Source organism: Etheostoma spectabile, unplaced genomic scaffold, assembly GCF_008692095.1.
Source record: "Etheostoma spectabile isolate EspeVRDwgs_2016 unplaced genomic scaffold, UIUC_Espe_1.0 scaffold00018821, whole genome shotgun sequence".
Lineage (NCBI taxonomy): Eukaryota > Metazoa > Chordata > Actinopteri > Perciformes > Percidae > Etheostoma > Etheostoma spectabile.
Window position 1 is genome coordinate 3147 of NW_022604496.1, and position 72089 is coordinate 75235.

Below are 72089 nucleotides of genomic sequence, written 5' to 3' on the forward strand. Positions count from 1 at the left end.
ACGCGATCATGTGGAAAGGCGAGGATACGTCACCTCTGCAGGAATGCCCATAAAACATCAGAAGGAGATAATGGAGCTATTGGAGGCTATTGCCGCTCCACTAAAGGTGTCCATAATGAAATGCAAAGGACATGACGCAGGGCAAGGAAGAGTAAGTGCAGGAAACGAGGCAGCAGATTCTGCAGCCAAAAGAGCGGGAGGATACTCCCCAAAACAGATGGTACTATCGAAAGAGATAGAATCACAACCAATGGCACTGGAGCCTAAAGACATTCTAGAAATGCAGAAAAAGGCAGGAGCCTATGAATGGAATCAGTGGCAGCGGAGCGGCGCCACAAAAGACAAAGATGGGATATGGAGGTCTCATCAAGGAAAGATAGCAGCATCAGCCGAGATGTGCAGAATGTTGCTACCTGAGGCACACAGACCAACACATGAAGGAAGAAAACAGACTCTCCTGAATCTGTCTGAGCTGTGGTGGCACCCCAATTTGAGGGACATGGTGACACATTTTTGTCAGGAATGCAGGGTGTGTGGAGAGCATAATGTTCAGAAACCATACACCACACTAAAAGGAGCGTACCCAGTCCCCACAGCTTGTTTTCAAGATATCAGTATAGATTATACTGATATGGGCGCAGAAAATGTGGTAGGGGGAAAAAGGTATCTTCTGGTGATGGTAGACAGGTTCTCTAGGTGGGTAGAAGCCATTCCCACCAGAAAAGAGGACGCAAAACAGTGGTGAAATGGCTCAAAACTGAACTCATCCCGAGGTATGGGGTCCCCAGGCAAATAAGTCAGATAATGGCACACATTTTACAACAAACTACTAAGAAGTAGAACAGGCCCTGGGAATCACTCATGCCTTCGGATCAGTTTATCATCCACAGTCACAGGGAATGGTGGAAAGAGCAAACCAACATTGAAGGCTAAGATAGCCAAGGCATGTGCAGGAAGCAAGTTAACATGGGTAGAAGCGCTCCCATTGGCCCTCATGGCTATGAGGTCCTCAGAAGGACGAGAAAACACATTTGACCCCACATGAAATAATGACAGGGAGAAAAATGCCAGGACCTCCACTAGATGGAGGCCACATGCCAATGTTAGATGTTCAGCAAATAGAAATGACAGACTATATGAAAAAGCTAACATCTCTGGTTTCAGCCCTTTCTACGCAGGTCCAGTTGGCGAACAGGAAACCGCAGGAGGAAGCAACACTACCTGTCAAGGTAGGCGACTGGGTCAGGGTCAAAGTTCACAAGAGGAAGTGGACTGACCCCAGGTGGTCCGGGCCTACGAAGTGAGGGAGGTTACTTCACACTCGGTCCAGGTTAAAGGTAAAAAAGGAGCACCTGGCACCACCTGACACATTGTGCCCCAGCCGCACCTCCTAGCCGCCCATTGGCAGAAATTAGAAAAGCAATCCAAAATGTATAGATGGAAGAGATGTTTTGGCGGGGAACAGCCCCCGCATAGTACATCCATAACTTGGAAGGCAATGGGGTTGGGAAAAAGACAACAGTTGTCCTAGCAGTAGTAGTAGTAGTGGGAGTTGCAGCATTAATTCTGGGGTTGGAACATGCGTATGGGGACCGAGACCACAAAGAACAATCACCCGGTAGTGTCCAACCACCTCTCAGTAACAAAGAAATGAAACTAGACGAGAGAAAAGAAGAGCAGTTTGGGCAGTAGTGAAGCAACACACTAAGGGCCCATCCCAAGGTGCGGTGCCAGATTGACTCTCCCCTATGTGAGAGACTCAACCACGTCATTTACCTTTAATTTGTGTCAGGCTATAGACTGCGGGGGGTATAATAGTTTCTACAAAAACACAGATGTGTACATCTGTGACGACTATCAAAAGGTAGAGGACTGTGAAAGGAGCGCTTCCGGACAGGTGAAAGGTAGTCTCTGTAACAGCTGGTATGACGCGGGTTGGACAACAGGAGGGTGGAAAACCATGGGCGAGGTTGACAGACAAAAGAGATTGGTGGGTACAACAAGATGAATGGGAGATATTATCTATACAGCGGGACTATAGTTCAGACCCCACGAAAAATCCCATAACCCTGTCAGTAAATAGAGCATTGGGAGCAGGAACGGTCAGGATGTGGATGTTAGCCATAGGTGTATGGATAGCAGGAAGTGACCAGATAACCCCCCTGCAGATAAATATTTTGGATCCCCTCACGCACACACAGAATGACACTGACATGGCAGAGACTACAGTAAAACCCCCCCTGAAGGAGGAAGACGTAATAGTGCAGGACTTCTCTAAAATGAGGGTGGAAGATGTGTTAGAGTTATCAGCAGGTGCAGGCCAGGACAATTTATGGATCAGGTGGCTAATACAGAATGCCAAAGAACAACACATGGAAGGGTGCGTGGCCTGTGCCACAGCTAGACCAGTCATGTTCACTAACCCGGCCCCGTTGTTTCCTAATGAGGACCCAGCAGGATATGCATGCATGTTGAACTTCACACACTCTAAGACAGCTTCCCGCAATTGTACTACCCTAGCATCCCTCTTTCCCCCAGGCTTTGAAAAACCAGGGTATTTTACCGCCATAAAGGGGGAGGGTGCAAGATATCACTGTTTCAATCTCACCGGATCAAGCAAGCCCACAATCAAACTAGGTGATATACCCCCAGACTGGTGTAATACAACTGTACAAAACAAACAGCCCTAGGCCCAGTGGCTAGAATAGGACTATTCTACTATTGTGGTGGTCTTAGGTTGTACTCCCAGATAAAGTTCCCAAATCAAACGTCAGGAGTTTGTGCTATGGTTAGATTAGCTATGCCCATATCTTTGGTGGGGAGTAGAGTCCACTATACCCACCATAAGGCTGTGCAACTGACCGTAAAGAGAAGGCGCAGGGCCCGTAGTATGCAAGGCCCGGCTTTTGATCCATGGGCGGGAACCCCAACCTATATAGACAGCATAGGAGTTCCTAGGGGTGTCCCGAATGAATACAAATTGGCAGATCAAATAGTCGCAGGATTTGAGAATATACCACTGCTTTCAGCCATCTTCCCCGTCACTCCCAGCAAAAATGTAGATAGGATAAATTTTGTGCATTATAATGTTTTACGCTTGAGCAATGCAACTAGGGATGCCATCGAAGGCCTGGCCGAGCAGATGGCCCCAACGTCCCTCATGGCGCTCCAGAATAGGATGGCGCTGGACATGCTGTTGGCTGAAAAAGGAGGAGTCTGTTCCATGTTCGGAGAGATGTGCTGTACGGTCATCCCTAACAACACTGCCCCGGATGGGAAGGTCACCAGGGCTTTGAACCAACTTCGAGCCCTTTCCCAGGAGATGCATGACGCCTCAGGTGTATCAAATCCATTGGAGGGGTGGATGACAACCTTTTTTGGCAAATGGAAGAATCTTATCACTGCTTGTTTGACATCTATTGCTGTTTTTTCTCGCTATTCTAGTTACCTGTGGGTGTTGCTGTGTGCCCTGCCTGCGGACCATGATATCCCGGCTCATCACCACTGCCTTGTCCAAAGAAAAAGCGCCGCCTCCCTATTCCGCTGGGATGCTGCCATTACTCACCATGCCTGAGGACGGGGAGGACGTTGAGGCACTGCAGTTAGTGTAAAAAGTGTTCGCACCTAGTAGGTGCGAAAAGGGGGAATTTGTTGGAAAATAATACAATGACTGAGGTGGTGATGAACAGGGCACTCAGGAACGGCCACGTAAAAGCTGGCTTAAAGTATATGCTGAATTAACCAAAGACTAAATAAGAGTGTGTGTATGTGTGACATATTATACATTATGCTTTGCAGCTGGGGTACGGCTAGGAGGGAGAGAACAGGAAGGGCTATCTTAGTCAGATAAGCTACAGTGAGCACGAGAAGAGGAGATGGTGAGGCAAGGACACTGAAGTTCGAGGACGGTCTGATAACTCAGAGAACAGACGTACAAACTAAGAAGGGAGTGAACATAGCTGTCTTGTGAAGTAAATGATAACTGAAAATAATAGACAGGCAAGAAGGAAGAGGCAGAGCAGGGATTGTACCCCAGCAACAGTATAGCTGACCAATCAGGCCCCACAAGGGGAACCAATATAACCCTGAGCACGCTATTGTTTAAGTGCCTTTTTGGGAACCTCTGTACTAGACAAGTTCCCATCAGGTCCGTGCACGTTTAACTGCCCGGAAACGCATTTCATCTGTTGACCACAAGAATAAACGCTGTGTTAATTCATCATGGAGTCAGTTGTCAGTTTATAGAAGGATTTCTCCAACATTACCTAATTTATTGTTTAGGCTAATAATCAAAACGCTACGCAGAAGCGCGGCACACACGCGCGGTCAATAGCAAGACATTTCCAATTAATCTATAAATCAAAATCAATCTAATGTAATTATTTAACACTTTACAGCAACCAGCAGGCTATGGTGCTTAAGAGAATGAGTATAATGACATCATCCAATAGAAAGAGTGAACATAGCGAACAGTAAAATCAGAAAAGGTCTCAAAGAAACAAAGAATGAAACTGTCCCACCACAGCTACGTATTAAAAGCCTGATTCAACAGATATGTCTTGAGTTTGGACCTAAAAAGAGCCACATCTGTAACAGTGCGAACATCGGGGGTAACTTGTTCCAGAGTCTCGGGGGACCAACCGCAAAAGCCTGACCCCCCCACCGTTTATACCTGGACCTTAGGACTTCTAAAACCAACTGATTTGAAGACCGCAATGACAGTGTGTTCCCGCAAAGTTAAGATTTCAGACAAAAACTTTGGGTGACATATTTTTTCTTTCTCTCTCTCTCTCACACACACATACACACAAGTTAATGTCCAGCATCAGAATGCAAGTTATGAAACCATCTTTGTTCTAATTATTGCGCAGCGTCCAATTATGTTTGTCAGTCCCAGCCAGCAACAATGAAAACACACACTGCTCAACTGAATATGAAGGCAAATGGCTAGCAGCATTAGTTCAATCACACTAAGCCCAAAATAGTTTCTGACTCACCAATCGGTAGATTTGTACATAAAATCCATCCGACGCTTTCTCGTGAAGGCGTCGATCACAGCGTTGTAAAACTCGTCTTTACGGCGTTTTAGTTTGCATAGTCTCTGACTCGGCGAGGGCTGAAAGACGTGCTGGCCCGGTCCGGTTCCGACTGGATGTTTTGATCCGTTTCAGGGTGGAAAATGTGCGAAGCTGTAGTTGCCGGTATTATATGAGCTGACGGCTTTTCCTGCTTGGTTAAAGCTGCGGGCAGGTTGTTCAGATCCAGGACCCAGTAGAGGTCCCGCCGCTCACTGTTAGCACGGCCACATAGCCACAGCTTTTCTTCCATACCAGTCAGTTTGAAACGATGCAACGAGTATTTGTCCCTTTTGCTGCAGTAGTCCATTTAAGTCTGGCGTAGACCTCCCTCTTGCTATTAGTTATTTTTTTGAATTAAAATCGAGTTTAGAGAAATTCCTCACCGCTGTGATATCGGCGGACACCGCTGCTGTCATTTTGACTTTGAATTTCGCGGGGATTGCGCTTACAACGTAGCTGGTGTAATGACGTCAGCTACGCAAAGGGACAGTAATATCTCGATTTTAATTGGTTCATGTTTGATATCTAACGGAGACGATTACTGGCATAACACATTTACGTACAAAGGCACGGCAGAGTTGTGCCTTTTGACGTACATGTTAAAGAATACAGGATCGAAGTGCGCATGCGCAACATTGGCTAATCGCTTGAATGGGCAGTAAAGGCACTGCTTATTCTGCCTTTTTTTCTATTTGATTATGCGTAACTGCTACATTTGTCATCGTACCGTCTAAATAATTGGAACAACACACATATAAATCACAAGAATAAACAGTAAAAATACAAATACAAGTTTATAATACATTTATTTAATAAACATTTTTATGCTTGAATTTTGGCAAGGTAGGCGCTGCCTACCCCGACTGCACGTCACTGATCCTTAGGGATCTTTAGTTGTGTTGAATGTGATGTTTGGAGTGCAAATTTTATCTCTACATATTGTGCAGCCTTATTTTACTTCCCAAACTACAGTTTACTACTAAAACTCACTTTATCCCAACAAAAGTTTTAACTTTGCCTTTTCCCTAGGTTAGAGGAAATGTGGAGACAATGGGGAGAATTAAAAAAGGAAAGAAAGCTCAAAGGAAATGCTTATGGACATTGGCTGGTGGAATTGAAGCTTTGGCAAAAAATATGAAAAGTGCTAAGATTACAACCCTATAAACAGGGTATTCCTTGGAAATCTGGTCTGAACTCCCTATTAAAATATTTGGAAAAGATGATCCAAAAAATCGTCATTGGCTGTGGCTCATATGGAAAACACATCAAAAGGGAGTGAGAGATTTGATCATTAAACAACTGGAAAACACAGAGAATAATAAAGATCTGTTAATAGAGGAAAAAAGGAAATCTTGCGAAAGTAAGGAGCCAAAACAACAAAGCAAAGTTAGAGAGGCACATTATGAAGGCAGTGGGTCAGAAGACCAGGCTCTGATCTCGATTCACAATATCGACGGAAAATCAGATAATGAAACAGCATTACAAAGTAACACAGAAGGAGAGCAAAACATTACAGTAGAGGAAGCAGTCACAGATAATGACTTATATGATTCAAGAGACAAGCAACAGACAACATTTCAGAGTGGAAAAACACGTGGACATGAAAAGACATGCAACAACAAAAAAATGGAGAAAGTTACCAGTGACTTTACAGTGTGCACAGTTTTAACTGGAAAACACAACACAGAAACTGTCCTGAGTAATTTGAAGGCCATGCAAGACTTAATAAAAACATGCCAGATTCCAGACATGGTTGGCATAGAAAAGGTACAAGACAGCGCCTTAGCTCATGAGGAAGATGAAGATGACCGAAGAAATGCCCAGACAATTGTTGGCAGATCTCCCTTCACACACAAGTTCAAGAAGATCTTGGAGGAGGTGAAGTGTGAGCTGGAAAAAAAGGATGCTGAGAGTGCAGTTGAAGAGGAGAATCCATACTACTGCCCAGGCATTGTTGATGTCTTATTTGACAATTACCTTGGCATTTTCCCCCTTTGGAGTGGTCTGCTATTGGGGAATTTGAAAAGGTATGCTTCTGACAACTTTGGCCCATGTAAAACAAGGGACACATACTGCCATGTGGAGAGATGGTTTGGAATAGTCATTCTATTCTGAAAAAGCAGAGGCGACTGAGGCCAGGGACCTTTGTCAGGAAGATGTTTGGGTCTCTACAGCGGAGATACAGTGAACACATCATATGTCATAACTTCTCCGACCAGTTATTACTTAAACCAAAGCTACCAGACATCCACCAAACTCATGAGGGTTGGGCAAAGAGAGATGGAACAAAGCCAAACACTGCCAGCTCCAAATATTACACTGCTCCAACATCAGTTCCAGTTCCAAAGAGAGCCAAGTCAACCCACAAAAGATCAGAGTCCTCTAGAGAGGAGCATGGATGAGAAGAACAGCAGCAATGACCTCACAAGTCAACTTTCCTGGCCTGCAACAGAGGTAATTGTTTGCTGATCACTAAAATAAAATGTATGCCGTACATGCAATAAAGACATTGTTAAGGAAACATTAAAAAACGTAAAGGTGGCCGGGTTACCTTACCTTGTAGAGTAGGTGCACACATATAGAGGTTTACTCCTCAATGCAGGGGCCGCGGGTTCAACTCTGACCTGTGACCCTTTGTTGCATGTCACCCCTCTCCCCTTTCATGTCTTCATCTGTCATATGAACATAAAGGCGTAAAATCCACCTAAAAAATAAAAACAAACTCAAAGCATCTTTGAGACAGCTGTATTCACCCAATGACTCAGTTTGAGTCCTTCAGTTAGAAACATATACCTTATTAACATAAATATTAAATATCATTTTTGATAATGTGACACATATTGAAAAATCCAAAATAAGATGGGCGTGTTCAATGGTAGCTTTCTGTACTAGTAATGTACAGCTTGAGTTTGCAAGACTTACACTTTAATGAGTTTAAAAATGATGTATGAAGTGATTACATATTTTTGTTCATACTGTATGCTTCTAGGTTGATGTCCTTTGTGCTTGCAAACCAACGGAAGTTGTTGTGGCAGTTGTGAGATGCACTAAACAGAAGATTGATTTCACCATGCGGCACAGCGAATTTCTCAGTTTAAGGCCTTAAACATTGTCTCACATGTGGACAGCGGCATTGTTAAAATGTTTTTTACAGTGGCCCCTCCTTTCCTTTTTTTATGATTACCTACAATTTCTCCAATAGGTGATTGGGTGCTACCTTCAAGTGATCCTCAATTCAAAGGCGTCTGCTGGCCGACTATACAACATGAACCACTATGTAATGGGACTAATTTTACATGGCACAAGAGAGCAAATGGCCAGGCAAGGGTTGACGAATGTAAGTAACACATTTATTATTTGTATCTCTTTTGCTTCTGTACAGAAATAACACAGTACTTACAGTCCTAATATTATGACTATTTTATTTTGTCAGGTCACATTTAATGACTATGATGGAGCCATTGGATTCGTTATAAAAAAATATGCACTGGAAGTTTCTGGTGAGTACACTAATGTATGTTGTGCTATGTGCCTTAAAAGAATTAACTTTATGGCTCATGGTTTGTGCATTTAAAGGGTTGTCTGCCTTAATTATTTAGTAGTATGCCATTAACCTCATCAAGTAAATACACATAGGTAAGTTAATATGTTTAAATGAAAGGTGAAGTACTTCAAACATTTTAGTAAATTTACACAAACTGCCAGATTAAGATTGTGACATATTTCCTATTTAGCCAAACTTTGTTAACCCTGTTGTATGCTATTAGTACCTCAGGATTGGTTTTAAGATTGTCATTTTATTTTTAAATATCTTCATCTGTATCTTCATGAAATCATTCCCAGTATTATTCAAACAAAGCACTGTGATCATCCAATAATATTTGTGATCCCTAATCATCCTTTTTTGACATTTTCTTTTTTTCCATTCTTTAATAACCAAGCTTATGAAACTTCAAATTCTCATTAAACTTTTAAGTAAAATGTTAACAAAAGCAATTGACAAAAGTAATTTGTCTATTGTGGCTTTGATGTTTTAACTCAATAAAGCTGATTATCTCTCCTGTTGTTGCAGACATAGGTTTCTTGAAGATTGCATGGTTCAATGATATGTTACTTTTTCAAACAGTATCTTCATGCCCTTTCAAACCCCATTTTTGTAGTGGATCTTCTGCCGCCGAGGTTGACTCTCCCTGTAAGTATACATTTTGATGTGAATGCACTTGTAATGCAACTGTAATGCACCATGTTAACGCTGATATGTGTTGTCAGGCACGTCTAGGGACGCCCCATCAGCCGTGGTCCCTTCTTCCTCTCTCTCTTCTGCTGAGCCGCCACTGGAAAGACCAGGACCAGTGACTCTTCAGCAGCCTGCCTCTGGCAAAGACGTATGTATAATGTGTGTGTGTCTGTCTGTCAGCTGCACGTGCAGCCTACTAACTGTGTCACTGATGTGTGTGTTTCACCTGCTTCCCCCCAGCTAGAGGCAGACGCTGCCTGAAGAGCAGCAGGAGTGGGTGGGCCGGGCGCTGTTCCGGAGGGAAGCCGACGGAAAGGTTACCCTCACATCACAGCTCAAACTGGGGTGGTATCCGCCAGGCGCCTCTACACGCAGCCCCCCGCCACAGCCCATGCCTTCTTCCAGCGCCCATTCTTCCTGTGGATGCCCTACGGGATGTGGGCCTACTACCTCAAGTGCCCTGCTTGTGGGCGCAAACTAATGGGCGCTGGACTGTAGTGGACCATCCGGAGGGTCCTGGACAGGAAAGGGTGGTACCACATGGCTACAGAATACCTTCAGTGCCCCTCCTGTCTTAAGAAGGTCGCGGGTTGGCTGCAGAACATGTTGGAGCAGCTGGACATCGCACACCGTGAGCAATTCCCAGCTGTTCTGACATACAAGTATGTCACTTTAAGTCATTCAACATTCCCTCAACATGCATATTTTTCTGTTGATTGTTCTCTGTAGTTAACTATATGTGTCTGTATTTTCTGTTTCCCTCCCAGGTTGTCCTGTGACAAAAGGGTTATCGGGCTGCTAAAGGAGCGCACCTTAGGCAACGGTGTGGCTCGCCTCCGTGCCTTTCTGGTGCAGCAGTACAACAGGGAGGGGATGGCTTGGTTGATGGAATACCTTTTCGTGCTCCGCATGCTAAGGTTATCTGGAGCGGCACCACAGTAGGTGTCGCTTCCGAAGATGGACAAGGTGTCCGGACTCACCTGGTTCGGCGGGGTCTACGTCCGCAATGCCATGACCAGGCTGGACGAGACCAAGGCCAGGATGATTTCCATTTTTGGCAATATTCTAAAGATGGACTCCACGAAGAAGGTGATTAGTGCATGTATAGGACCTGAGCAAGCGTGTGGGATTCAGGTCCGTGTTGCAGGAATAATAAGTATGCATTATTGTTACATTACCTTGTATGATGTTGGTGTGCTGTGTGTCTAAGTGTGGGTTTGTGTTATGTGTGGAACCAGTTGAGCCCAAATTCAAACATAAACGCAGACCAGAATGATATTAAAACCATATTATTCATATTATCCAGTCTGATGTCAGTAATACAACAATGAAAAGAACAAAGTCTAAACAAATCCAAAGTGATCCAAAGTGCAGAGCGGGAGTGGTACCGTGTCCGATAACCAGTTAGCCAGGGTGTAGAGCAGGAGCGGTGGATGGCTGGAGTCCTTTTTTATTTCTTGTAAGACACAATCAGCGGAACAAGGCAATGATGAGGGACACCATCGCCATCACAGTCCCAGGGCTCCCCAGACTGCAGCGGGTCCCCTGCCTGCCCCACAGACTCTGCTGAAGGAGCCCCAACAGCCAGACCAGCGCCGCCTGCCCACAGATGCCTCTGGTCTGGCTGCAATCATCAGAGGGCCGCTGGCCCCTGAGCTGTATTGTCATGGTTTGGGGTTTTTAATTGGGATTATTTTTCCCTTTTTTTGCTTCCTTGTGTTTGTGTCTCAGTGTCCTCCCCGGTCTTGTGTTGTCTGTCCTGTGGTCCACTCGGTGTCTGTCTGCTCTGTTTTCTGTCTTGTCTCGCCCCTAGTTTTACTTCCTGTGATTACCTGATGTTTTCCACCTGCTCCCCTGCCCTCTCGTCACCTGCCTCTTGTTACCTAATTACCCTGTGTATTTACTGTCTGTGATTCCCTTGTACCTCATCAGATCCTTTTGCCTTTGCCCAGCCTGTTTGTCTTGCCTGTCATCCTGTCAGGTTTGTTGCATCTTACAACACACTTCACTTCATTTATCACTCATCCATGCACGGCAAACACAGCTGATGTCTTCTATAATTACACATCCCACTGTTACCTTTATGTTGAGTTATGTTATGAGGGTATTTACTTGAATAAACTTTTTTGGTCATTATCTGTGTGAGACCTCCCTTTTTGTTGCCGGCTTTTAGCCAGGTGGTAACAAGGGAAAGCCCCAAAGCCAGCCGGGGGACCCCTGCGCCATTAGGGCCAAAACTAGAACCCTCAACACAGGGCACGCCTTTTACAAAGGCCAATTTTACTGTGAGCTGCAGGGGGGTCCTGGTCACCGATGGCTGATGAGTGGCTCACAGGTCAAGCAGCCCCAGAGGATGCCGGGAAAGTTCCCAGAACCACACAATAGAACCTTAAAAAAAGGATGGTGAGGCACGCTGTCCGCCATTCCCAGCAGTGCAACTCTCCAGGTTCCTCTTCCCCTGGCCCCTCCAGGAGAAAGCACATGTGCCGCAAGCTGTGTTTCTCCTCCAGCTCCTTCTCCCCTGCACCTTCCTCCCCTGCCTCTCCTTCCCCAGGGCCTTCCTCGAGAAGGTACATCACCCAGAACCAAAAACTCTGCGCCAGCCCCTGCCCTGGGCTTTCCAACATGAAGAATTTCATCAATCGTAGGCAGCACATCTGTGCCAGCCCTGCTTCTTCTTCCTCCCCTGGCCCTCCTTCCCCTGTGCCTTCCAGGAGAAAGCATAAGCCCCACAAGCTGCGCATCCGCCAGCTGTGCCTCCAGCCGGCACAAAAAGACAATCGTTTGGATGGGACAAACTTCTGTGCCCTGTACGCAGGGAAAAATGTGAAGCTGTGGCTGGCTGAAAGGAAGGCTCTAAAGTCAAACATGCTTCTGTAATTACTGTATTTTTGTCTGTCCTTAGTCCCACTGATATAACGCTGTGTTTTTACGGCTCTTTGGGGAATATCCGAGTGTTTGTTGTTATAAAAAGTGCCGTACTGTACGTGTTAGCATGTTTGCCGTCCGTGTAACTCCAGTCCACTTCTGTACACAAAACACATTTTTAAATGAGTGCATAACACTTATAAACTATTATTTATGTCTGTCGTAAGTCCCACTGACTTAACGCTGTGTTTTTAAAGCTCTTTAGGGAATATCCGAGTGTGTGTTGTTATAAAAAGTGCCGTACTGTACATGTTGGCATGTGTGCCTTAGACTAATACGTGGGTTAGCATGTTAGCTGGCCACTACCTGTGTATGCTGCCTAATGTTATATTTGTCACCCAATTGTCTGTCTTCCTCTTTCTCGGCTGCACCCTTATACACACATTTCCGACATTCAAAAAGAAAGCTCAGCAACTTTAACAGGAGACATCTGGTTTCGGTAGATACAACACAAGGTCATGCTAGCATATCATTTATTACAAGATTTATAGACTACTCCTTTGGTGTTATCTTTTTAACTGCAACATTTACTCACCCTTACTGAAAACAACACCCTCAATGATGATTATAATTCACACAATATTAAGCAAAGCAATTATAAATTCTAACAAAATCCAGGCAAAAGGAAAAAAAACTGGTTCCTTAACCATGCATTTTCCAGGCAAGCACGGGCAGGAGAAGCATCAACCCCGGCAACTCCAGCACGGGCAGGAGAAGCATCGACCCCGGCAACTCCAGCACGGGCAGGAGAAGCATCGACCCCGGCAAATCCAGCACGGGCAGGAGAAGCATCGACCCCGGCAAATCCAGCACGGGCAGGAGAAGCATCCACCCCGGCGAATCCAGCACGGGCAGCACCTTTGTCACCTGCGACTCCGGCTACCGGTAAGTTTATGATTGAAAGCCTGAGAGGAACGTGACTTTTCATACACGTGAAATGTAATGTTGTGCAGACAAAAGTACATGGCAAATAAAGCAACCAAGATATTGGCATAAACATGCATGGTAGACATAGTATTAGGAGCACTATTGTGCACTTGTGGTTTTTTTACTTGCGTGTGGGGGGGGGAATAAATGCAGTCACCTCACATGTAAAACTGAATGTCATGAAGTTGAGATGTCTGATATCTGAAGATATCCCAGACATGCTGATTTTACTTTCTGAGTGCAAAGGTAACCGGTTTAGCATAATATTGACAGAAAAAGCTAACTTTTCTAGTCTGTAGTCTGGGAGTCTATTCTGTGCTTAAATTGATATACTTGCATACAATATTTCAGTTTTGCAAGCTCCAATATGAATACATTTTCTCTTTTTTTTGTCCAGGCCGGAGGAAACAGCCTAGGGAGCAGGAGCACCTAGCTCTCCTGAGGGACATGCATGAGTCAGATCAGGAGCAGCGGGAGCGCCATTTCCGGATGGTGTTTGAACACACAGCCCAGGCAAGAGGGCAGGAACCAGCCTTGAGAAGGGAAGAGATGGCAGCAGCTGCTGCCTTCAATCTGGCCTTCCTTGGGACTCTGAGCCAGCTTGTGCAGGCCATGCACAGCAAGCGGGACCCTGTTCCTCCACCCATGGACTAGACAGTACACCATTATGGATAAACCCACCCCCAGATTTTGTCCCACTAAAATAATGTGCAATATTTAGTACCATTACACTGTAGCTACCTCCTATATTTTGTATATATAGACTATTTTAGAACTGTGCACCTTACCACCCCACCTTTTTTATTTGCACTACTTACTAAATTACATATTTGTTGGCACAAAAAAAGGAGTTGCTTTTAATCTTTGGACACTATTTTTCACCATTTACAAAGCTGTGTATTTTGCCTTATTCACTGTCCTGGGTGCAATACAGCGTGAGAGTTATGGCTACCAGACCTTCTTTGCAAACCGTCTTGGCGAGATCCAGAGCAGCACCGACGTTCAAGATTGGTGGTGGATTCCAGGGCCAGAAAACATTGCAGACATAATCACCAGAGGAGCCAGTCCAGATGCCCTAACTGAGAACTCTGAGTGGCAGTCGGGTCCAAAGTTCCTCCAACTTCCTGGTGATGAGTGGCCGAAAAAATCCGCCAGAGACATTGCAGCTGAAGCACCAGAAAAAGGTATTTGTCACAATACTTGCCAGAAGACACCTGAAGACAACACAAGATCCAGCCCAAGTACAGTCTAGACGGCCACCAGCAGTAGCAGCAGTCCTGTTAGTTGACGAAAAGCGCTTCAGCAGATTGAGAAGGCTGGTTGGGACTGTGGCGTGGATCTGGAGAGCAGCTAAAAGGTTCTTGGGTACCAAGGCTAGAGACCAAGACAAGTGGGAGGCAGTGAGTAAAAGTTTGGTCCTTCAAGTGTGGACACCTCACAGCCTAAAGAAACGCTTGACAATGTTTGTTCTTTGCATTCTTGCACATTTGTTAAATAAACCTTTTTTTAAGTAATTTAATGTTTCTTTCATTGTGGTTCTATATAAAGGGCTATTAAGGGCTTTTGCATGTCAACAAAGTATGTCAAAGAAAGGTTTTTATACAGCTACTTAAGTAGCACATCAAACCCTCCCTGTACATCCCTGCCTTCTTCCTCTGCACCCTGTGACAGTGTGACCACCGGCTCTGCTGGCCCAGATGCATCCCAGTCATTGTCATAAGCCTCTCCATGACTCTCACAAAGATTATGCAAAGCACAGCAGGTCAGAACCATAGATTTCACCAGTTGTACATCACAGTCATTTCTTTTCATAAAACAACGCCACCTTCCCCTCAATCTACCAAAAGCATTTAACAACAACCCGTGCCCTGCAGATTTCCTTGTAAATCTGCTGTTCTGCTGAGAGGCGTCCAGTGTCATTGAATGGTTTTAAGAGCCAATTCTGCAAAGGATAGGCAGAATTCCCCAGGATGTAGTAGCCAGCATTAACCCTTGTTAACGGTTGTCCTTAACCTCAAGAGGCTACAAAGGGGAAAAACTCTCTTTGCTAATAGAAATTTCTCTAATTGAAACATGCTGTTCAATTCATTCTGTGCTCTCATTGACTCTTTTAGCAGTCTTCTTGGACCGAACTCGGGCCCTGCAAATTGGCCCAGCGCCAGTGTCCTGGTGGAGGCCATTTGCAGCCAGCTCTGCCAGCTCCACCCAAAAGGCCCACGGTCCGGGGACAGGTGGGCCCTGGTCCTCTCGGACTACGTGGCCATCAGAGCGGCAGTGCTAGCCAGCCCGAGGCTGATGGCTCAGACGGACATCCAGCTTGGGGGGGGGGGGGGGGGCTGTGTTCTACGGATCAAATAGATTGAATAAATTAGAGCCAGAAGAGGGTTTAAAAAAAAAAAAAATCTCCAAAGGCAGCGACGCAACACAAGCACAGATATTGATTTGTATTAATCGTATATAACTCGTACTTGGCAAAAGTGCTTTATCCGTACCGGATACTCGTTTCAGCCGAGTATCCGGCTCATCTCTAGTGAATGCCTTTGTTAAATTAATATTGATGATTATTGTATTAATAAGTGTTTCTCTTTGAGGTTGTCTTGGTTGTGAGTTCATCATCAGACACAAAAGCAGAGACAGTACATTTCACCAGTTGTCCACCGCTAGCTAAATGAATAAAAGAATTGGAGTTTTAAAATAGATATTAAGTAATAGCTGGTACTTTCTATTGCTGAATGAGCTCTATCTGGAGGAAAAAGGAGATGCCCCAAAGAAGGTTATTGGACTGTAATTGACCACTCATAGACTGTTAATGGCATACATTGGGATGATGGTTGTCTATTCATGAAGCCATGCATTACTTTCAATAGTCAAGACCACTGAAACTTGATCAAAAAGAAGGTTTAGTTGAGTGGAATCGGCTGCATTCAGTATTTTAGATGGCAAATCTGTGTAAGGAACCACTTCCACTGCTTCTATATCACAACACAGAAGATGCCAGAAGAAACATCGGTCCTACGGAGAAGCTCATGACAACTGAATCCCACGATTTTAACTAAAGACTTAACAGTAACAGCTATTTTACATTGTATTACTAGTTGGACAATGCTAAAATGTGTTATAAATAATTCTAGGTTGTGTCTCTGGATAAATGATTGTTTTGGTAAATCATTCTTATTACTCTAACTTTAGCATTGACTTGACTGTTGAATTCAGTAAGTGCTACTTGTTGGGCCAGTTGAACATGACAATGCTACACACTAACTGAAGATAGATGGGATTGGATTTACATTCAGATCATCTGAAATGGAGAAACTGAGGATTATTGTGTTCATAAGTGCTTCTCTTTGGGGTTGTCTTGGTAGTGAGTTCATCATCAGACAAACAGTATCTCTGAAGAAAGGCAGAGACAGGCTATGTCACAATTCTTCCCAACACCAGTAAAACAATCTGCAGACACTAAATCCACCGGGTAACGAGGAAACACAAGGCAGGTGGCACCAGGGCTGGGAATCAGGTGAACAACATCAGGCAATCACAGGGGCGGGAAAACAGTAAGTAGAACAAGACTTGACAGAAAGCCAGACTATCAAAATAAAACTGGAAACAGAACATACAGACACTCTAGGGAAAGACAGGAACACCAATAACACAAGACACCAGGGGCCTGTTGCATGAAAGTAGAATAAAGATATCCAGGATAAGTGAAAAAAGCGCAGCTTAACTTAGTGAGATGCGCTCATTGCGGCTTAATCGGTTGCACGTTGCTGAGCCAGGATAAACAGGTAAGGCAAGTCAAGGCAGATTTATTTATATAGCACATTTCAGCAACAGGGCAATTCAAAGTGCTTTACATAAAATCAGTTAAAAACCAGTTAAAAATAAAAACGGATAAAACACCAACCCCCTTGTTTAGTTCTGACTCTGGGGACAGAAAGCAGAACTGTCCCAGACTACTTGAGAGGTCTGGGGGGGTCATAGTGTATTAGAAATGTATTTTTTCTCTAAACCGTTTTGTGATTTGTAAACTAGCAAAAGTACTTTGAAATCAATTCTTTGAGACACAGGAAGCCAGTGTAAAGACTTCAGAACTGGAGTGATGTGATCCACTCTCTTGGTCTTGAGGACTCGAGCAGCAGCGTTCTGAATCAGCTGTAGCTGTCTGATTTATTTTTTAGGGAGACCTGTAAAGACACTGTTACAGTAGTCAAGTCTACTGAAGATGAAAGCATAGACAAGTTTTTCCAAATCCTGTTGACACATAAGTTGACCCTTGATATCTGCTTAAGCTGATAATGTGGCTGTTAATATTCAGGTCAGAATCCATGACTACACCAAGATATCTGGCTTTGTCTGTTGTTTTTAAAATTGTTGTTTGAAGCTGAGCGCTGACTTTTAATTGTTCCTCTTTTGCTCCAAAAACAACCACCTCAGTTTTTCCTTCATTTAATTTCAGAAAGTTCTGAGACATCCAGCCATTAATCTGTTCAATGCACTTAGTCAGTTTTTGTATTGGACTATAGTCCCTTGGCGATAAGGTTATGTAAATTTGTGTGTCGTCCGCATAACTATGGTAACGTATTTTGTTGTTTTCCATAATTTGAGCCAGTGGAAGCATGTAGATGTTAAATAGAAGAGGCCCCAGAATGGAGCTCTTGGGGAACTCTCCACGTCATATTTGTATGCTCAGATGTATAATTGCCTATCAAAACAAAGTAGTTCCTATTCTTTAAGTAGGATTCAAACCAGTTTAGTACTGGGCCAGAAAGTCCAACCCAGTTTTCCAGTCGGTCTAGTAATATGTTGTGGTTGACCGTGTCAAATGCAGCACTGAGCCATTATCTGTGTTAAGGTGGATGCCATTAAAAGACTTTGACAAGAGCCGTCTCAGTGCTGTGGTGTGGTTGGAAACCCGACTGAAAAGTATCAAAACGGTTGTTTAGTGACAAGAAATGGTTGAGTTCAATGATTTTACTTAAAAACGGAAGGTTTAATATTGGCCAATAGTTGCTCATTAGTGATCTGTCTATATTGTTCTTTTTTAAGAGTGGCTTGATGACTGCAGTTTTCAGGGCCTGTGGCAAGATACCTGAAAGAAGAGACGTGTTCACAATCTGTAGATGATCAGAAGCCAAACAATTCGAAACATTTTTTAAAACACCTGTTGGTAGAATATCAAGGCAAGAGGAGGAGGATTTCAGATGTTGTATAATGTCCTCCAGGTTTTTATGGTTGATCGTATGAAATTCTGTCATATTGGAATTGGTGTTGCTTGAACACTGTGACAACACATATCCTGTACTTGATATGGAGGCACTGACTGTTTGTCTAATCTTCTGAATTTTGTCTTTGAAGAAGGAAGCAAAGTCATTGCAGGCCTTGGTAGAAAAAAGTTCAGATGCTACTGGTACTGGAGGGTTTGTGAAACTATCAACAGTAGCAAACAAAGCAAGTGAATTATTATTGTTTCTAGCGATAATGTCAGAGAAGAAGGACCTTCTTGCATTCCTCAGTTCCAAATTATAAATGCGAAGTCTCTCTTTATAGGTGTTATAATGGACCAGGAGATTTGTTTTTCGCCACCTTCGTTCAGCTTTTCGACACACTCTTTTTTCTGTTCTCACCAGTAGGACATTTCTCCATGGAGATCTTTTCTTACCAGAGACAACTTTTACCTTAGTGGGGGCAATGGCATCAATAACAATTTAATTTTACAGTTGTAATGATCTACAAGCTCAGTCACTGAGAGCCCAAAGAGCCCGGAGAGGGCCGGTGTGGAGGAGAAAAGCTGAATAAATGTTTTACTGGTGTTTTCAGGGTTATACCGTTTTCTGATTATCTTTGTTTGGACACTTTTGGGCACAGAGATAGTGCCGTTAAAGAAAACAGAGCAATGAGCAGAGAGAGCAATGTCAGCCACCACAAACTTGGAAATGTTCAGATCCTTTGAAACAATCAAGTCCAGAGCGTGCCCCTTATTGTGAGTGGGCTCTGTCACATGCTGAGTTGTGTTTTTGAGAACTATGGACTGATTGTCCATAGTTCTCAAAAACACAACACAGTTCTTTGGTCCCCCTGTCCTGGGGGTTGTCAACATAAAGGTTAAAATCACCCACAATGATTACACAATCAAAGTTAATGCAGATTATAGACAGCAGTTCAGTGACGTCATCAATAAAGGTTGCACAATATTTAGGTGGCCTGTAGATATTTAGAAATATAGCTTGAGGGGAAGACCTTAACTGAAGAGCAACATATTCAAAAGAAGCAAAATTTCCATGACATATTTGCGTACAGTGGAATGAGTCATTAAACCCGGGGCCCGGGCTTGTCTTGGAAAGAGTCATGAGTGCCACTAGGTGTGCAGCCTGGACCCGGCACACATCAGTTAATGCTTGGTTGATTGTGCACACAAGCGTCCTTATCAGTCTGGGGGGAAGGAGTTAGCTGACATCCTGGCAGAGGTGCCTGGCGTTTTACTTTTGCCCGGGGTTGAGCGATGGGGGAAGGAAGGGGTGTAAATTTGGTTCCAGCATCTACTGGCTGCTTCATCTGGTCAGTGAACTCCAATGTGGGGATGGGGGAAAGAGGTGAAAGGGTGAGCGGAGAGAGAGAGAGATGGATCCTCAAAGGGTTCGGGGTTGGTAAGGGGGTTTGAGGGGTGCTGGACGGGTGTAAAGGGGAGTTGAGGTTTCGTGTCTCTGCTCTGTAGTCTCCCACGGTCAAATCTTTGCTCAGGTGGGGGCTGTGCTGGATCACTGCCGCACTTTGTTATGTCTTCCTCTTGTTTAGATGCGTCTTGTCTCGTGTTCTTGGCAGAGGGAGCAGATGAGTAGCGCAGAGAGTAAAGTAGATTAGAGGTGAACCGCTTTACTCTTGGCTTGTTGAGGAAAAAAATCAGCTTTAAAATTATGTCTGCGCTCCCAGAAAATGTTACAAATGTCAATGAACTGCAAAGAATGTAAGTTACATTCAGTTGAAAGCCATTTGTTTAGTGCCAACAGTCGGCTGAATCTCTCATCTCCTCTTCTGACTGGCGGTATAGACAGACAGACAGACAGACACATCTGCGTTTAGGGAGCTTACTGTGTTCAGCAGTTCCATGAAGTCCAGTTTTGTTAGGGCTGTTGCTAGTTGCACCCTGGCTGTGTCTCAAATCGCGCACTTCTGTACTAAATACTAACTATTTGAGTACATAGTTCACATTGTCGAAGTGCGGTCAAATGCAGTGTACTTAAAATACCTGGATGGTGCACTCAAACCGGTCACAGAGTTAAGTGTAGATCGATGCACACTTTCCACACTCAACGTTCGCCATCTTGGCTACGTAGTGGAAGGGGCGGAGCTAACAACCGTTGAAAAACTTTTGATAGCGGCGGCCGAAGACGCGATAGCGAGACCGACGGAGCAATACAAAGTTGAACGTGAGTCTTTTTGCTATACATATAAGCCACTTGTATGTATACTTGGTTAATTTTACAGTCGGTAATAGTTTTTGTACCACGAATTATAACGTTTATTAGTACCATAATTTGACGTGCTAGCAAGTTAACCTTAGCTAGCTAACAGCGGCAGTTTAACCATATTGGCAAATAAGTTATAAGCTAACGTTACATGTGTTGTGGTATACTGTTTGTGTTAAACTTTCGTCCCATTGTAGACGATTTTAGTGTTAGATGTATGATCTTAACAAGTTGTACATAATCCGATGTGAGCGTTAGCTCAGCAATACAGCGATCAGCTGATTGTCTGCAGGTAACGTTATGAGTGGCGTAATGCTAATGTTAAAACGTATCTGCTGTTACTGCCTCCACCTGATGTATATCCTGTATATACTGCCTCCACCTGATTTTTATCCTGTATAACCCGCCTCTTCAGGGACCCGAGGAATAGAGGGCCGTCATTTAGGGGTGACGATGGCCATCAGACCGTAGAAGGATCCCCTGAAGAGTCTGGAATCCCCCCTCAGGTCCCTATCAGACTAGCTACGGTATTAAAAGTAGCAAGAGAATGACCCCCTGTTACCTCTGCTTTCACTATTGTATGTCACTGTATGAAGACCATTTAGAACAAAATACCCCTTCATCACAACAGTCTTATCTATGGTGTCCTCTGTGAGCCCCTTTACTCAGAAACTAAGCATACTGCAAATAATAGGTATAATAATGAATTAAGAGTGCAGTAACAAGAACGAATATTACGATACAGTTGTGTGTACTGTTTTCAGCTAATGGGGGGGTGACATGACGGTGGTGTCGCAATGTCATCCTCGTGACACGGAGCAAATGTTAAAATATCGCAGGAATGCGAAATAGCACACTGGAATGCTCTCCCGTGGTGAAATTGTACAGAAGAAGGGATGAAATGTGATCGTCATTTCCGGTAAGTGCACATGGAAGTGCGCGATTTGAGACAACACTCCTCTGTCAAAATTTACGCACTATGCAAGATAGTACGTAGTGCACGAAGTGTACTGTCTGTAAGGGCACTAAGGGAAGTGCGCGATTTGAGACAAAGCCCATTACTTTTCACGGTGCTGTCAACAATTACAGCAGTTATACCATGATTCATCTCCCCGTGGAAATCAAGTTGAGGGTCATAATTTCTTGATGTATCACACTTTTAGAGTGTCTACCATTGTGTCACCAGCAAAGGAGATTAGCAGAGGATGGTTTCGATCTATCGACCTCTGGGTTAAGGGCCCAGCATGATTCCGCTGCGCCACTCTGCTGAAAATCACCCAAGATGGTACTTAAACCCACAATCCTTGGCTTAGGAGGCCAGTGCCTTATCCATTAGGCCACTGGGGCTTTAAAATAACCAAATACACCAGTTCAGGAGAAATACATGTACAGTTCTGGAGATGTGATGAAACAGTAACCTTGACCTTTGACTTCCAAAATCGAAATCAGTTCATCCGCGACTCCAAGTGGTTATGTATACCAAAAAAAAAGTGATTCCCTCTAGAGGTTCAGAGATCTTGCATTCACAAGAATCGGATGGACAGACATGAAGACGCAGTCACCTTGACATTGAACCTTTGACCCCCAAAATCTCATCATTGATTTACGAGTTCTTGTGAATGTTTTTGCAAAATTTGAAGAAATTCCCTCCAGGGGGGTCCTGTGTCATCACATTCACAAGAATAGGAAGTGCTTTCACCCTTCGATAGCTCAGTTGGTAGAGCGGAGGACTGTAGTGGCATAAAGTTGAAATCCTTAGGTTGCTGGTTCAAATCCGGCTCGAAGGAACCCTCTTTTCAAGAGTTTCCCTTCACGGATAAATAAAGTATTTCTGATTCTGATGTAGAGATGGACAGACGACCCACAAGCATAATAACTTCTTGCCGAGACATAACAAGAAAAAAAAAGAAGATGTTGGGTAGACAGAGTTAAGCCCTGACAGAATAGAGAACTTCAGAAAAAAGTTGTGAAATAGTGCCAAGTGTGACCAGAAGAATTGGAAAAGAAAATACCTTCTCTTTTCTCCTGTTTTGTACACAACCCAAAGTTCTACAAAACAAAAGATAACTTTCACCGAATCCCTCAGTTAAATCACATTCAATATTTGTCTCACAAACCGTCTCAATGTCCAATTTAAATCATTTATCCAACAGAATTGAAACTTTAACTTACCCCGCTGTTTGAAATTGCTTCCTTGTCTTTGGATTTCAGAGTGGAATCAGGGGAGCTTTCTGACCCTCTCTCTCTCAAAGATGTTTGGTGAAGTTTAGAGGCAGGTGATCATCAGATCCCTGGATGCATGCCCTCATCAGTCACCGGTGGAGTCCCTTTCTGATTCCTCCTTGAAATCCTGTTTGTGATGCCAAACTGTAGTAGAAGTTTCTTGTTACAGCAAGGGAGGAATTTGGCTGGAATTAAGACTCTATATATAGAATAAAGACTGAAGGCTGCAAACTGAATCAAAGTTTAGTCTCCGGTGAAAGTTTAATTGTTTTCTGCAGAGAAAAATCAAAATGACAAGAACAGCCTTCACAATGCACAAAGTTACAGAGTGACAACAGTTCTGTGTGAATACAATCAGTGATACACTTCATTATATCCAGTGCCCCCAGAAGAGAAAAACCCTTGTTTGGAAAAAAGTTTAATCTCAAACATAACAATCAGTGGACCTCAGGCAGACAGTTAGTTCCATTAAGTATTTCTGAATCTGCCCTCCTTGTGTCAAGTGTCTTGACCGGTCGTTCTATCTTAGCTGAAAAAGAACATCTTGTCTCTTGGATAGGCCATGGTCTCGACCTGGGACCTGCTATGATAAACACAAAACTGGTTCTGTCAGACTTTAGGCCATTTGTCCTTGGAGGACAAATGCAAAGTCATAGGAAATTCAGTTGTCTTCTACAAGGAGTAGGCACTGAGGACAGATTCAGAAGTCATATACTCTGAGAGGCATTGGAGATCTTATCATGAATAATTAATATGAAAATCATTGGTTAAATTTAATTTTCCATTACAAGTTACTGTTTGAAAAAATGAAAAGAATTGTTATTGACATAGAGGCAGATGAAGTGTTTATGACCCATCAATGATGACAAAAGGATACATCCGCTGTCGGGGGTCTGATTTAAAAGAAATGGTACTCTTTAAAATGTTGGGGTTCTAGCGTTAAATTAATGAGGAAGAATTTGACAAATATAAATCAACCAAAAACAAGTCCAGGAACTTAGGCCTAATCCCATTTCTTCCCCTTACCCCTACCCCTTGGCCCTCAAAATCAAGGGATTAGGCCTAGGGCTGAAAACATACCCCTACGAATTGGGACACCACTTGGTTGTGGTTACGTCACAAAGCATCGCCGCTAGCTGGCTGCTACGTCACCAGAGGCGACAAGCGTTTGTCACAAGCTTCCAAGATGCCGTCTGCGAACGTGTGTATGTCGATTGCGTGGGTCTTAGTAATTTTTCTGCGATTGTCTGCAACAACTCGAAGAAATCAAGCAAGGAGGAGAGGAAGAAGTCTACGACGTTTGAAAATTCTGGCGGATCAGCTGATGGTATGTATGGATTAGCTACAAAACAACAACAACCTTAGGTTGTATTAACGTTAGCCGGAACACAGTAGCAAGCTGAGCTGGACTCGCGTACATTACATGGACGTGCATTATATTGTAACACAAACCTCATGACTATCTATGTGTACAAGTATTATTTAGGCGACGTTATTTACCGGTCCAGCCAGTGCTTTGTTCTTGGCGGGGAGACGATCTGTTTTTATTTTGGGGGGAAGAAGTAACTGTAGCCACTAGCTAGCTTTGTGCTTTGTTGTGGGGAATGTCAGACGTTATTTAGTCGATTTTTGTTTTCCTGCTATGTGCTTTGGGCAACTATAATCACGACGTGTTCTATGGGGGGGGGGGGCTACTATGTGCTTTGTTCTTCTGAAAAGGGAAACTTTTTTCCAACTCAATGCTGTGAAATTGTTTTTCTTTTCCAGACTGGTGCTCCAACTACATACTGTGCCATAAACCCCAACATGCCTATACTGCGCATGTGGTTCAATGTTGAGACTGAGCTGAGGCAGGATTTCCGCCTCACCAGAAGAGCAATGCACAGCTTGCAGAGGCTTTTGCAAAGGGAGCAGGACCACGGCTGGGGTATTGAGCTTGAAGTACTCATATACACCTATTGGCTGGCACATGGACTCTCCTATCGAGTGGTGGCCCGTGTCTTTAATGTACCAAAGGCTACAGTTCACCGCATCATCCACAGAGTGGCCCAGAGCATATGGGACAATCTAAGGAGAGCAATCTACTTCCCTCAAACAGCGGACCTGCCTGCAGTTGGTCAGGGATTTGTCAACATTTCAGGAACCCCTGCATTCCACAATGTGGTTGGAGCAATTGATTGCAGCCACATAAGGATAAAACCACCACAGCGTCACAGATTAGACTACTTGAATTACAAAGGCTTTTACTCTGTCAACATGCAGGCAATATGTGACTCAAATGGCAGGTTTCTGGACATTTTTGTGGGGTATCCGGGGTCTGTCCATGACACACGAATAATGAAAAACAGCAGTTTTTATACCACAAGACGGTATCCCCCAACGGGCTACATCCTTCTGGGTGATGGTGGGTATCCCTGTTTGGAAACTCCGATTTGCCTCATCACCCCATTCAAGGAGCCAGTGCAAGGACAAGTACAGCAGCGATTCAATTACTATCAGTCAAGGGGGCGCAGCATAATTGAAAGAGCGTTTGGCATGATGAAGACCAGATGGAGGTCAACACTTTTCAAAGCTTTGGAGGTGAAGCCCACGTTTGCACCACAGGTAATTGCTTCATGTGCCTTTTTGCACAATGTGTGCATGGACAATGGTGACACACTGGTCCCAGATGAAGACATTTTAATAGATGACGCCCAACCTCCCCGTGAAGAAATGGCTTACAATGAAACCTCTGGGAATGTCAAAAGAAACAGACTGGCGGCCCTAGTTTCAGTTGGTGTGCAAGACCCATGATCATGACCAGTGTATATGTATTTTACAGATCTATGTTCATGCATGTATTTTTACTACTTAGATCTGTTTGCATATGTTTGTATACACACATCATGGTGTTTTTTATATGTTTCACTTAGCATGGTGTTGAATGTCATACTACCTTTTTCTGGCATTAAACAATGATTTGATTTGAAGCTCAGTTGAGTCTGGTGTCTACTTTCAAAATGGAAGTGAAATACTTTAGTTATTTGTTGAAGGCTTGGTATTTGTTGTGTGGTCATGTCCCTTTGGGCATTTATGAATGACTCATGATTTGAATTACTGTAATAACACATTGAATAGATTTGGATGAGATGTGCAAAGAATACTTTATTCAGAATAAAATTATGTAACAGGAATTTACAAAAAATGAACAGTGTATATTGTTGATTTTAAATATTTATAATATATAAATGTAGTGCAACTGTTATGATATATTTAAATATGAGGTTGTAACAATTCCCAAACCCACTCGGCAAAGGAAAGGTACAACGCTAGGCTACATACTTTATCAACATGGGAATAACAACAATACACTACTGCATGTTCCCCACATATAATATAGCCTCTATTAAAGATGGACATGGGCAACCATTACAAGGTAGATCTGTCAAAGGAACTATAACTTGTCAACTAATTTCTCAAAGAGAGACAAGAATCGCTCAGTCATGGCCTCGTTCTTCGCCTCGCTCTCCTCGTGGCGCCTCTGTTCCCTGTTGGACTCCTCGGTCAGGAAATCCAGGATAGGATTTCTCTTCCTTTTCTTCCCTGGGGAGGGACTTGGCAGTGGGGAACTGCTGGCTGCAGAGCTGCAGGATGGGGATGAGGGCTCCTCAATCGCCTAAAGCAGGGGTGTCCAAACTTTTTGCAAAGAGGGCCAGATTTGATAAAGTGAAGATGCCCGGGGGCCAATAGTTTGTTCGGACAATTTTTAACTACAAAAGTTTATGCAAATACACACGTTATAAAACAATTTTCACTGTCACAATTATCTAATTTTTAAATGACAAAATAACCAAATATAAGCCACTCAGGCAGATGTGAACCACTCTAAAAACACAAATTCTGCCTTTCATTCATGTCTGCAGAGTCAGACAACATTGAACAAACTGTATTAAATACCTTAAATTTTAAAAATATCCTATGATATGTCCTTAACTCTCCGTGCCACAGTGTTAAATGCCAGGCAAACATTTGCAAATTCTTGCTTCTTCTCAGGGCGAATGTTCTCCACAATTTTCATAACACAGTCTTTGATAAATGTACCTTCAGTAAAAGGTTTGCCATGTTTAGCTATTAACATTGCCACTTCGTAGCTTGCTTTAGTGATATTTTCTTTTGACTCACAGGCCCGCGTGAAGAATCGCTGTTGCGATGCCAGTGCAGCTTGGAGCTGCTTCACTTTTGCAGCACGGTCACTCCCTGTTAGCTTGTCGTTTGTGTTAGCATCTTTAGTCTGGTGGTGTCTCTTTACGTTGAAATCCTTAAACAAGGCAACCGTCTCTTTACAAATTAGACAAACACAATTGCTTTGTTTTTAGTGAAGAAGTATTGTTATTCCCATCTCTCTGGAAAGCGGCGGCCCTCACTGTCAACTTTCCTTGTTTTCTGTGCAGTGGCCGTGGCAGAAATGAGCGGAGAGGGGTTTGTGGCACGGATGCAGAGACTTATAGTATTAAAGTGGTGCTACCACCGTTTGGTGAAAGGTGGAATTACAGTTTCAAGTTTTATGATTTATTTATTCTGTTTGACAGTGCAGGTGGGCCATAAATAATACATTGTAAGACCAAAGCTGGGGGCCGTAAGAAATCTGACCGCGGGCCGTGATTGGCCCCCGGGCCGGACTTTGGACATGCCTGGCCTAAAGGAACAAAATAATATTGATTTACATTCCACAAATGAACAATTTGTACACACACACGTACACACACGAGAGAGAAAGACAGCAATACAATAACATGTTAACATTCTGCGATTCGGAAATTTCAGAACACAAGATGTACTGCATAACATACCATGAGGTTTGGCGTACGCTCATCCAGAAATGATGCCACCACCACAGGAGGGTCGATTGAAGGCCTGGCACCCAACACCTCGTGCATATCTTCGTAAAACTGCCACGTTGCAGCGGTCACTTCCCCACTGTCTGTGCCGGACCCTGTTTTAGGAGTTCTTAATTCCTGGAGGGACACACAACACACTACAATGAAGCCTACAACCATACAGTATGCATTCATTGCATTCTATTGTTTTGAGAGCAAAGATGTAGTTTGTTATTTTTCTTTAACTGGACACCACATACCTTGTATTTTTGCTTCAGGTTTTCCCACTTTTTGGAAGCTTTTTGGCCTGTTACCTTTTCAAACAACCCCATGTCTTTCATCAGTTTCCTGCGTCATAAACAACAAAATGTACATGTACATTTACAGGAATGAATAACAAATGATGACAATGCAGTAACAGTTCCAATACAATAATGAATTGCTACAACAAACGCATGACTCACTCCCATTGTTGCTTTGCGGCGTATTTTGACCTCAGAAATAGATGTTCGTTCTGTGACCGAAAAGTGATGAGCTTCCTGATTTGTGATACAGCACGGTAAATGTACAGAAAATCAACAATATATATACTTTGTGTTTCACCTTCCCTACAACAAAGCACATAGCTAGCAGCTGGCTAACGTCTCCCCCCCACCAACAAAGCACATGGCTAAAAAGTGCATCTCCCCCCAGGACAAAGCACATGGCAGGGCTGGACTGGAACAACAAAATACTACTATTATATACTTGGCACAACATTCGATGTGAATGCAATGCACAGCATGTATCAAAATATCATAAGCAGTAGTGTACTATGTTAAGCAATGCTTGCATTATCAGCACGCTATTGATTTTTAACAACGTGGAAATTAAGAACGAATGTATCATGAACCGTTAATAATGCATGCAAATATGCGATGTATACAGTCAATTCTAGGCAGACAAATGCGGAACTGTTGTGCAAATCAACGTTAGCGTTAGCGATTAGCGATTAGCGTTAGCGCAAGCTACCGATTTAAAAAAAGTTTCAGTTAGGAACATGGTTGCAAGTACACATGCACAGGACTGCATAGACCACAAAACAAAACTGTCGTAACTTCTTAATCAATTATTTAAACCAAAAGTACTTACATTTATGTGTCTCTCTGGTCGATGCGGCAGCCATCGTTGATGTGTGTTTTCTAGTGAGGTCGCGTCCACACTAGATTTCAAGGGCTATACAGCCCTTGATCGATCCCCTACCCCTAGGCCGTAATACGTATTGGACCGACACTAGATCCCGCGTGAACGCGCAAAAGCTAGGGATAGGGCCAAGGGGAAGAAATGGGATTAGGCCTTAGTCTTTCAAATGTTACACCTGTATCTGTCAAGTCCTGACCACTCCCTGACCGGGAATTGAACCCGGGCCGCGGCGGTGAGAGCACTGAATCCTAGCCACTAGACCATCAGGGAGTCACATCTTCCAAGTTTATCTTTGTAGATGTGAGTTTCCTTTTCACTTACTGGAATTACTCATATTGTTTTAGGCGAGGAATGGCGCCTGGCTAGAGCTTCAGAAGGAAGGCCATGACAGATTACACATCTGTCACATAGTCAGTTTGTAGTCTTAAATACCAAGTCTCTTGCTGTTCCTTGACTAGTTGGCCACCCCTGCTTTGCATCACTCCAGGTAAGTAGAAAGCAATCTGTTATGCACCTTTGCATTGCGCTAAAATGTCAAAATTTGGACCTGAATCCAACAATAACAATACTCGACACTCACATACACTCACCTAAAGGATTATTAGGAACACCATACTAATACTGTGTTTGACCTGATTCGTCATAGAAATGTTGGCCCATATTGATAGGATAGCATCTTGCAGTTGATGGAGATTTGTGGGATGCACATCCAGGGCACGAAGTTCCCGTTCCACCACATCCCAGTGAGAATTACCACGATGGTTTGGACTGGTAATTTCTTGTTGCATCACCCTTTCTGATTGTCAGATGGGAAATAGACTGACAATTGGGTCAATATTGTGCAATTATCTTCAAAATGTCCAACTGTGTCCACAATTACACCTGCCAGATGGGAAATAAACTGATAACTGTCTTCATGGTCTAAATGTGTCAAATATTGTCGTACAATGCCCACATTGAGTCCAGATGTGTTGGTTCCTGATCCATGCTAAACCCCAAAAGATCAGAACTATGCCAAGGGCACCTGGATTTGGTAAAAGGTTCTCCGCAGAGATTTTGTCTTTAATCCAAGAGACTTCTTTAGTGTTTTTTTTACACAGAAAAGGTTGGACACAGTGCCCACTCCCCCACCCATATCTGACAATTGAAAGCTGTGGGGAAAGGGGGGTTCCAAAGCTAATAGACCATCAACAAGCAGTTCTGAGGCACTATACTGGCCCATTCAGGATGAACACTGTACACTCTGACTGCAGCAACACAAGTTCAAATTTCAGTGATACCTAATTTTTATGGTGATTACGAGACTGAATGCAAAGTGTGTATCCCCCATGTAACTCAAAGCCTATCACTTCCAGTCAATACTGTCAAATTTGGAGCTCCTTCAATTACATTAACAAGCAGGTGACTCCTCAACATGCCCCCACTAACGTAGTGTTTATAGTCTAAATGGCCAAGGACATTAAACCTGTAAGCTCACTTTAAACTAGATGTGGAAAGTTGAAAGGTTGATCTTTTTCAACAGTGCTGTGGCTTAAAAACCAGGTTCCACTGAGATTTGAACTCAGATTGTTGGATTCAGAGTCCAGAATGCTAACCATTACACCATGGAACCTTTGAACTTGCTAGAAAGGTTTTCTATGCAGTTTATTTCATAATATCCACATGTGTGACATTAAAGACACACAAAAATAACAACAAAGATGAAAAAGCAACAATCACTGGCCAACTTAAGTCTATTTCCAGTCTGTTGATGTCTAACAAAGTGTCTGTTGCTGCAAGTGTCTGACGTGAAATGTCTCCACCTGCTGTAGAGTAAACCTAATGACATGTTAAGTTTATTTCGTCCATAAAAATGGAAACTACAGTGCTCATACCCGCCGTAACACCCATAAAAAACAGAGTATAACAAATATACTACAGTGCAAGTACATAAATACGGTAAAATAGAAACTGTAAAAAATGTACATTTAAAGTGCTTGTTGTGCTGTCTGATAGTTTGAGGTATAAAAGAGAGAGTATACCGCTTAGTTTGTGTGACAGGAGGTCTTAGTCTACCACTACGTTCTATAACCCTACCAGTCAGATTACCACAGGAGGTAATATCTGTTGCAGCTCTTTTAAAGACTCTACCATAATACCTGCTAGAGAAGTCATGTCCTCATACTTGTAAAGCATGAGCTCTACCACTGAGCTACATCACCTGAAGATTTTCAGATTTTTTTTACTTTTTTTGAGATAGACATAGACTTATCTTTATTAACACTCTTGGCCCTGAGGCCATTTTTACAGTTTAATTTCCGTCTGGATTTATTTTATAAAAAAGCTTGTAAAACATCAACCCTGTTGTCTACAGTCAAGATATGAACATCATTTTTTTTAGGACAAACTGGGTTATTGGAATATTTGGGTTGCAGTGAGGTCACTTGCATGTTAAAAATGGTTGTAGGGCCTTAAAGATAAATAAATAAATAAATAAATGAATAAATGAATCTTCCAGATATGTATTGATATCACAGACATATAAGTAAAACCTAAGCCATTTTCCATTCTAAAACACTTCTCATATGTCTTGGGAGTCACACTGTGAAGAAATAATCATTATAACTTATACAGTTGACAAAATACATGCATTTTTTCCAAAAAAGTCAAGACGTTTTGCTCTCATGACATTAACTTATGCCAATAATAACATAATAATGTCATATTTATTGATATTACACCCACAGCAATGTTATACAAGCAAATATGTGTCTAAATAGTGCATAATTTGGCCTTCCATAGAGTATATAGGCATTTTTGTCCCCTCTGACCTTCCATACAAGAGGGGTGCCTTTATCTCCCATATATGGGCATGTACTTCCTGAAACAATAGACGGGACAGACAGGGCAGAGACGGAGGAGCGATCCAGCGGCGGAAAATGAGCCAAAACGCGATGAATTATGGATAAAAAGTGGATCAATCTTGGATATAACAGTATGGATTTAAAGCCCAAAGAGGCTGAAGTTCCAGGCTAGATAGAAAACCCCCTGTAGAGGCTAGATAGACCCGGAAAAGACCTCCGTAAAGCCGAAAACGTCAGGATTCAAACGAAACCGAAAGTGAGTAAATCGCTTGTATGGTTCAAAAGTTATTAAACTATGAATCAGAGGTACTTTTTTACTCGTGGGCGAGTGTCTCGGGCTCAGAGGGTTAAAAACTTTTACAAAAAATTTGACTTAGCAGAGGCTGCCTCTTGCTATTGTACCTTAACTTTAAAAAAAAATGCTTTTAATGCTTGGGAACATATATGGACCTTTTTGACCTTCAAAAAGGTCCATATATGTTCCTTGAGGTCCAACAATGAGCCCCATGGGGTACGTTAGTATAGATTGTACCTTGGGGGACAGAAATGGACCCCTACTGTACCCCTATTTCTGACAGTGTTGGGTGGATGCCGGTATGAAGGGGAATGTGACTTTTCACCCAGGTCCAGAGCAGCGTCTTCACTCAAGTACTTAATATAAGTTTGATTCTGGCCATTGATCAGAATTTGGAAGTAGGAGTCATCAATTTGGGGGCTAGAATTAGAATTGAGATGATGTTTATGTTTGCATTTAAATTGAAGTAAATTTGACGTAAACACAATTTAGCGACTGGGTGTTTTAGGTTTATTGGGAGTGTTGTTTAAGATTGTTGACATACATTTGCTGTCAAGTACTGTTATCTTATCATTTGTAAAAACGTCTTTGTTTGGGTTTCCAGGCCAGCAAACACCTCTCCGAAACGGAGAGAAAGCAGGTGGCCAAGAAGATGTGCCATGACCCCAGCACCGCAGACAGATTTTACGTTGCTCTGCCGGACAAGGTTACAGGCTACAAAACTAGAAGGTTAAGGTTAAAAGCACTGCAAAATGCTCTGGAAGTTGATGACGATGATCTTGAGACAAGTTCAAGTGGTGAAGAACCCCAATAAGATGACCACACAGACTGACTCCTCATTGTCCAAGGAGGAGTTGAGAAGATGGAATGTAATTCAATAACACATTTCATAAAGTTGCCATATTGTCTCCTCTCTAAGAAGCATGCAACTCATTTATAAAGGCTTTTAATATGCTCTCCCTCCCAGCTGTTGCCTGGCTTTGACTCACAAAAAAAACACGGGTAAAATTAAAAAACACTGCATAAACTTTGCTACTGTGTGTTTATTTGGGTACATCTTACATGTAGGGCTACAAGAGTGTACACGTTACTGCAAATTAAACTGAGATGTCAGGGTTTCAATCTCTACCTCTGAAAAGTGCAGCTTCTTAGCCGGACTACGTCTGGCCATGTCGTAAATAGTAGGGGCGAGGCCTCAAAACCAAAAACTCTGTTGCCCCTCTAAAAAGAAGATAATAAAACAAAGACGGTTAGCTCCATGGTATAACACTGAAACTCGCAAATTGAAGCAAATATCACGGGAACTTGAGAAGATTTGGCGTTTCAACAAACTAGAAAATTTTAGTTTGATTTGGCAAGATAGTCTTAAAACGTACAGGAAGGCCCTTCGTAATACCAGAGCAGCGTATTACTCGTCATTAATGGGTTTTTAGTTTATAAAATTGTGTGGATTATCTCCTTTTTATCAGTCACTTTTTAAGGTATGGAACGTTTTTGAATGGAAGAGAGTTGAGCCTACGTGCTCTCTGCATTGGCTGTTTGAGGAGCCCCTCATACATGCTGCTAGGATGGGCGTCCAGGACAGCAAGACACAGGGCCTCACCAACAGGCTGTGCACCGCCGGAGCTGTCACCCTGAGGAGAATAGTGGAGGTGACAGGGCCGGGGCTGACTGATACATCTGCTGTGGCTTCTCTTCTGGGGCAGAGGTCTCTTCGCCAGACCAGGACCGTTCTAGAGAAGTGGACTGAGAGACTGAAGGTGGAGGAGGGTCGGATGCTCCGGGATTGTTGGGCTGGGGCGGACATTTCCGGAGTTGGGATTTCTTCCTAAACTATATGGATTTTCTGGGGATTTTTTAAATGTGACAGACTCTAAGGTTGTGAACTTGTACACTGTCACAGGGAAGGGTATGTACAAGTGTGTGAAATTCCTTAAAAGGTATAAACTGGACCGTAGAGTGGACACGGTGTGGAGACGGAGACTGGGAGTGGACAGTGGTGTGAAACCATCCTGGAGGGTTTTGTAAAAATCCCCTCTGCGGAAAAAGACTTTAAGTGGGTGTCCTTTCTGTGGACAAGTGGAGACGGTTTTCTTCTGCTTGTCTGAATGCCAGAGACTCTGGCTGTTGTTCGAGGTGCTGAAGACGGTTTTTCTAAGTTTTGGTGTGATGTGGTCTGCGGTTGCTTTCATCTTTGGAGCCGGCTATAAAAAAGCTGATGCTTCTAAATGGCAGCTCCTTAATCTGATTGGCGGAGAGCCCAAGATGTCCATCTACAACAGGTTATATTTTTGAGCTGCTCCTCCACCCGCTCGATCCGGCTGCGGACGTCTCTTCCACCGCCTACAAAAAACGGACCCCACCTTGACATGGCGTCTCATGATGGTGCGGTGGGAGTAGGTGGAGAAGGAGTGTGGCCCTCTCCCAGCGCCGGCCGGAGACCATCTGGAGAAGCTCGCTCGGCTGGAATACGCCCTCCGCCGGTTCCTCGGGGAATTGGGAAAGATGACTGATGTGGGGCGCCAAATCACATCTGCTCCCCGATGAGGGGCGCCATGTCAGGCGAGCCCTGGATCCTAAAGGCGCCGGGTGTAGCTGCGATGGCCAAGGAGGTCTACCAGCTGGAGGTGAGCCTACTGCTACTTGGTTCCCACCAGCGAGCTACCACTACCAGTTCTCCCCAGGAGGAGTCCCGGGAGTCAGCTCCGGCAAGCGTTTGTGTGGACTTGGAGCCGGTGTGCGGCCTCGATGATCCCGGACTGGCCCGTGGTTCCCTCGCCTCTGACCCCCGACCGGCGCCTTGGATCCCCAGCCTCAGCTGGCGCCCGGCCCCTTAGATCCCCAGTCCCAGGTGGCGCCGACCGCCCCTACCCTCCAGCCAGCGACCAGCTTCCCCGACCCAGAGCGGACGCCCAGCATCCCTGACCCCCTGCTGTCTTGTGATCCCCTGTGTGTCTGCTTGTTCGGTTTCCCGTTTTATTTTGAAGTCTGTTTTTTGTCTTGTTTTGCCTCTAGGTTTACTTCCTGTGTCTTCCTGCTCTTGTGATTACCTGGTGTTTACCACCTGATTCCCTGCCCTCTTGTCACCTGGCTCTCGTTACCTTGTGTATTTAATGTTTGTGCTTCCCTCGTCTCTTGTCAGATTGTTCCAGTTTGTCTTGCATTGGCAGGCAGAGACTGACAGAGGAAAAAGTTAAAGCTGTTGTGGCCAAGGAGAAGTGGAGGACAAATGTCCACTCTGCATGGGATGTTCTTCAGATGTGGCTATCGCCATTGAAAGCAGCGATAGAAGACAACCAAGACATCATCAAGTCAGTGGTGGAGCAAAAGTGGAAGGGGATCGACTTGAAGGATTTTGGAGAACCCAAGGGTAAAGGTGAGGAAAAAAATAAAGGCAAAGTCCAAACGTTGCAATGACGTTGCCATGGAAGCAACAGTTGTTTATACATTTATACGTATTCACTACCATGCGATTCTCAAAAGGTGATGTGATATGTGACTACCACTGAATGCTCGTCTCATAGTGAGAGGGGAAGAAGAAGATGAAAGATATACCAGAGGGACAGATGTGCTATCTCTTCTTCAGGGGAAACCTGGGGACAAAACTATGCATGGATTCCCAGATGTTCCCCTGCGAGTGTCACCCTGGCAAGGACACCTTTGGAAGGGGGTTGCACCACTCGGGCAAGGCTTTCAATGTGAAGCCCGTGGTGTTCCAGCTAAACTTTGCAGATGGACCCAAAGACACCATACTGTTGTTGGCCACGAAAGACGTAGCCGTCAACCGCGAGCTGCTTTGGGACTATGGTGTTAGACGGGCGTCCTTCAAATGTGAAGACATGGCATGGCTGGACGACTAAAGACCTTTGGTGTGTGTTTGTTTGTTTTTGTTCATGTTATTTGTTTATATTAGTGTTTAATTATAGTTGTAAGTATTGTATTAATAAACGTGTTCACTGTTTATCACAAATTCAAACACCAAACAAATTTGTGGTTATAAACATGTCTACTAACTATTAGCTTCTGCAAAAATCACTGAAGTTACACTGTTGACTGTATGTGTTTTGTGTGTAAATGCGCCCTGTAACAAACTTCTCCAATGTGTTACAGTAAAATATTATTATCATAGGCGGCGTCTGCTGATTTTGACGAGGCATAAATTACGATTGTTTTAAGTGCTCTTGATGTAGTTAAACAATTAATTATTAACCTAAACATGCCTGGTTGCGCAAAGACCCAGGACTAGGTGGAGAGATTATATCTCCAACCTGGCCTGGGAACGCCTCGGGATCCCCAGTCGGAGCTGGTTGATGTGGCTCGGGAAAGGGAAGTTTGGGGTCCCCTACTGGAGCTGCTGCCCCCGCGACCCGATACCGGATAAGCGGATGAAGATGGATGGATGGATGGACTAGTCGCTTGGCCATTTATGCCGGACATAACGGACCGTAACAAGACAGGTAACAGATGATGGCCTGATGACTGAATAATACCTTTCTATAGGATACATTGTGTGTGTGTGAGTGTGTGCATGCGAGAGCGTGTGTGTGTGAGCGTGCGTGCAAGAGCTTGTGTGTGTGTGTTAAAACAAGGTTTTCTGGCAAAGGTCACGTTTTGAGATTTGACGCAAATCAATATTATATTATTTGCAATAGCCAGATTAAGTCATGTAATTGACTTTAAGTATTTGTACTTTTGATAAATTAATTGTAGCGGATATCTTATGTTGGTTACGTCATTTGACGCTAGCCTACTGTGTTGGTCATTTCTTTACCGCTGTAAAGATCACTTCATGTTCTTATTAACACGGTAAGATTGTCTTTATTTTTGTCTTTGTGCTTACAAAGTGTTTTACTTTGTAACAATTTATATTTAAGTAGCGTTTTCCTTCTTAGAAATTAATTTTCCATTTGGTGGTGCAATGTGACCATTGATAGTAAGCCTATGCTATGTTTGAGTAAGTTGACCGAGCGCCATGTTTCTATACGTGCTGTGGTTGCCATCGGGCTCTGTTGTTGTTTGGAGTTGTCATTGGTGTAACTCACGCTGTTTTATACGGGTAATTTAATGCGCAAAGTAATACAATAATGGCAATTGAAGAAGGGAAGTTTATATAATTGTGTGGTTGGATTAATTCTTTTGATGTTTGTGTGAATTTAAATGTATATAAAAGGTTATTTGCGAATGTGTGTTTATGTTTGTGAATAAAACTTTTTCACATAATGTTATTTAATGGGTCTTTTAATGGTAATATGTTTTAAATTCTAATCTAATTCAGTTGTAGGAGCCAATAATCTGTAAGCAAAAATATACATAGATTTTTGGAGCGTTTTTTTAGCATGGATTCTTGTCTGTATATTGCATGTTATTTAGGTAATGCCAAAGCAGTTTACAATTGTTGTATATATTTTTAATATACTTTAGATGTTGCACACCTCTGCATTAAATGTTTTGCGCATGGACACATTAGCAATGGATCATTGTTGTATAATAGTGGGAAGTGACTCTTGTGTCCCAAACTAATTACATGTGTCACTACCTTAATGTGTATAATGTGTCCTATTGTGTTCCTAGATGGCATCTCCAATGAAAATAGTGGAAGTTGCAAACGACAAGGTGCAAGCTGTTAGGCAGGCACTACAATTGTGTACAGTACGTATTGTGTTGTTTAAATTGTTTATTTAAAGTGAAATATTGGGTCAAGGAAAGGACAGTATTCAATTAAAAGTAACAGTCTTTTACTAGCTTATAACATAGTTATTTCCTACTGCCGATAAACAGTTAGGTTTTATGTGTAGCAAGTGTAAACATGTATTACTTTTATGTTTTTTGTGTGCTTGTGTGTGTGATAGGGTTGTTGCAAGAATACAAATATTTAATTATCAAGTCTTATGATTATAGGCAAGGCAAGGCAAGGCAGCTTTATTTGTATAGCACATTTCAGCAACAAGGCAATTCAAAGTGCTTTACACAAAATCAGTTAAACAGATAAAACACAAGTAAAAACAGTTAAAAATCACAAGCATTAAAAACCGGTAAAACACATGAATAGACAGTTAAAAACAAAGAGAAACATAAACACAAGAATAAAATTTACAGTGCAGCATAAGAAATTTAAGAAAGAATGATTAGTCATTTAAAGAAAGGCAGCATCAAATAGAAAGGTCTTCAGCCTTGATTTAAAAGAACTGAGAGTAGCAGCGGATCTACAGGTTTCTGGGAGTTTATTCCAGATATGAGGAGCATAGAAACTGAAAGCTGCTTCACCCTGTTTAGTTCTGACTCTGGGGACAGAAAGCAGACCTGTCCCAGATGACCTGAGAGGTCTGGGTGGTTCATAGTGTAGTAGCAGATCAGCAATATATTTTGGACCTAAACCGTTAAGTGATTTATAAACTAGCAAGAGTACTTTGAAATCATTCTTTGAGACACAGGAAGCCAGTGTAAAGACTTCAGAACTGGAGTGATGTGATCCAGTCTCTTGGTCTTAGTGAGGACTCGAGCAGCAGCGTTCTGAATCAGCTGCAGCTGTCTGATTGATTTTTTAGGGAGACCTGTAAAGACCCCGTTACAGTAGTCAAGTCTACTGAAGATGAAAGCATGGACAAGTTTTTCCAAATCCTGTTGACACATAAGTCCTTTAACCCTTGATAGATCTTAAGGTGTTAGTAGGCTGACTTTGTAATTGTCTTAATGTGGCTGTTAAGTTCAGGTCAGAGTCCATGACTACACCAAGATTTCTGGCTTTGTCTGTTGTTTTTAACATTGTTGTTTGAAGCTGAGCGCAGACTTTTAATCGTTCCTCTCTTGCTCCAAAAACAACCACCTCAGTTTTTCCTTCATTTAATTCAGAAAGTTCTGGCACATCCAGCCGTTAATTTGTTCGATGCACTTAGTCAGTTTTTGTATTGGACTATAGTCCCCTGGCGATAAGGTTATGTAAATTTGTGTGTCGTCCGCATAACTATGGTAACTTATTTTGTTTTTCTCCATAATCTGAGCCAGTGGAAGCATGTAGATGTTAACAGAAGAGGCCCCAGAATGGAGCCTTGCGGAACTCCGCACGTCATATTTGTACGCTCAGATGCATAATTACCTATAGACACAAAGTAATCCCTATTCTTTAGGTAGGATTCAAACCAGTTAGTACTGAGCCAGAAAGGCCAACGCAGTTTTCCATCGGTCTAGTAGTATGTCGTGGTCGACCGTGTCAAATGCAGCACTGAGATCAAGTAATACTAAGATTGAAATTTTGCCATTATCTGTGTTAAGGTGGATGTCATTAAAGACTTTGACAAGAGCCGTTTCAGTGCTGTGGTGTGGTCGGAAACCCGACTGAAAGGTATCAAAAACTGTTGCTTAGTGACAAGAAATGGTTGAGTTGTTGAAAGACTACTTTTTCAATGATTTTACTTAAAAACGGAAGGTTTGATATTGGCCTATAGTTGCTCATTAGTGACTTGTCTAGGTTGTTCTTTTTTAAGAGTGGCTTGATTACTGCAGTTTTCAGGGCCTTGTGGAAAGATACCTGAAAGAAGAGATGTGTTCACAATCTGTAGAAGATCAGAAGTCAAACAATTGGAAACATTTTTGAAAAGTCCCGTTGGTAGAACATCAAGGCAACAGGTCGAGGTTTCAGATGTTGAATAATGTCCTCCAGGTTTGTATGGTTGATCGTGTGAAATTCTGTCATATTGGAACTATTATAGTAAAAAAGTTGATATTAAAATATTAAAAGCCAACATGCATTTGAAGTACATGCGTTTTTTATTTATTTATTTTCTGATATCATACCTTATTTTTATATTTATCGTGTAAAGTAATGTGTGATGTAGTTTACTGTCATTATGTTTCTTTTTTCTGCAGTACATGATTAGGGATGAGAATGTGTCCCCGCCAAGAATTATACACACGCATGACATCAGCAATAACTGATGTCATGGAGTTGGTAGCCAAAGTAAGTAAGTAAGTAAACTTTATTATATAGCACCTTTCACAGACAAGAAGGGTCACAAAGTGCTTTACAGTAAAAAAAAAAAAAAAAAAAAAAACAGCAACACATAATATACTAAGCCATATTGCTAGTTAAAAGCTTGTCTAAAAAGATGTGTCTTGAGGTGTTTTTAAAAGATTCCACAGAATCCAAGGCTCTTAAGGCTAAGGGAAGAGAGTTCCAGAGCCTTGGAGCCGCCACAGAAAAGGCTCGGTCGCCCCTGGTTTTAAAAGGTGTTCTGGGGACAGTTAAAAGGTCTTGGTCTGAAGACCTTAGAGAACGACCAGAAGTGTAAACGTGCAGTAGATCCTGGATGTAAGCAGGGGCTTGTCCATGCAAGGCTCTATAAGTAGTGATTAAAATTTTAAAATGCACTCTAAAACCAATTGGTAGCCAATGAAGAGCCTTAAGCACCGGAGTAATATGTGATCTCCTGCTGGTCTTAGACAGAAGTCTTGCAGCAGCATTCTGAACCACTTGCAATTTATCCATTGATGATTGTTTAAGCAAGTGTACAGTACATTACAATAATCCAAACGGGAAGAAATAAAAGCATGAACAAGCATCTCCAGCTCTTTTGAGAGACCACAGAACGGATCTTAGAAATGTTCCTGAGATGGAAAAAACAGGAACGAACCACGGATTTCACATGACTGTTAAAACACATAGATTTGTCAAAAATGACACCTAGATTTCGCACAACATTACAATCAGAGAGTGATAATGCCCCAATGGCCTGCCCAAAGAGTCGCGGCTGAGAGCGGCTACAGAAGCCAAAAACCGCTGGCTTCTACGTGACCTGAAGCGGGAGAGGGAACGTCATGGGAGTGAGGAGAGACGCCTTCAAGGAAAAGTCTTACAACTGGAAGACCAGTTGTTTTGGCAACAGCAGTTTTTGATGGTAAGTTTTGGGGTTTAGGTGTAGTGTGAATGTTGTTTTATTATAACTGTAGTCTTACGGTTGATTGTAGTATTTGTTAAACTGAAGTAAATGTTAACATCTTACACTTAAAGTATGTTTCCAGTAGTAGTTCAGGAAGTTGAACATTGTCATCATAATGGTTGACTTATTAAAATAATTATTGTGAGGTGCATTCACAATGAATGTGTTTTATCTTGGTTGCAGATGACATGGAGGAAGATCCTGAGATTGCAGGATCGTCAACCGCTGTCCCACAGACGGGGGGGGGCAATGAGGAGTTAGACACCAGTCATAGGGAAAGGAATGGAGCAGTCCATAATGGAGAGGGAGATGAGGGAGATGAGGAAATTGAAGTAGAGTAATAAAAAATAGTTTATTTTATTTATTTGTTTTTATTTAAAAATATTTTGGTGTTATTCTCTTTATTATTTAGACCAAAAGGTTGTGTGGATTGTTAATAATTGTTGTTTAATATTAGTAGTGTTTTTTTATAGTAGTTTTAGATGTATTTGTATGATGTATGATAGCTGTAAAATATTTTATAAACAAACATGTTCATTGTTTTTAATTGGTGGGGGGGGGGGGTCATTTTGTATATATGTAAGTTAATTTAAAATGTTGAGAAAGAACTTAAATAAATATTTTACTGTGTTTTAAGAAGTCTGTACCACAGATATTATTACGTGTTATATTATTTAACTATGAAAATTACATTGGTGTTCGGTACAGTAGGTGGATTAATGCATAATGCATATAGTGTAGTGGATTTATAACAATTGTTTTAATTATACAAATAGGTTTTAATGAATCAGTGGAGTTATGCTGATGATTGCTGTTCTAGGCATTAGTTGTTTCAGAATTTAGATTATATATGTATATATATATATATATATATATATATATAATGGATCGTATCTATAAATAAACAATTTCAGAGATTAAAAGGCTATTAACTGATAAACATTATTAGGAAAAGTGGAATATATTATATGGTTCATCTTTAAGGTTTAGTGAGCTGGTGTTTAGTTTTCCTAACCAGAAAGGGATAGTATTTGGTATTCACTTTTATTTTTCAGGGGAATGGAACACAGACTGGCCTTCGTTCACATGCAATATGACCTTTTCATGACCTATTATAAAAGACATTAATAGTATGAAGTATGGTGGCATAGTTGTTTTTAACGTGTCATTTAACACTTCACCATTAAAACAATATTGTATTTAAAATTTTAGCAAAACTTGGATAATTTTTTATATATATGGTTGCAAAGGCTCGTATAGTTAACCCACCAGACTCCATGTTAATAAACAGTCATTTTAGCACGTATAACATACCTCATTCAAAGTCGACATGACCAAATAAAACTATTAAAAGCGGATTTGGTCTTCTCTACACCTTTCAACCATCACAGCTCTAGTCTTGGTTGAAATAAAGACATACTTTACTCATTTACATGTGAAAATATGTTGGCTCTGTACGCGCAAAAAATACTGTTTTTTAAATGGAGTCTGGTTGGTTAAGCGCAAGCTACGTTGCAGCGTTCAGCAATGTTACTCTGCCTAAAAACATGAGCTTCATTCTATTTTCAAGATAGGCGGACTTTGTGTTTGCTGCTGAGTCTTCTACAACTCCAAGATTAGTCTTTGTTTCCTTATGAGTGCAATAATAGTGTTAGCCAACGTTAGCTAGTTACTTATATTCCATCACGTTTTAGTAGCTAAGGAAAGTAAAGCAAGATTTACATTTTACGTGACAGGTCGTGAAAATAACTTCAGGATTATTATAAAGATTGATATAACAATCTTGTTTTGCTTTAGCAGCTATGATGCATCGGTCTAGCCAAAATGGCGATGTAAACAATCAATAACACAAAGCGTTGCTTCCTAGACACTTTGACAACTTTGAGAATTATGGTTAGTGTAGTTTTCCTCTATAAGATCGCGGTAAAGCTATGTTTCATACAATTAAGTTGATGTCATCCAGAATTCTACAAAAGCAGTGAATTTATTTAGCAACGATGTAACCCGGGGTATTGGATGGTTTCAAAATTATGTTCAAATCGTTATTTCAATTCTGTTTTTCCCAGAAAGGAGTGACGTCATGACGGTGATGTTAAAAGGCCGAGCCTCAGCTGGATCCTTGCCGGTTGTTTTGAAGCACAATGGTGTATTCCGATGTGGCTTTAGCGATAAACGCAACAGTGTTTATCAAAGTTAGTGGATTTGGAAAATTCTCATTTTCTATGAGTTGACTACTTGCAAGTTACTTTGAAATGTATATTTCTGGTTATGGAAAATCACTTCACGTTACCATCGCCAGCTAATGTGAGCTTCTATTGTTAAAGTTCGCTATCTATAGGATGTTTTAATTCTGTCCCTTTGTATATTTAAGTCTCAATTATGCATAGAAAAAAATCATCGTGAAATTATCCTGCTGATGTTGGGACGGTAGTTATTTGGATAAATGTTGCGATTTGTCTTTGAGCTTAGTGTGTCGGTGCTATTAGCTACGGTGGCCGACGGGGGCAAACGCCCTGCAACTTCAGAAAAACACAGACAATAGACAGAGCACAAGCAAATTAAGAATAACTTCATTAATTTGACAAAACGTATGCGCAGCATTTAGCAAATGCTCTGCAAATACACACAACCAACTACACAAAGCGCTGCAAATACAGAAGTGATGCAAAAAGAAAAGCGGCTGCAAGAAAAATGGAATGGAAGTTCTCCAGACCTCTGGGTGGGGGGGGGGGGGGAGGAGAGAGAGAGAGAAGAGGAGGAGAGAGAGAAGAGGAAGGGGGAGAGAGTTGAGAGAGAGAGAGAGAGAGGAGAGCGCACGCACGCACTCTGGCAGAATATGCTGAATGCTGCACATGTGTTGTCAAATATGAAGTTGTTTTTACCGAACAGACGCAGCTACATATTGAAAATACGCATCATGTTTCTGTCTTGTGTTAAAATAAGTGTCTTGATGATTATAATGTGTACTATTACTTTTACCATATCACAAAAGGCATAGAATATAAATATTTTCATCTGTTTTGTCGTCAAATCTCATTTCAGATATCGCAAACTCTATAATAAGTCTAGAAAGTGGAGTTTGTATGCCCTAAAAGAGAAAAAAGAACTACCATTACCTCAGAAATTCGCGGTGCGATTGTAAGGAAACGGGTGTCATCAGGAGTGGACTCCTTCGACTTACAACATGAGACCAAATGTCCCCGTCAGCATGGTGTGCCAGCTCCCGCCACACAGGAGCTACTGGAGACAAGTCAGCAGGGCCAAGGTGAGAAGTAAAAGTTTTGGTATCACACCATCCTGCTACCCGTTACCTTCCAAACGAAAAACTGGAAATTTATTTAAAAAAAGCCAGGCCCCGTTTGGCAAGGTGGAATTCCATTTTTGATTTTTAAACATACGTTTTCTTCCCCTCAGGAGTAATTTGTAAATCAAAATGTCCTGACACAAATTCTTTATGCTCCTCCAACAGGTCAGACATGGCCCAGCATAGAGGCACGTGAGGAAGCTCTTCAGTCTAAATTTAAATGTTCACGTATTCCTTGTGCGGAGTACTTTGCAAAAAAAAAAAAAAAAAAAAATTATTTACCCATATGCAAAATAAAATATTTCTAAGATGTTGTTATTCTTGGCTTAGTGACTTTCTCAACTTGCGAATGCAGCTAGTATTAAGCATAGCACACGCGCATGTGAGTGGGGTTGAGCTGTGCTGCGGGGAGCAGGTGAATCCGCTGGCAGCAATCAGGAGTCGGGGGTGGGTGACGTGTACTCATCACTATATTAGTGAGGGCTCTTCACCTGACCTCAATAAAATAGCTCTGTGAATAAACCTTCTGACTTTCACTCTGAATGAATCCAGCTCCAGGTGAATATGGCCTGGTTTATCACATCAACATCAAATGCTTTTACTGATTCACTAATTTCAAACATAACTGGTGTCTGCAGAGATTCGGTTAGTTGACCTGTTTAGTCCCCCAGGGGAAATATATGGCAGCTGCCTCACCCCTCACAGGCAGGAAAAGTGTGCTAATTTAAAGAGAAAATAACATGGAGATTATTATGAAGAGATCAATTCACATGTAAAGTATGTACAAGGGTCTGTTGTTGGTTAGGCCTTGCCATGCATGACATGTCTAGTGTTTCAGTGGGTCTACACGTTAACTATAAATCCTACGTTTAATTTTCCCAGGAGTTTAAGTACTACCCACTGGGACGGGGACAGTGGGGGGGGCACTACAGCAATCAAGTCACCACAGCTGTTTCTAGCACCAAGGTCCCACAAACTACCACAGTGCATGGCCGTGCACATAAATTAATTACTGAAGAATTTAGCAAAAACTGTATGAAGGTCTGGCAAAAAACAACAAAGAAGGGAAGAAGCCTGGGCCAACCCACAAATAGCCATCAGGAACCCAGCACCCCATAAAACTACACTGCCAGACCCCTGTCCTCTAAAGAAATAAAGCCACCAGAAAGAACAGTGCAAACACCCTGGTGCAAGGGCTGCTCAGTGTGACTGTGAGAGATCTTTGGCTCCCAGCTTCCTTATGTACAGGAGGCGGGGCCACCCACTAATGGCTCACTCAGGAACCCCTGAGATAGGCAGAGAGGGAGGAGAAGAACAAGGGGAGAGCATAACACTGCACACTAGAAAATGCTAACAACGGTTTGATGTGGCAGGGCACCTTTAATTAATAATACATGTCTCACCTGTGGATCTCATTATTCAGAGTGAATAGGCTCGTTCGAGATGAGCCAGGTCTGCGCAGAATCGATCACGGCGATCGGCGCCCGTTGCATGCCGGTTAGATTTGTGTCCTGACTTGATCCCGACTCGCTCTGACGTCATGCACACGTGGGCAACGGAAATCTCACGAGAGCAAGGCGGCGGCCGCAGTTCTGAGACGCAGGCGGCGCAGTTGCTTTTCACCGACTGCAAGAGCCAGGCGGACCCAGAGCATGGGGAAACGCCGGCTTTCAGCTGATTAACACCTGATTGGTTTACACATGATGACGTTTTATACAAACACTGTTTTGATTTTTGTAATCGGAGGGATTTTAAATTGTATTTGTTTTAAAGATTGTCTGATTTAAACGACTATTCTGTCCAGAACACATGTTGTGTAATGATGTGCGTTTAGAAGTCAAAGGACTAAATCCGTCAGATCACGGATCATCTACAGTCTGTTGTTTATTATAATCAGCATCAGATGCATGTAGAGCACTTTGCCAGCTACTCTGTCATATTAAAACAAGTGAGACTGGGTACCAGCTGATATGTGGGTCTGATTATATTTTATTAAATCGGAATCGCACCACAGTGTTTTATCATTCCTGTCCAGCCTGAAGGAGCTGGAATCGGCTGGAAACTGTCCGACTTTACCGCAGCTTTCTGTCACGCCCCCCGCTGCTGCCGCCTGCTCTCGTCCACTTTACAGGCGAGGCGCAGTTCATCTCGAACGAGCCTAATGTCAAGGTTTATTCACAGATGCCATTTTATTGAAGTCAGGTGAAGAGCCCTCACATAAAAGTGAGATCCAGCTTGAGGTATTATATACAGCTGCAACCCATCCACTAATCAACTCTGCACCATAGCAACCACTCTCTGCTGGCCACATCCTCGGCTCAGCTTAGTCACTTGAACTATGCGTTCATGTTATGTCTGTGTATTTTGCTTCTAACCTGCTTTAAATATACCGCACAGGCCAAAAGTTTGGAACCACCTTCTCATTCAATCCATGTTCTTTATATTCATAAACTATTTACATTGTAGATTATCACTGAAGGCATCAAAACTATGAATAAACAAATGTGTGAAATAACTGAAAACATGTCTTATATTCTATTTCTTAGCCAATAGATCACAATTGCATCCTCATCAGCTAGCTCAAAACCCAAAGGAGTAGCCATTGTTGTCAAAGGAATCTCCCACTTAAAGGTTTGTCCTCTTGGTCAGGTGATACAGGCAGGATTGGGATCTCTACAACAGAATATGGTGTCAGAAAAATTGCATTTGTGGCAGTTAACGCGTCTACCAGGAACCAGGATCAGGTTACAATGCTCTGAAATCTTACAGATAATTGGTGTACAGTTAATCTCACCTGTAAGACTATTCCTTTTTCTCAGGTAAACATAAATCCTTTTCCAGGATCGATCTCCTTTGTCCTCTTGAAGCTGAGTTCCCCAGATTAGACTCACTGTTACAAACAATTTATGACGGGTAGCTTTAGAACTCTCATCCATAGAGCAAGACAGCGCCATTACTTCAGAGTGCGAGACATCTCCTCTTTCTCGCTATGAGATGAAGAGCTAGTGATTATTTTGCAGACATTCTGCTATTAAATTTTCAGATGGTAATATTAAGACTAACACTGTCGAAAATAAATAATGCTTTCAATAGGTTTGTAACGATACACCAAACTTGATTGATTCGGTTCACGATTTTTACAAAATTCGATGCAAACCTTGATTCTTTTTTTTTTTGAGGCAGTTTTGTCACCATCTATTGAAGATTCTATTGTACTTTAAAATAATGTTTCCAAAATCATATCCAGTTGTTAACTCTAACTAAATGAGACATAAGACCAAGAATATGGTAACAATTCCCCTTCCACGCTGTATGGGGAATGGAAGAGGAAAAGTTCTTTGGTGCCTACTGTAAGGTGCTGGTTGACAAGTAGCTAATGCTAATGCTAATGTAAGTTGGTGCGTAACGTAAGATTACGAACGTCCAACACGCTCATTATTTTTAGTATGATTTTTTGACCGTGGTTAAAGACTCTGGGCTAGCTAAACCACAAATTCATCAGTAGGTAAACATTGACCGTATAGATAGATGATAATCTACTGGTAATTTAGCTTGTTAGCAAACCTCTGTCTTCTACCTCAGTCTCCTGGCGCTGAGGCTTCAGTTGGGATGAGAGCTGATAACAGCCCGGTCCGCAGAACAATCCATTCACAGTCAGCCCCAGCCAGCTAGCAACCATTCACTATCATTACAGCCACGGCCGGGGGACACCTCCACAATCAAACCCAGCCAGCTAGCTAGCAACCAGCCTGGTTAGCACTTAAACTACGGTGCTAAGGACGCTAACGGCAGTTTAAGAGAACCATCGGGAAACAGACAGACACCTGAGTCTAACAGCAGCCACCCGTAACGTTACACCTCGTTAGCGTTACCGGTGCCCCCTCTTTGCTTTTAGCGTCTGTTCAGTTTGCTAGATTACCAGACAAAACAGGAACAAGGCACCAAAAGAACTTCTAGTTTACTCATATTTGTGTTGGAAATGTAAGGAGAGAAGCAAAATCGCCACAAAATTAAATAGTAAAGTACAAATATCAGAAAAATCTATTAGAATCTATTACAAATCTAAAGTATTTGTACTTTGTTACTTCCCATCTCTCTTCCCATTTATTTATTTATTTATTATTATTCTGTGCATTTTTCTGCTGATACTGTGGATCACCTGGCAACTTAAAAGAAGAGGAAAAGAGAAGTTGATTCTTCACTGCGATCGGGAGAGAGCGCCCCCACAATCCCTTTTGTGGAGAAAACATTGAATTACTCCATTCTTTCATTTGGATTGGTGGACCGAACAGAAGTAGGCTAAGTAAAGTTGTCTACGTATTGCATTTTTAACAAATGTTATTTTTTTTCATTCTGGTGTTAAACATATGGCTTAGCATTTGCTGGTATAATTGCAGACTTTCAGAAAGACCATTATAGATGGCCTATAGGCCTATATACATATTTTGGATACATCAAGGTTAGTTCATTAGCTGGCTAATCCAAAAAGCACATGGCAGGTTACCATAATTGCTTTGAAAGTAGGCAATTTAGTGACTAGCTTGGATGCCGTTCTGGTTCTAATTGTGATGTGCCTTGATTTGGCTAAATATTACTGTAAATGTTGCATGCTGAAATGTATGATTTTTCTTTGTTGCTCCATTTGTTCAGATGGCATCCCCAATGAAATTGCCGTCCGTACAGGACCCTGACGTGGAGATGGCGCGGCAGGCCCTGCAACTGTGCGCGGTAGGTTGAATGGTTTTAGTGTGCTTTGATTCTTAATAAGGTCTGCACGCCATGAGCATGTGCAGAGCATGAGCATGTGCAGACGCCACGCAGCATGTCAGCTGCGTGGCGTGCTGCATATCTCCGGTTATCCCGCCAGTCCTCCTGTCTGTGATCTCGTCTGCCCTCCAGCCTTCCCCGTGAGTTTCCCTGGTGACGTTTGGTTCCCGTTTTGGACTTTTGCCCTTCCCTGTGCCGGCTTTTGGATTTACGTTGATCTGTTCTACTCCTGAGTTTGCTCGGCCTAAGACAATAAAGCCCTTTTTACATTTCCTGCCTCTCTGCGGTGGGTCCTCCTTCCACAACCGTAACAAAGAAATATATATATATATATATATATATATCTCATAAGAATAAGTATCTGCAGGCTAAATAGTATGAAGAGCAGTAGAATATGGCTATGTATAGAGCTATCTCACCAGGTCTCTAAAAGTTAATTTACAATTAAAAAAATAGGACGTAACATAATTACAAGTAAGCCTCAATATAGCCAAATATATTTAAGTTTAAAGAATAAGAAAAAGGATGGATCCCTTATTTTTTTTTAAATCAGTACTTTGATAATAAATATTATAAAGATAATAAATCTGATTAAACCATAAAACAAACAAATATAACACATCCAACAATGAAAAATAGAATTAATTTAATAAATTGTTCATGGTGTCAATCTTATTGTTATAAGTGCTTCACCATGCAGTGGATGACAATCTTTTTTTTGGATTGCAGTACGCTTGCAACGACCCAGGTGTTCCCCGGTACTCCCCGTTCCCCCAGTTAATGGGGGCCATAACTGGGGTGATGACAGTGGTGTGCCGGGAACACCGGCTAAGGAGGGCTGCCGAGAGCCGGGAGAGGTGGCTCCAACAGCAAGTAGAGCAGCAAAAGAGGGAGAAGGAAGCTGCAAACACGAAAGTGCAACAACTCCAGCAAGAGGAGGAGTTGTTGCACATTGCTGCAGCGTTCAATAGAGATGGTAAGTGTTTAGTTGACTGCATATTGTCACAGTTATGACTATGATACTATGGACGTGCAATACAATCTGTTCAAAAAAAAACTAGAGTAATGTAAGTGGGTGGCCAGACCAATAACAAAAAATTAAGATAAAATAGACCGTTAATACCACACTGGGAAAAAATCCTTGGTTACACTTGCTCAAAACAAAATCACGCACATCAAAATAATAATACGTAAAGTATTATAATACTTTTTTATTTAACCAGGTAGACCACTGAGAACGTTTCTCATTTGCAATGGCGACCTGGCTAAGGAAAATATGAGAGTGCAAGACAACATAGTTTCACATACCATAAAATCCATACTACAGATTACATAGGACTCATAAAGTTGAGATTATTGGTATTACAAGGCCAGAGCAAAGTGAAGTTAAGAAAGTCAAATGGATATGGCAAAGTTATAAGTAAATAACAGAAAAACATAAAATAGACAATCAATTTCACTAGTGACATACAATGCTGTAGTAAGAGTCAGCGTACAGTACATGTGCATTGTGGTCTGTAATACATAAACAAACATGCATTTTCCTGTATATTCTCAAGTGATAGCTCATGTTACATGGTGGTTACTCTTTAAAAGGATAGGCTATTATGCTATGCAGCTCAAAATCAACTTAACAAATGTGACTAGCAGCAATACAGACATTTACCGTCCAGGAACTCCCATTATTAACACCACTATACAGGATCTGGAACTCATCGACTATTTAGCACATGTAGTGTGTGAAATATAATGTTTTGTTAATAGGGTTATTAGATTATTTTGATATACAAAGCATACTTTTCTATCGATTTTTTGCAGATGCAGCAATGGAGGCAGAGCCGAGAGGAGGCAGAGCCGGGAGAGGAGTGAGACCTGGTGGACAGCTACTTGTTTTACTTTTCCCTTTTTTTTTTTTAAATTAAGGTTATTGAGATAAGGAGTTCACACGTATGTTTTGATTGATGATGGAAGTTAGGTTCCCAAAGTTTCTACGTTAAAGTATGGCGATACAGCATGGCCCCAAAGAGTGTGTGTGTTTGAGCGATGTGAGTAATTCCCAAAGATTTCCCATAAAGTCTATGAGGAATTTGCACGTGTTTTGCAGATTAGACACGATTTCATGTAATTTGTGTGCACGTGTTGGCAACGCTCCTTAACCTATAGTAGCCTACTAACGTTAGCTACTTCCTGACAGCTACCTACTATCCGGTAACAGTCAGCATCACGTCTATGCGCTCTAAACTTAGCTAATGTTTAAAATCGCATAATACTTAAGTAACGTTACTTTTGTTATCGGTAAGCTCTTTCAGTAGATGCAGCTGATTAGAACAAAAAACAACAATAAGAGGTTTACTAACGTTACTTCTCTATGGTAATTAATTACGTTAACGTTAAAAAAACTTTCCTAAACATTTTCCTAACACAGTGAATACCTGTAAACCAGCCGGAGTACCGAGCTCCAGCAGCTGTTTGCTAGTCTTTTAGCTCGTGATATACGTTACAGCTTTCAGGGCCAATGACTTACGTTCCCCCAATAAGAGATCCTGACGTGTGTTTCATGTTTCCTCTCTGTCTGACAAAAAGTCAGACACGCTGCAGTATTACACTGATATTATTTTTAAGTGAATGTCTAATTTTGAATGTTTCCGTAACCGTCATGACCATAGACCGTTAATATTAATGGACAGAACATGTGTGACGTCACCCATCGTTCTGTGGAGATCTGATATGAGTCGTTAAGTTTGTAGGTATGGGTGCAGCCGTCTTGGTGCGGATTGGGCTGGGGGGGGGGGGTCAGACCTAACAGTAAGTATGTCTTTGTCCTTGTTATTACATCGAAGGAGTCCCATTGTAAGTAAATGTATCTGTAAGTTACCATGTAAATTCTCTGAAACGTTAGCTTGCCACTTAGCTAGCTACGGTATAAAACATGCTAAGTTCATTTCTGCAAAGCAAAATTTACTTTGCCGTCAGCAAAATGCAAATCAGGGATTGTCTTGTGCTATCATTATAACGCTAACTGTTAGCACCTGTATAACCAAGTTCTTATAACATTTGGTTAACTGTAATACCCATAATGCACCATAATGCCTGCTACTGTTTGTCCTGTCTGTTTATAGTGGGTACAGCCTTGACATCCAGTTGCACACTTGCAGCACTTTGCCAAACCAAATGCACTGTCCATCAATATAAATACAGTCTGTGAGAGGCCAGAGAGAGGTCAAATGTTTTTTTCTGTTTGTTTTTGGAGAGGATGGCAGAAAATAAAGAATTATATTCAATGGTTGTCTTTCCCCTTTGTAATTGTGCCTATTTCTATCTCATTAGCAACTATTTATTTATGGGGAACATGCATGAGTGTATTGATTGCTGCCCATGTAGATAAAATATATAAGCTGTCATATCAAAGGTATAGTATCAGAGATTGTGTTATGGTTGGATTTGGTGTATTATTTCTTCTTTATAAAAATACTAATTGATGCATGTATAAAAAAGGAGACTGGGATGTGACGTAGAGGGGTCATCAGCTGATCGATCGGAGGTAAGAGGGGACTCTGGAGAGATCATGGAAGGAAGCGGTCGCGTTTAGAGGGCTCTGTGTGGCGTGGTTTCCAGGCGACACAAAACCTCGGGGGGATTGAGTATTTGTCTGGTGGGTTAACAGTAATAATGGATAGGATTCTCCTCTGGACCACTGCAGCGACCCTGATGCTAAACGGACCAGGGCGAGGTTGCCTAGGTTACCCGTGTGGACAATAATTAACTGCGGCTACTTGCCACGCTTCTCCTGCCATGTTTGTTTGGTTTGTTTTCAAGTCCTGGATTCGGGACTATTTAAGTTTACTGACTGACATTGTGTCTAAATATGAAAAGCCGAACAACATTCCGTGCTAAGCTGTGTTAAAGAAATGAGTGACACAGTGTTCTTTATGTCCTAAGACAATCATTCACAGAGAGCATCCAACAAGACTTACGTCCTTACCCTCCGTTTCCCTCCATGCTCTCCTCTAGAGCTCACTCAACTGCCTACAGTATAGGCTGGACCACCCAAATTGGATGGATGATACCAATTCTACCCTGTAGGGTGGCTCAGATTACAGGCTACACACACAGCCAAAATTAATCTAACATACTAACATTTACACCTTATACGTACAATTCACATTAACAATGAGAAGGCTAGGTTAACAGGTGACTTTATTAATCATAAATGAACTCACTAAATCAGGGGGTCTCAAGTTACCAGGCCAAGGACCCCCAAATGATGGCGAGAGAGCGGAGGGGGACCCTAATTATATAAATTGTATAAAATTGTGTGTATATCAAACTGGTCCTATAGTGCATGTGTAAATGTACCTTGTTATTGTGCATTCAATACTAAAGATACTCAAATAATACACAGGTTCATATATTCATGTGTTTTATTTTAAACAGGCTGCGAGGCACAGTGAGTAGGGTGGCCATGCCACTGCCATTTATAAACATAACACAACACAATAAACTGATACCTGCCAAATGTCTGTCAATTGCATGTAATCATGCATAAAAGCTATTCAAAGGGGACATATTACTTACTGTAATGTGTATTTAAAGACATTTCAATAGTGGAAAAAATTGGGGGGGGGGGGGGGGGGGGGAATATAAAAAAAAGTCTAATCAACCAAAACTTTCGCGACAACCCCCATGCAGTACCTCGCGGACCCCCTAGGGGTCGCGGACCCCCTGTTGAAGACCCCGGCACTAAATCAACTATACAGTTTTTTCCATTGCATCCACACTAAAATGACATGCACAGCACAATTATTTAAACTGACACACAGAGAGCAAAACTTCCTCTCAAGTCTACGAAAGTCTAAAAACATTTTCTGCTTTACACACATTTTGCATTTTAAAATGGCACTTTTTAAAATGAACTGAACACACGTTTCTGCATAATACACAATAATCTGACATAAAGTACATGTTTGCCATTTCAAAACACTGCCATTCAAAATGACACTACATGAGCTATTTGGCTAATTCATGTGCCACCTTGCAAACACCCATTGGTTAATTGTAAACACTCCAATTAGGGTGTTGCACTATGAAAAGAATAGTATTTAGGCTGCATGTCCAAGCCCTATATATTCTTTATTTGTTTTTTTCTAAAGGACTGAGAGACGACACCATGGTGGAGGAACATTGTTTCCCAGTAACTGGGTAACACCATATTGACAGATTTGTATGTGTTTTCAGGGAGTACTGGAAATGGATGCACATGCAATCCCACATGAGTTTATCTTTATAGATGAGGCTGGGTTCAATCTAGCAAAGACCAGAAGAAGGGGGAGAAACGTCATTGGCCACAGAGCCACTATAGATGTTCCTGGCCAATGTGGTGGGAACATCACAAGTGCTCTGCCATCTCCAGTATGCAGTTGTCCTCCACGTCATGTCAATCTTGGACCATACAACACAGCACATATTCTCACATTTCTGGACAGGACTTCACAACATTCTCACACTACCAGAGCGTATGAAGGATGCAGACCATCAAGGAAAACCGGTACGTTGTAGTAGGGACAAGTGAGCGTTCATCGGCAGCCGCTGTACAAAACTGGTTCGCTGACCACCCACCATTTCTCGTGCGATACCTCCCACCATTCTCACCATGTCTGAACCCAAAGAAGAGTTCTTTTCGGCATGGCGGTTGAAGGTATACGACCCGCGGCCCTTTGTGCGCGTGCCTCTTGTGCAGGCTATGGAAGAGGCATGTGATGAGATTGATGTGGGGTGCAATTCAGGGATGGATAAGGCACTCAGGTGCTCCCCCTCGTGTCTGGGGGGGGGGGGGGGGGCATATTGTCTGTGACGCCGAGATGTTGTGGACCAAACCGGCTGTGCGGCAAATGGAAAAAAACTGTAATTATTTTTCTTGCTTCTTTTTTTACTGTGATATATTTTGTCTGAAATTTCTTTTTCAGTTTACTGTTTTTGTAAGAATATTTTTGTTCAGTCCCATGTAAATATATCTGCAATTGTTGCACTGACTTGTTCACTGTAGTGAAACATAAAATAATGTTTTAACAGCATGTGTGTGTATCTGCAAATATTTCTGTGAATGTGAACAATCTAAAACATATTTTAGTATTATGGCAAGGCATAGTAAAGATGAGGGTGCTTTTCATTATGCCCAACAGTGTGTAGTGGTTAGGCAAAAATCTGGTAATGTGAATGAAGTGTGTGGCATTTCATGCAAAAGTTTGATTTTGATAATGCTATGTGTAGTTTTGGTTGCAGTGCTTCATTTTGCAGGATATATGAGGTGTTTTGCAGTTTGGGGTGTGGTTTTGTGATTGTGTTATGTATTTTGATAAAACCAGACTAGTTTTGCAAAATTGTGTGTTAGCAATAGGAAAAAACTGTAAATAGGCATCAATCCAGGTCAGTCTTTGAGGGCTACCTTAGGTAGCGTATAGCTACCGTGATGGCAGCCATGCGCCCCGCCATTAAAAAGTAACAGAAAACATTTGAAGCCTAAAACAAAGTATTGTGGTTAGGTATTCCAAGCTCTACACAAACAACCATTCATTTAATCTTCATAAAGAGGTGCAGTAGGGTAAAGAACGGCCTTCTGTGCACAGTGGAACAGCTCTGAAAGGCTTTTCAGGTTCTTTGCAGAACAATTGAAAGAGGAGGAAAAATTAGAAAAAAGGATATTTTAGATACAATTTCTAAGCAAACTTAAGGCCAGACAACGTGGGTATGTGTAAATTTTTGCATCTCAAAGCTAGTTAAAGGTTAGCAGGTGTGCAGTAGCAGACTGGATATGTCTGTGAAAGACTTCAGTCTCACCTCAACACGTGTCAATCTCAGAGAACAGGTGTATTTACCTTTGTAAATTCCCCAGTGTCTTAGCTCACAATACTTCCATTGGTAGTAATGATGGTGTAATACTAGAAGTTGACATCATTTTCCATACCAGAGAGACAGGTATGCTACTCACTATGTTGAGAGCGAGCTTCTGCTGCTGGGGACTGCTGCTTTACTCTGCTGCTGTCGGCGCTGATCCGGTAAAAATTCAAAATAAAAGTGTGCAGTGTGACCGTTACAGTATGTTGCAATACACATGCTTATAAACTAAAATCTTATTTTTGAAAAGCCTGGCCAGCGTCTGCCTTTGTCAAAAACAATAGCCGTTTCCCAAAGTCAAGGAAGGATCCTCTAAAGCCAGAATTTGGAGGTTGCTACGTCATCGACGTCCGTCCAAGGACCGTTCCAATGTCGAATTCCTCCAAGCACTGAGTCCTTCGTTTAGAGAGTTCCCCATAGACAGAGAAGGATGCATATGTGTATCCTTTGCGGTTCCAAATCACCCAAAATCCTCTGCGCGGGGCTTTGCCGGCTTGTTAAAATAAAAATTAAATGGTGGACCTAAGAGGAAGTTGGAGTGGCATTGCTGACGGGGAAATAATAATTTAAATGTAAGTATCTTTAGTATTTACCGTACTTGTGTTATCAATGTAAAGCTTAACGCTTTAATGCAGGTCCAAATTCCTATAATAATTAAGTAGATACACCCCAAGCTAACGTTAGCTAACTGAACCTATCATTTAAAATCAGGCTGTTAGCTAGCTAGGTTGCTGTTTCTTTTTTTTTGCCATTCGTGTTTTTTAAATATGTCCGGTGGCATTTTCATCTTTTTATACGCCGTTACTATATATGCAAACGTTAGCAGAGATTTAGTAATTGGTGTGTTATCAGTTGTTACTGCAGGATGGAAGGTAACACTGCACCTTGTCCGTCACTAGCTAGCTAGCACGATAAATAAAGGCTAACATGTATAAGTAGTTTGTCATTTAACAAGTAAAATGTTCTGTAATGTTACGATGTAACATTCACAACGGTCAGCATCTTTTCTTGTGTTTGCTGTCTTTAACAGGGACAAACGGAGGCGGTCACTGAGGACGGGAACAGAAGACACGCAGGGAGACAGAGGCCAATGAGAGATGTTGAATAGATTATTTGCTATATAGAGATTGGCATTCTAACAATAAATGTAGTAAAATTAACTGGTCTGTGTCATTGAAGCCCATGTTGCAAGTTTAATTTTGCAACGAATTTGTGCAATTTGCTTGTTGGTAATAAATATTTGAACTGTTATCCATTGTACATGATGGTGTTGGACATTGCAAAACTGAATATAATACAAAAAGTAGGCACTATTTTACAGTGTTTTCCCCCCACAATGCATTACATGACGTCACATTAGGGAGATAACAGAGCAGCCTGCGTTGCCTTTGCCACTGGTCTGGCGTAATATGGCCTTTGGTCTTTTAATATTAACAGTCTATGGTCTCAACCGAGTCCAGGTGACTTTATTATGTTTATAATAATATTGGAGGGAAAGTGAAACACAGCTTAGACAGGGAGGTTGTGCGGCTTTTCACAAGTTTAGACAGCTAGCTAGCTAACGCTACGCCGGACATTAGCGCAACAGCGTTAGCCTTGCCTGCTAGGTAAATATTATGACTGCCTTTGGTGTTGCCTATATATGCGTCCATTTTGTCAACATCATACCTGTGGCGTTAGTGCACCTTTTGTACCATAATTGTATTGAATGGAATAGTAAGCTTCGCTCTTATGAGATGGGTGGGTTTTTGTTACGTTACACACAAAGCTAACTGGCTATAGTTAGCCTGAACGGATGCTAGCGGATGTAGCTAACGTTGCGTACCAACCAGAAACTTCGGCAGTAGAGTTTCGGTAAGCTAACCACTACAGCGTTGTCACCCACAATCAACCTGTAGTGATGTTTGAAATGGAGACACGCATATTGTTTCTTTTCCTGGAGATCCTGGACATTATTTTCATTTATGACGTTGCGTTAAATGAAGAGTAGCCTGAGTGTGCGCGGCCTGGAGGGACGCGTCCTACCACGAGTCGGTGTGGAAGCCAAGCTACATCTGCGGCAAGCAGTCTGCAGACCAGGGGAATAAAGTTCAGATCCTCAGTTTATTCTCAGATTGTAAAACTTCCATATGAATTTATTTTGAGTGTGTGTGTTTATGTGTGTGTGTGTGTGTGTGTGTGTGTGTGTGTGTCTCTGTGTGTGTGTGTTTGTGTGTTAGTCTATTCACCTGTAGGGTCTAACTTTAATGTATGTGTTCATGCTTTTTGATACCAGAGTACATTCTCATATCATTACAATGTATATGCAATCCATCCAGTTATACAATAATAATAATAACAATAACAATAATAATAATATTAATAATATGAAGAGTCATCTCTGCCCACGATTGGGTAATACCAGCGTCCTTGAGAGAGAAGATGTGGTGTTATTTATAGCGTTTGAGCCTTAAAACAAAATTTAAGCGGCAGCTGGCAATTAAAAACAAATACATTGGAATATAATGCAGTAATGAACTATGACATTCTGTATTGCCATCAAGTATTATTATTCCTGCTAAGTTAAAGACTGAATGATGATATCTCTTCTCCTTTGTGTCTTGTTAGGGGAAATAGCATCTTTAAATATGCAAATTATTATAATGTATATGTGTTTTCTGCTTATGATCAAAACTTTAAAACTTCATTAATCCCATCGGTGTTAAGTAAATTACTTTTTTGTTACTGAGTGTGTGAACTGGTGAATATGCCTTTTGCTTTTCCTAATGTAGCGTAAAACCTTTTCCTGAAACTTGTACAGAAGCAACAATAGATGCAACTATGTAATGTCAAAAGTGTGTCAATATTTGAGTGTTTACTGAAGAAATGAATGACTAACTGAACAACCCAAATTGCAAAACATGTAACATTTAATTAAACATTTCAACTGAACATATTTAACAACAAAAATATAACATTATTAGCAAACAACAAATCTATAATAAACTAAACTAAACAGAACTATCAAACTTATTCCTCTTTCTCACAGGCCTCTGCCTCGACAATGACCTTTCTCAAGGTCTTAATTTTCAAATAAAAAGGCAGCTTTCTCAGAAGTTTTTCTAATGGTGCCCACAGGGCTTCCTCAATCTCGTAAACAGCATCCTCATCCTCCACCGAGAGCTGCAGGTAGCCCGGCTTCCCGAATCCGGTGGCTCCCAGAGCGCTGACCACAGCCGTGGGGACCGGGTCCTGGACGGAGGAATTCAACATTTCTTAGCACTGATTTCAAGTTCGTGTAATCACGATGTTTGAAATAAAACATCCATCCTCTGGAGGAGTCCAGCGAAGTTAATAAACAATTGTGTTGCCTAAAAATCAAAACTGCACTGGTGATTGACAATCGTTTTCTGTTTTCTAGTTTTCTGCAATGCCTCAGAATTTCAATATTCCTAAATGTACTGAACTCATGCATCGTAATCTTTCAGAGAGGAGATATCCAACACTCCTCCCTTTACTGAAATATTCTCCTTTTTTAAGCAATAAATAGCAATTTACTGTATCCAGTAGGCTACTTTTTTACTTTTGTTTTCTTGCTAAATTTTATGATTTGTGATTCTATTTTTCTTTATTTCTGTCAGTATGTTTATTTATTCTAAAAACTCTTCTTTGATAAGCTACTGCAGAAACTCCACTTTTGAGTTTTACAAAAGACTGAGTCTGAGAAAACGACACTAAAAATAGAAACACAAAGACTGCAGTGTTTTATATCAGTGTGTTGCTGGTGATACAAAAGAGTCATTGAAATGGTGCTTGTGTGTATGGTTTTATGGGAAGAACTTCATTTTTAGAAAGGAGCAGGGCTGCCAACTCTCACGCATTGGCCGTGAGACACAAGCATTTGACAGGTTTCACACGCGCACACGCCACACCCCCGATTTCTCACGCTGAAGTGTCAGCCCAGTTGGTCAAATTTATGAAAGATGAGTTTATCTATGTTTTTACCTGTTGAGCCACTTGTGATAGACTAGTTGTGCTTTCAGAGACTGTGAGGGGGTTCAAGAGCGCTCCCTGTCTGTGGAATTTTCAAATTGTCGCAAAATGAGAACATTTTTTTCACGAGCCATCCCAGGTGCATTTCCCCGGCTTCAGGTAGCTCTGAGTATCACAGACCCGACCGGCGCTTCAGGTATGAGCTCTGATTATCACAGACCGTCCGTCACTTTGTGACCACTCTCTCTGTAAAGATGGAGGTGAGCAGCGCGGCTGGTAGTGTAGCAACTTCAGTTCATTGTAGTGGACTCGCTCTGCTGTGGGCAGTGACGCGTTGCATCCATGCGTAGACCTCCGATAAAGAGCAGCGTACGGACACCTCTAAACTGTCAGAGACCAGAAACCCAAATGGGCCTCTGAGTCTGTCAGACGGTCTGAATGAGATCCACCATATCAGCGGAGCAATGACATGCACAGCAGACTATATTACACCATATACTATATTATACTATATATAGCTACTATATTACAACTCTCCACATCTCGGACAACAGAGATGGGAGGAGTTATATTTTGAATGTGCACAAAGTTGTAAATATGAGCAGAAATCTGGTGAAACACATCTGAGCTATACTATATATACTATAATATCTATATATCTATATCTATATATATATATATATATATATATATATATATATATATCTATATAAATACGACACTGCAACGTTGGGCCACTATTGTGCATCTCTAACCTCTGCATCTCTAAATGTAACTGTAAATAATTAATTTGATGTTTTTTAAAATGAACAAATAGTCTTTATTTTCACAAAAAAGTAAAAACAGTAAGTGGGGCCAGAGGATGACAGCCAAACATTACTGAACATTGGCACAAAGGTTAAAGTAATAGAATTTATGCAACTCAGTGGTTCTCATTCTTTAGAATTTCAGTGGTCTAAGTTGATCCCTCAACATTAATTTAACTTTGGGTCCCTGGTCCCTACACCAGGGACCCCTGGACCTGTTCACCACAGACCCATGACATATGCTGTCTCTTCATGTGGTTCATTATGTTTGGCACATTGTGTGGGTCAGTTCTTATATCATAAGAAGTTAATAATGTAAATGCTGAATGCCCTAAAACCTGTTGATACAACAACACAAAGGTTCTTAATCCTACAGTTTTGCACATATCATGTAAGACTTGATTTCTCCATTTTTTTTGCAAAAAACTCTCAAGAAAGTGCCATTTAATGGTTTATTTTTCAAATTTTTTTCCTGGGGGGGCATACCCCCAGACCCCCCTAGGGAGAGCTCCATCCCCCCACATATAACAAATCCCAATTTAAACCCTAAAGGATAAAGACCCAAAGAAATTGCTTTGTACGCGGCAAAATATGGGTTGCCCCCCCCAAATCTCACTCCAAGGTTTTGGGAAAAGTTGGCAGCCCTGAAGGAGTGTTAACTTTGATTGCAGTGTTTCATTTTGTCATAGAAGTGAGTTGTTGATTTCCAAGTGCTATGTCTGATTGCCTTGTGTGTAGAGTTTTGACATAACGAGCCAACTTCTGTCATAAATTGATACGGCTAGAAATATAAAATAAGGGATTGCATGTATAATCACTTTATTGAAATATTTATAGAGGGTGTTTTAAATATTTTAAATTTTTTGTTTGTCATACATACATCAATACTCGCTACATATATTGTCTATATTTTGCATATTTAAATTAACAATTAAATCATCAATGACAAAAATACCTCAAGGGCCGTGGGGCTTGTGGACTGGAGGCGGAAACCATACGATGTTTTGTTGCCTTTTAAATGAGTCAGCTTTGCCTGCTGACCCAACTGAATGGGAAACATCGCTGCATCCCTCCACAGACTCACTTCCACCTGATGTTTGTCCTATAAAAAATAAATACATATTGTTTGTATCCCTGTAAAACAATATCCCGTATTCCCTTTAAATACTAAATTACCACAGCATTGCTAGGTTATATGTCATGTATATTAGATTATAATAATAACCAAAAACATCCTGTGTCCAGAGTATTGTGTGTAGGTTAAGTGTATTATTTCTGTGATTGCCAATGACCAGGCTGCGGCAGGGTACCCCACCCTGAACGAACTGAGTTGAAGAAACACTGTCACAGACATTGGTCGTTCCAAGCTAGGACTCGTTACACTACAGGACCTTTCAATTTGCTATTGGTGTTCACTTTTTCTCTATTTAGCAGTAGCCTGCCTAATAAAGTCTTCATCTCTTTTTTTATCTTTCTGAAACATCTTCTCAAACACTTTCAGTAGTTTATAGCTACCTGCTCCAATGATATGGTTTTTAGGGGCACAGTTTCCCTCCCCACCTCGACCCGTTTTATCGCTGAGAGCTGAAAACACAGACAATGTATTCATGTGAAATAGGCTACTTGCAACACATTTTACTCACAACATCACAACTAACATAATGTTATTATGGAAAATTCATTAACTGACCTTCACAACCTCTCCTTGGACGGTGAGAAGCCCCCCCGCCCTGACAGCTTCCACTATCTCCGTCGTTACGGACGACGGGCAGAGGAGCTTCTCCGCCTCCTCCCTCAGGGTATCTGCCACTTCTAGAGGCGCGGATCGGAAGAATTGTGTATCTTTGGTCACATTAATTGAATATGGTGGCGCCTGGCCCCGCAGGGTGTACCCCCTCATAATATAACTTGATCCACATTTGATTTTTGAGGCAAATTCTTCAAATAACGTTATTTTTGTGACAGAATTACCATCTGAAACAATCACCAGTACATTTTCTTTAGACACCAATGGTCTAGCTTCTCTGCCCTCAAAGTTCCAGGACAGAACTCGTTTTTCTTTTTTGCTCATTAGCGCTGAGATATGAATAGGCGGGGGCCTGTTGTACGGTGTCTCGGGAGTGCTTCTCAATATTTTATTCAAAGCCATTCTGAAACAAATAAAGACAAAAAGGGAAGAAACTAATTAATATGACAGAAAGACATCAGTAGACTAGCTCCCAGCCTCAGATGGATGGACTGTATGCTGTAAGCTTGGCATATAGCTGCTCTGTCGAACTGCGGGATTTTTGCTTTCATGTTCCCGCCACTGATGCTTCTGCCTTATCTCTATCGTTTAATTGTTCTTAATCTCCTTAAATGACAGCTAATAGCCTTGGGATACCCACACCGGTTTGAGTTGCTAGGAAAATACATTTTAAATTTTACTTTTCTTTTCCCCATAAACCGTGGTAGCTATAGACTCAACTCCTAACACCATATTCTTTGAGTTACACACTCTTTAGCTTAACATCAGACAGGTGCATTCTCTGTAGCGCATTAGGTCAGCGCAGTTGACTGTTAACTGAAAGGATGGCGGTTCAAGTCCACCCAGAGAGGTTTGTTGCTTAAATAACCTGGAGTAAGCCAACTCTGGGATTTATCATTCTGCAGAAGACCATAGAGCAGCCCAAAGATAACCCAAGTGGCCTTGCCTCTATTAGAAGGTACAGTTCTGCTAACCATGTACATACTAATCTTTACGGTCATTGGTATGCAGGTCACTTGATGTAATACAAGCAAATACATAAGGCCCCCCCCCAACAGTTTTGTGATACGTGGCGTGCAACTGTATGTCAATATCCAGCTTGTCGCTGTGACCAGGAAACCACCAGCAAAACGACTGATACATCATCGATTCCCAAATGTTCTTGTGTAACAGATGTGGACAGGGTACGAAAGACAATCACTTCAATCGACGTATTTCCTGGAATTTATTTTTCTGTAGAAGACAACATGACATCAGTGGTCTGTTTCCAGCATTAACAGCATCTGCACCTCAGCAATACAAGACGTTATTGTCAGGGAAAAACCCAGTCTGAGCTGTAACAGTTTATCTGAGAAACAACGCTCCACACTGACAACTTCAATGAACAAAGTGACAGTAATAACAAATTTTACATCCAACAAAAAGACACACACACACCTGTAGAAGACAACATGACATCAGTGGTCTGTTTCCAGCATTAACAGCATCTGCACCTAAACATCACACAACAGAATTCACACACTCATAATGTACCTCCGTTATTTACATTATACAAGCGCGCGAAAACGGCGCGAAAAGAAAGTTAGACAATGCGTCATTACAAGCTACATTTAACCGTAAAAATGGCACAAAGCCGTTAGGTAACATGTATTAACTTTGCAAAAATAAATGTTGAAGGGTCACAACACAATCTTCAAAGAAAACAATAAAATAGCGCAGCGGCATTTTACACACAACCTACCTCAGCAATACAAGACGTTATTGTGAGGGGAAACCGGAAGCTACGGCAACACAGGAGGCACAAAAGAGGCGCAATGCAGTAACAACATCTGTGCAGGAAACAATGGCGATGTGATAAATTAATTGTACTCAATAAGATGAAATTCACAAATATCCAACAAAACATTAACTGATATTTATAATTTTATTAAACGTAAATTGGAAATTAGAATTAGTAAAATACATTTTTAACTCCGTTACACTTGGATGCCAAATATTTTTATTCAAAGGCAGAATCCAATTGACATGTAAGAACAATACAATGCACGTCCAGCTTCTACATTTCCATATGAGTCAGCTTCCCCAATTTCTGAGTAACAGGAAAATAGTCTGATAAGCATACATGTGCAGCTCAACCTCAAAAAGCCATAAAGCAAATGCTTGTGGCTTAAAGACCGAGCTCCCGCTCAAATAAACGCAGACAGGAGCAGTCTCTGTGGCGCAATAGGTCAGCGCAGTCGGCTGTTAACTGAAAGGATGGTGGTTCAAGTCCACCCAGGGACGTTTGATGCTTAAATAACATGGAGTGGGCCAATTCTGGGATTTAGCCAAAAAATAATCCAAGTGGCCTTATTCTGCAAACCATGTACATATTAAACAGAAAAAACACAAGTATCCTTTGAAAGAAGGAAAAAAAAAATAGATAAAACACAATTGTAAACTTGAGACTACCGTCACACTAATTATTCAATGTTGGTGCTACCTTTCTTGATCACCGTCAGTGTCACTACCCTTCACGACTATTTTTAGAGACGTTCTCTTTCGTCTCCTTGGACTCTTCTTCACACTAACTAAGCCAATTAGGTGCTGCCTTTCGTGTCTATTTACAACACTACACATTCACACTTTTTCTTTAAAGTGCTACTCTTTGAGTCTGCCTTTAATCTGTGACTGTCACAGATTGACAAGCTCATGGCAAATTTATAGTTTGCCGAGTGCTGATGGTTTTTCACATGTCTACAGAATATTCCTAATTCTGTGTTGTATGATGGTAGCTATTGACTCAACTCCTAACTTTCTTTGAGTTACACACTCTTTAGCTTAGGTCTCATACAATAAAAAGTATGAATTCAATGAAATATCAGATTACAGAAAGCAATAATACTACTGCAAAGTAAGGCACGGAGGCAAATCTTTGCTGGACATCACAATGGTTTTAAGTGGCCAAACCCTGAAGCCAAGGCAAAAAACTGCTCACCATAAATGCTGGAGACACTGACTTTTCCACCAAAACTAGAGCTAAATATGGTTAACGTTGAATTAAATTCATCACACGTCTTTTTTTAGCTAAAAAAACTACAATGATACATTTTTCCCTTTCCATCCACCACATTAACGTTACTTAAAGACACTTTTCCTGTCACCCGACATATAAAATGGGTATTTTTTAAAAAAATACATAGCCTAAATGTTAACTAGCTAGATTGGCAAAATGTAAAGGTAACGATTTAATGTTAACTTTACCTCCACTAATATAACCGCGTAGCCTATGCTAGGCCTATACCATAGCTGTAATAAGTTTTGCTTAATCATTCTAAAACACTGACAAACCAACCAACAGAATCGGGAACATAACGTTAGCATCAACCGGAGGTAATGTTAGCCAAAATGCAGCAACAGCTAGCTCAAAGCTAGCAGCAACCGACCTTAAACTTCCAGAATATGGGTTACATTGTATTTCAGGCAATTTCAGGCAACGAACAGCGCATGTAAACCGAGTTGTGTTAGCTTTACAGAACGTCGTAATTATTGCTAGCTAATCATGACCACGGGGAAAATGTTAGGCTGGAGCGAGACTACGTTTTCCTTCGGGGGGAGCTAGTTAACAGCTAGCTCTAGCCTAGCTATGACACTGGTCGGTAAACTAACGTCGCCGCTTGCGAAGGCTTATCAGCAGAGATTTTATTGTCACAGAATTAGCAAAGATTGATCTTACCTTAACGCTGCTCCAGCTCTCTCTGAGTAGTGTGTGTGACCGGACTCTGGTGCGCGCGGACCAAACCGGTCCTCCTTTGATGTCTCGAGCCGCTACTTCTTTCAACACCTTTGAAGTATCTACCCGCTATTCTTTAGAAGTCGTGAGGTCAGAGGTCAAATATGGCGGTCAAGCATTTATATCCGTAATCCCTTTCTTGTTTGTCTCTACAACTTTCAATAAGTTATTTACACTGCTGAAAAGCATGTCACATTTTTAAATTACCTTCACTGCTAAAAGCTAAAACCATAATAAATAAAATGTAAAATATCTCTATAAAATGACATCATTTAATTTTATAGAGATATTTTATTTTTCCATTTCATTTCTATGCTTCTATAACATGAACTAACAATTTAGGTCTATTTAAGTCTGTCTTATTCAACTACAGTAGCACTACTGCTGTTGTTTTACAGCAGACTACCGCTAATTCAAAAAATTCAGTAAATCACTGTAAATTAAATGGTAATACCCATAATGCAATGTTTATTACAGTAATGAACTGGCAAAGAAAATTATGGTATTTTACTGGGCATTTTGTGGTAAGTAACTGTAGAACTTACAGCAAAGTCTAACAGAGGGATACGTATGTCACCACAGCTCTGATTTATTACAGGACCAATGTTGGACATTGTACAGGTCTTTCTCAGACCTTCAACAGCTAAATACCTACATCTTACAGCTTTTGCTACAGACCTTCATCGGCTAGATACCGATTCCCAAACCGGGAGTAAACCTGGCTGTAAACAGACCTTCTCTTGAACCTGAATGAAGAAGCTTCTTAAGTAAGTTTTATCTTGAAGCTTTTAAGTGTTCTTTAGGTTTTTATCTGCTTTAACTATTACCGGACAGCGGGGGCACGGAGCAGAGCAGAGCGGCCGTTAGGGAGGAATCCTCCTCCGTGTTCAGCTCCATTTTGAACTGGCAGTAAAAAACTTAACATTGGAACTTTATGATGAACAGAAATGTTGACAGGTTGATTTCTGTTAATAACAAACACAACTATAGTCAATAGAAAAAGAAAATATATATATGAAAAGCCGTCTTGGTTCATCTTTCCACTGTTCCTCCAATCACCACTCTGGTCTGGTTGGAAACTAAAGGATCTAAACTAAAAGGACGTTCCTCTTTAACTAAAAGGTCTATCTCGGTAGGGATCCATCCCATAATGTTGTCACACACTTAAAATAATAATCTGAGTCTGTCAGTAGCAACAGCACAACCTTTAGTGGACGCTGCCCTTACCTTTAAATTAGGAGTTTAAACAGAGACACAACAGGAAGAATAAATCCATCAAATCAAGTCCCCAATAATCAGCATGTGGCCTTGTTTTATTTCAGCTCGTGGCGGCCACAACCATGTCTTCAATTTGCTGCGTGACAAACAGGCCAAACGCAGACACTATGTCGTGGACGTGTTCCGCGGCGTACTCAGTGGGTCCCGGGCGCTGTAGTAGCAGCGCGGCAGCAGCGTCTGTCGTGTCCTCTTCTTGGTTCGGGTTTGTCTTTTTTGGTGGCGTGGCAATGAGGTCTAGGGACACTGGGATGACACGTTTTCGAGGACAATTTGACTTTGCCATCTTTTAACAAATGTTTCCTCATTCTCCTCTTGCCCTTCTTCTTCACTACCCTCTACTTCTTCTTCTTCTTTTTCTTCTTCTTCTTCTTCGTCGTCTTCTCCTACTTGTACTTCTTTGTCTTCGTCTTTGTCTTCTTCTTCTTCTTCGTCCCTTGCATGTCCACCCTCTTCTTCTTTCTTCTCCCTTCTTCGTCTTGAACTCCAACGTCCACTTGGCCTTGGCCATCATCTTTGTCGTCGTCGTCGTAGCAGCAGTAGTCTTTTTCTCTGCTTTAGTCGTGTATGTGTTGGTCCTCCTGTGACGCACACCCGTTGCCATCACAGTCACGGTGGTGGTGGTTGTCGTCGTTGTGTTCGTCGTGGGTTTTCTCCTTTTGTACCTTGGCTTCAGCGGAGACATTGCGAGCGGCACCGCCACTCACGAGAATCCGATGCAGCTTCAACTCCAGAGTCAAACGACGGACCATGCTGCAGCTGCTCCCCCGGCTGTGCTGAGCCACGTGCAACAAGTGCACAGGTCCAAAGCAAGATGACGTGAAAAAAAATGACGACAACAAGAAGACAAATGTGTCTAAAGTGTATATTGTGTGTGTGTGTGTGTGTGTGTAATAAAAATAATTAGTAGACTAATGTCAAGCCTTTAGGTTTCTTTTTTTAACCTCCCTTTCCACTCGCCTTTGCCTTTCCTGTTTTTACTACAACTACAAACCACTGGCCAGAATCCCAGGGACTCAAAGGCAGGACGATGCGAGGGTAGCAGAACTAATACGACCGATTGAGTGTACCACGGGTCCCTGGGACCCGAAGGACAATGCCACGGGTCCCCGTGTCCTGAAGGACAATGCCACGGGTCCCTGGGACCCGAAGGACAATGTTGCGGGTCCTAGGGACCCGAAGGACAACGTCAAGGGTCCCCGGGACCCAAAGGACAATGCCACGGGTCCCAAGGACCCATAAGGCCAATGCCACGGGTCCCTGGAACCCAAAGGACAACGTCAAGGGTGCGCGGGACCCGAAGGACAATGCCACGGGTCCCAAGGACCCGAAGGACAATGCCACGGGTCCCAAGGACCCATAACTCCAATGCCAAGGGTCCCTGGAACCCGAAGGACAACGTCATGGGTCCCTGGACCCGAAGGACAATGCCACGGGTCCTTGGGACCCGCAAGGCCAATGCCACGGGTCCTATGGACCCGAAGGACAACGTCAAGGGTCCTATGGACCCGAAGGACAATGTAAAGGGTCCTATGGACCCGAGGGACAAGTCAGGGTCCTATGGACCCAAGGACAACGTAAAGGGTCCCCGGGACCCGAAGGACAATGCCACAGGTCCTTGGAACTCGCAAGGCCAATGCCACGGGTCCTATGGACCCGAAGGACAATGTCAAGGGTCCCTGGGACCCGAAAAGGAACATCAAGGGTCCCCAGACCCAAACGACAATGTCATGGGTCCGGTGACCCAAAGGACCACATCAAGGTCCTCGGGACCCAAAGGACAATGCTACGGCTCCCTGGAACCCAAAGTACAACGCCACGGGTCCCGGGGACTCGGAGGACAACACTATGGGTAAAACTGCACGGGTCCCCAGGACCCGAAGAACAACAAAAGGGTTAAGAAGTGCCTAGCTAGCTCAGTCGGTAGAGCATGAGACTCTTAATCTCAGGGTCGGGGGTTCGAGCCCCACGTTGGGCGGTGGGTTTAGAGAGTGGGATCGAGTTAGATCGTCTGTCAAGGCAAGATTAGCAGGTCCATGCCAGTGTAAAAATCCCTGTAATTACCAGACTAAAATGTGCCTGCATTCTACAATCATGGCCTGTGCTGACCTCCTGTGCCTCAGATCAAACTAAAGTCTGGTGACAATGCATGTTTAAATTCTAAAAGTTCAACCTATTGTTCTAGAACTGCAGCTTAACATTCTAGAACTACAATGTACCATTTAGAACTGTAATTAACAGTTTAGGACCGCAACTCTTAAAATTCTACAACTTAACCTATTGTTCCAGAACGGCAACTTACATTCCAGGACTGCAGGTTAACATTCATATTCGTAAAAAGGAAATGCAGCTTGAGTCAGTTTCCCGATATCATTTGCCAACAGGAAACATTTGATAAAAAATATTATTACCAAAACACAGACTTGATTTTGCCAGTAAAAAGTAATAGTAATATTGTGATGAATTTGCCAAATAGGTGACACTCTCTCGTCCATCACACTCAATAAATAAACCAGATATTCAATCTATACCTCCACTTCTATGCAAAGTAGTCTCATCCAGACCCTATCGCACCCTAAACGAGAATCATAAACCTAGACCAACAAACAAGGAGAGTTCTGTCCTGCTCGTTTGTTCCTCACATTTTTACCCAGTTTTTTCTATTGCGTGCAGTCGAAGCAGGATATGAAAAATTGCCAACACATTGCTTGCTCCTAATCTGTGTTTAAATTAACGATAAACTGGATTTTAAATTACAGATTAGGATCGTAATAGCTCCTGCCATCAGGGATCACCCGGAGTTGAACCCGGGACCTCTCACACCAAAGCGAGAATCATGCCGCTAGACCGACGAGCCACTTAAAAACATCTTATTAGCAATTTTCCATCAAGTACATGTGATCAGTCAGTGACTCGAAAGGCAATTGTTAAGTAGTTTGTTTGGCATGTGGTGTTTTTATGGCAACACTGCCAGATGAGCTTTCTGATTATATTGGATGAAAGACTACTTTTGAAGCAAAAATTTACCAACATAGAACTTGATTTTTGCAGTCAAAAGTGACAGCAGATAAGCTAGTTTCCACCATCTATGGACGACAGACTACTTTAGCCAAAATTGGAACTTGAATTTTGGTAGAAAGGAAAGCAGCTTAAAAAAGGAAAATGCAGCTTGGATTGTCACTGACTTGAAAGGCTATGGTCAGGTAGATTGGCATGGGTCTTTCATGGCTCCACTGCCCGATTCAGTTTCCCGATATCATTTGACAACAGGAAACATTTGATACAAAAATTTTTACCAAAACACAGACTTGATTTTGCCAGTAAAAAGTATAGTATATTGTGATGAATATGCCAAATAGGTGACACTCTCTCGTCCATCACACTCAATAAATAAACCAGATTATTCAATCCATACCTCCACTTCTATGCAAAGTAGTCTCATCCAGACCCTTTCGCAGAATCATAAACCTAGACCAACGAACAAGGAGAGTCCTGTTTGTTCCTCACATTTTTTCCCAGTTTTTCTATTGCGTGCCGTTGAAGCAGGATATGAAAAATTGCCAACACATTGCTTGCTCCTAATCTGTGTTAAATTAACGTTAAACTGGATTTTAAAGTACAGATTAGGGTTGTAACAGCTCCTGGCCTCAGGGCCAGTCCAGGAGTTGAACCCGGACCTCTCACACCCGAAGCGAGAATCATACCCCTAGACCAACGAGTCACTTAAAAGCCACTTAAGTCTAGTAGATTGTCATGGGAGGCTTTCATGGCTCCACGGCCCGATTCAGCTTTCCGATCTCATTTGACAACAGAAAACATTGATACAAAAATGTTTACCAAAATACAGACTTGATTTTGTCAGTAAAAAGTGATAGTAAATCGTGATGAATTTGGTGGACAATTTAGAAAATGAAGTTACTTTACACTTTAAACTGTTACATCTCCTCTGAATCACCATCTGCAAATTTCGAGCCTCATTGGAACGCCGACCACCATCTACAGGAGGTAAATCACTAGCTAGCTATGCATGAGTACCTCATATCTTTTACCAGGTTCAGGTGGTTAATAGTTATGGTCAAATGAAGCTTCATTAAGCTTTCTGAACAATGGTCTTCATTTTGGGTTCAAATCCCACTTTTGACAAAAATTGTTTTCATTTGGAACTAACATCTAAGACATGATATTGGGAATAAAGAACATAGCAGTTCTTTGTATTCAAGAGGACATGAATGTGCACGAGAAACGCAATTGCAAGTCATCCAGGTTGTTATGTATAACAGATAAAAGGCAAATTGAGTACACATCTGCCATTTGTTACAAAGGGATGTGTCACCACAATTAAAGAGCACCTCTCATTGTTGGCAGGATTCGAACCTGCAAGGGGAGACCCCAATGGATTTCAAGTCCATCGCCTTAACCACTCGGCCACAACAACCTGGAAAGTAGTGTAATACTGATTTGCACTAATATTTACACTGACTCACGAAAAAAACACAAGTAAAATTAAAAAACACTGCATAAACTTTGTTACCGTGTGTTTATTTAAATATGGGTACACTTTCTATGTAGGTGTATACTTTACTGCAAATTATT

The 72089-nt window shown here is 41.9% G+C and overlaps 1 protein-coding gene, 1 long non-coding RNA gene and 3 other non-coding genes across 5 annotated transcripts; 3 read left to right on the plus strand and 2 right to left on the minus strand.

The window, feature by feature from the left end:
• The first annotated feature begins 22329 nt into the window (after positions 1 to 22329).
• Positions 22330 to 22417, plus strand: trnay-gua (transfer RNA tyrosine (anticodon GUA)). The gene is given in 2 exon segments: positions 22330 to 22366; positions 22382 to 22417. It is a non-coding gene; the product is annotated as a tRNA-Tyr (tRNA).
• A 2242-nt stretch (positions 22418 to 24659) lies between these two features.
• Positions 24660 to 25646, plus strand: LOC116682645 (putative nuclease HARBI1). The gene has a single exon (XM_032509743.1). It carries the CDS (start codon positions 24660 to 24662, stop codon positions 25644 to 25646), a length of 987 nt encoding a protein of 328 aa, XP_032365634.1.
• A 789-nt stretch (positions 25647 to 26435) lies between these two features.
• Positions 26436 to 28002, minus strand: LOC116682646 (uncharacterized). Its single transcript, XR_004330456.1, has 2 exons — positions 27970 to 28002; positions 26436 to 26508 (listed from the first exon to the last, which is right to left on the minus strand). It is a non-coding gene; the product is annotated as an uncharacterized LOC116682646 (long non-coding RNA).
• Positions 28003 to 69401: 41399 nt separating this feature from the next.
• trnak-cuu (transfer RNA lysine (anticodon CUU)) lies at positions 69402 to 69474 on the plus strand. Its single transcript has one exon. It is a non-coding gene; the product is annotated as a tRNA-Lys (tRNA).
• A 2375-nt stretch (positions 69475 to 71849) lies between these two features.
• Positions 71850 to 71931, minus strand: trnas-uga (transfer RNA serine (anticodon UGA)). The gene has a single exon. It is a non-coding gene; the product is annotated as a tRNA-Ser (tRNA).
• Between the last annotated feature and the right edge of the window lie 158 nt (positions 71932 to 72089).

Coding starts and splice junctions, on each gene's coding strand:
- LOC116682645 (XM_032509743.1), top strand. CDS start 24,660: ATGCCTATACTGCGCATGTGGTTCAATGTTGAGACTGAGCTGAGGCAG.